At 46.0% G+C, this 60,132-nt stretch overlaps 1 protein-coding gene across 1 annotated transcript; it reads left to right on the top strand.

Annotated features, from left to right (window-relative positions):
* Positions 1-7,033: 7,033 nt before the first annotated feature.
* LOC144489533 (E3 SUMO-protein ligase ZNF451-like) lies at positions 7,034-58,455 on the top strand (the record flags this gene model as incomplete). Its single annotated transcript, XM_078207401.1, has 7 exons — positions 7,034-7,144; positions 25,362-25,446; positions 29,771-29,854; positions 32,361-32,477; positions 47,610-47,721; positions 51,458-51,605; positions 58,329-58,455. Coding segments are annotated over exons 1-7 (690 nt in total), but the record flags the coding sequence as incomplete, so codon positions are not given.
* Positions 58,456-60,132: the final 1,677 nt, after the last annotated feature.

Raw genomic sequence — 60,132 nt, 5'->3', positions numbered from 1 at the left:
CACTCACCTCGACTCCTGGAGCGGCCCGAGCTCAGAGACCTTGATGGGGTGGCGAGCCTTGCGGAGTTTGCGATGCCAGCAGCAGAAGAACAAGATGGTAGCGATGGTGCCCAGCACAAGCAGCAGCAGCAGCAAGATGCACTGGACACTGTAGGGCTTAAGCAGCACCAGGAACGCCGCTGCTATCATCCTGGGTGGCTGTGTGCAAAATAACAAGAATGCCTCTCCTCTGTTACATTACCTGGGTGTGAACACTCAGGGACACTTATATTTCTCTATAAAACAGTGTCTGCAACCTCACCAGGCACTGTTACATATACACATGCATGTCTCTCTGCCAGCAACTCAGGGGGAAGGTCTCTTGATATTTTACCCTGCAGACAGCCATCCTGGGACGTGTAAGAAGGAAGGGAAGGCGGGGGGAGAATTATTGATTGGATATAAATGTGGAGGACACCAGTCCATGAGTCAGCATGATGCAAAGCAGCATCCTTGCGCTTGCAGCCGCAGTCCCTGTGAATTTGGAGAGAGAGAAAAAAAGCGCCCAGGGCATAACCTGAGCCATTCACATAATGTCCACCTTCAGGGGCAGACAGGACCGGGAGACTGGCGGTGGTTTCACATTGCAATTAGCATGACCCATTTAATAACACCAGTCCCAGTTTTGGGGGACATTGCTCGGGATCTGACCAGCAAAAGCAGCAGCTTGCGGGAGGGGTGGGGGGGGAACAAGACAGATTTTCTTCCAACCTGACACCACCCAGCAGCAACTCCTGAAGAATTCTGTGTCATGTTTCTTTCCCCCAGTTATCCGACACAGCATTTTTTTTACATCACCAGCGTGGTGCATTTAATCCAGACGCATTGCACACAGTCCTCTGAATGTTCGCAGTTGTGCAGAGCACCAGGCAAACCAAGGAAATGCATTTTTGAAAGATGGATATCAGATCAAAAATGTCCTCTTAAAACAGTTCTATTTTAAGTTTCTTTTTATTCGTGTAGGCTTACATTAACACTGCAATGAAGTTACTGTGAAAATCACTTAGTCGCCACACTCTGGGCGCCTGTTCGGGTACACTGAGGGAGAATGAGGGACATTCTCTCTTCCACCTTCTTCCGTCAAGAAAAAGGTACAAAAGTCTAAGATCATGTCCCAACCGACTCAAGAACAGCTTCTTCCCTGCTGCCACCAGACTTTTGAATGCCTTGCATTAATTTGATGTTTCTCTACACCCTGGCTATGACTGTAACACTACATTCTGCACTCATTTCCTTTTCTATGAACAGTATGCTTGGTCTGTAAAGCACACAAAAAAACAATACTTTTCACAGTATTCTAATACATGGGACAATAATAAATCAAGTCAAATTCAATGCACCTAACCAGCACATCTTTTGGACTGTGGGAGAAAACCAGAGAACCCGAAAGGAACCCACGCAGACATGGGGAGAACATGCAGACTCCACACAGACAGTGACCCGAGCCAGGAATCGAACCCGGGTCCCTGGCACTGTGAGGCAGCAGTGCTAACCACTGTGCCACCGTGCTGCCCCTTATTTATCCATATCGCAGTTACACGCAGTTTTGCTTAAGGTACATGACAGGAAACGTGAGACCAGTTTCTCACTGGGGTTCATATTTTGTACCAAACCTGACTTGTTTAAGTTGAGTTTTCTGCAGTACAAGAATAGACACTCAGTTTGTAATTGCCAAATATCTGCTACGCTCACTTATTTACATCCAAAATAAATAGCTGGCTGATCATTTTTGCAGACATGGAATTAACATTGAAATTGCAGCATTAGGAACACCAGTTCTATCTAAGTGCTCCATGTCAGTGTTTCTGCTCCGCACCAAGCCTCCTCCCACATCTACCACATCTCGCCCTATCAGCATATCCTTCTATTCCTTTCTCCCACGTCTCTTTATCTACAGACATTATCTGGTAACTGCGTTTCAAGAACAGGAAACTTTAGTCACTTGGCTATTGCAATCAACCCCCATCCACCCCCACAGGAAATGAAATAAATCTGTGTCCGAGAGTGCGGTTGCAGCTAATGGCCCACCACAGAGGAACATTGGTACATGAGGCCATTCAGCCCTTTGAGTCTGTTTAGTTATTCAATTGGATCATGGCGGATGTGTATCTTAACTCCATCGAACTGTCTTAATTCCATAATCCTTAACAGCTGAACCCAATAAAAATCTATCAATCCCAGTTTTGAAATGTCAATTGATCCCTGGTGTCAGCAGCTTTTTGGGGGAGTGCATTCCAGATTTCCATTACCTTTTGTGTGAGGAAGTGCCTCCAGACAGCAGGAATGTAATGTGTCAAACACTGTGAGTGGTGAGTGTCAGGAACAAGCTGCCAGAGGTAGTAGTAGAGGTGGGTACAATTTTGTCTTTTAAAAAGCATTTGGACAGTTACGTGGGTAAGATGGGTATAGAGGGATATGGGCCAAACATGGGCAGTTGGGGCTAGCTTAGTGGTTAAAAAAAGGGCGGCATGGACAAGTTGGGCCGAAGGGCCTGTTTCCATGCTGTAAACCTCTATGACTCTCTGACTTTGCCACCACTGGATCCAATTCCATTTTAAAAAATTCTTTCTAAGGATGCGGGCGTCGCTAGCAAAGCCAGCATTTATTGCTCACCTCGGCATTTCGGCTAAGATCAAGGGTCAGATCAAGGCCAAGGTGCCTTATCCTGTCAGCTTCGATCTTGTTTGTCTCCCATGTGGGGATCATGAACAGGATTCAATTGGATTTTGAATTTGGTTTTTGGAGCAAGCAAGGAGTGGATTTGCCCGGCCCACTCTGAGTATTAGCTTCACAACTTTAAGGATGGAGCGAAACATTTTTTTAAACATTACTGCTCATCCTTAATTGCCCTTGAGATGGTGGTGGTGAGCAGCCTTCTTGAATCGCTGCTGTCCCTGAGGTGTAGGTATACCCACAGTGCTGTTTGGAAGGGAGATGTCAGAAGTTATTTAAATGTGAGACAATGCAACACTGCTGAATGAACACCGCTCGACAATCACCAGGCAAGACTGTTCTCTTCCTGTGGGGGAGCACTTCAGCAGTCACGGGCATTCAGCCTTGGATCTTCAGGTAAGCGTTCTCCAAGGCGGCCTTCACGACACACGACAGCGCAGAGTCACTGAGCAGAAACTGATAGCCAAGTTTCGCACACATGAGGACGGTCTAAACCGGGATGTTGGATTTATGTCACATTATCAGTAACCCCCACAGCTTGACTCCTGGACTTGCACAATTTCACAAGCTGTACTGTCTGGAGACAATACACATCTCTTTAACCTGTGTTGAATGCTCCCTCCACCCACATTGTCTGTGCATTTAAGACCTGGCTGGCTGTAGAGATTTGCATTCTAATCAGTATTCTGTAATTTGATTTCTGTGTCTGTGCCCTGTTTGAGAACAGAGACCACTCCATCTGACGAAGGAGCATTGCTCCGAAAGCTTATGGTATTTGCTACCAAATAAACCTGTTGGACTTTAACCTGGTGTTGTGAGACTTCTTACTGTGCTTACCCCAGTCCAACGCCGGCATCTCCACATCATGCCTCACAAGAACCCAGTTTAATTCCAGCCTTGGGTGACAGTCTGTGTGGAGTTTGCATGTTCTCCCCGTGTCTGTGTAGGTTTCATCCGGGTGCTCCAGTTTCCTTCCACACTCCAAGAATGTGCAGGTTAGGTGGTTTAGCCATGCTAAATTATCCCTTAATGTCTCAAGATATATAGATTAGGGGGTAAATAATGGGGTTACCGGGATAGGGCCTGAATGGGATGCTCTGGCGGAGAGTTGGTGCAGACTCGATGGGTTGAATGGTCTCCTTCTGCAATGTCAAGGTTCTATGTTCTATGATTCAGCAGTGCTGTTCAATCAGGTCATGTTGCCATAGTAACTCCAGTTGGGAGCACTCCCAGCTCTGATTTAGAAAAACACAATGGGTTTAAACACCCTGTTAAAGACGGAGCAAGCAGCCAGAAATCTAATGGAGGTCTATTGACATAAAGTTATGAAGGATTCAGCTAAAGGGAAGAGTGAAAGACTCTGTTCTCTGGTCGAACATTAAGTGAGAAAGACTCATCAATTTAAAGTTGTATCATCACTCAAAGAGGAAAAAGGGGTGAGAAGAAACTTCTTTATGTGCAGAATGGGTGGAGAATTGAATTCCTTTCTGAAATAGGGCACAGTAAGAAGTCTCACAACACCAGGTTAAAGTCGAACAGATTTATTTGGTCTCACGAGCTTTCAGAGTGCTGCTCCTTCATCAGGTCACCTGATGAAGGAGCAGCGCTCTGAAAGCTCATGATACCAAATAAACCTGCTGCTGCGCCGCTCCTTCATCAGGTGAGTGACTCACCTGAGAAAGGAGCAGCGCTCCGAAAGTTCGTGATACCAAATAAACCTGTTGGACTTTAACCTGTGAGACTTCTTACTGTGCCCACCCCAGTCCAACGCCGGCATCTCCACATCATTTCTCAGGTAGCACTGGGAGGGGATTGGGTTAGATTAGTTGGCTGGACAACTGGTTTGTGATGCAGAGCAAAGCCAACAGCCCAGGTTCAATTCCCATACCAGCTGAGGTTATTCATTCAGACTCGACCTTGCCTGTGGTGTGGTGATCCTCAGTTTAAATCACCACCAGTCAGCCCTCCCCCACAAAGTGGAAAGAAGCCTTTCGTCATCTGGGACAGTGGCAACTTCACCTTTTAGTATTGGGAGCAGAGAACATGGCATCTTTTATGGGAAAAATGACTAAACATTTGAAAGAAAGGAAGACATGAGGCTAAGGACAGAAAGAACACAGGCTTTAGTTTTGATAGCAGTGGCAGCCAATAGTGAGGTCTTGGAAAACTGGAGGTATGCAAAAGACAGAATTGGAGGAATGCAGAGATCCCAGAGGGTTATCTGGCTGGAGGAAGTTGCAGAGATAAGGAAGGGTTTTGAACATGAGAATGAGACACTTAGGGCGGAATTTTATGAAATAAATTTGAAGTGCCAAACGAGCCGGGAAAATGGGAGAGAATTGTGCCTTTTTTTCTGGCAAGTGGCGAGTCACAACCTTATGGCACTTAGTGCAAAAAAAGAGACAGGATGCAATTCTCACCATTGGGGGTGGGGTGGATGGAGCCTATTCTCACTGGTGAAGCCAGCTACTGAGCTCTTGGGACACCACTGCGCAGGCACCCCGATCTCCCAGTGTATTGGGAGATCTCCTGCTTCTCCCCCCCACCCCTGCCTACGCCCCTTCCCCGCAGATATCAGGACCGTATTCCCCCTCCCCCCTGTGCCAACCTCCCCCCCCCACAGAAATCGTGGCTTGTCCACCTGTCTCCTCCCCCGATTGCCCACTTTGCACAGTTCCCTTCCCTCCCCGATTGCCACCCCTGCTGAATCCCCCATCACCCCAATCACCACCCCTGTAAAGTTTCTACCCCAAGCCCGATCACCGCTCTTACAGAGGTCCCCCACCACTCCGATCATCTCTGCGGAGATCGCCACCACGTGATTGACTGGCGCGGCGAGCGGTAAGATCGTGCCTTTAATATTTGCAACACCACTTTCTCAAGAGCAAGTTGGGACATGCAATAAATGCTGTCCTTGCCAGCAATGCCGACATGCTATGGATGAGTAAAAGAAATCTGAGGCATTGCCAAACCTGGAACCACTGTTGATGAGCGAGCACAGAGGTGATGGGTCAATAGAACTTAGTGTAAGTTACGATAGGCAGAGATTTGGGTGAGCCTATGGTTATGGACTGCAGTGACTGCAGGCATACCAAGCATGTGCAGTGTACCCACGTGTACCCAGTGAGCAAGATAGGAACCTGGTACAGAGAGCATAGGCTATAGAATCCATAGAATCCCTACAGTGTAGAAGGAGCCATTCAACCCGCCGAGTCCGCACTGACCACAATCCCACCCAGGCCCTATTCACGTAACCCCACACATTTACCCTGCTAATCCCCCTGACACTAGGGTCAATCAACCTAACCCGCACTCCAAAGATGTGCGGGTTAGGTTGATTGGCCATGCTAAATTGCCCCTTAGTGTTGGGGGACTAGCTAGGGCAAATGCGTGGGTTTATGGGGATAGGGCCTGGGGAGATAGGGCCTGGGTTGGATTGTGGTCGGTGCAGACTCGATGGGCCAAATGGCTTCCTTCTGCACTGTAGGGATTCTATGATTCTATGATCTTTGGCGTGTGGGAGGAAACCAGAATACTCGGAGGAAACCCATGCAGACACAGGGAGAACGTGCAAACTCCACACGAACAGTGACCCGAGGCCAGAGTTGAACCCGGGTCCCTGGTGCTGTGAGGCAGCAGTGCTAACCACTGGCCCACCGTGCCACACAGACACAGAATAATAGAACTAAGAGGTTATAAAGGCATGGATGAGCACTTCAGCAGCAGATGAATTGAGGAGGATGGAGATGCGGGGGGGGGAGGGGGGAGTGGGGTGATGTTAAGGAGGTAAAAGTAAGTGGTGTTAGTGATGTAGAAGATGTGGATCAGAGGTTCATCTCAAGATCAAATCGGGTGGCAAGATTGTGAGCAGTCTGGTTCGTTGAGAGTGACCGCACTACGTCAAAAACCGTCTCCTGCAGCAAGGCGTTACTACTTAAAAAGAACACTCCACCTTAGAAACAGTGAATGCTTATTCTAAAGATCTGTAACATGTCTGTCTAGAATCTGTCTATAACATGAAAGTTCTATCATGAGGCAAATCAAAGTATAAATCCCTTGAATCCTCAGACCTAACAAGCTGAACTCCACATGTCAACCGATAATTGCATCGCCCACATACAATGCTGTACTTTGAAGATCTGAAAAGCCCTTTTTCACCCCAACACCCTGCTGATTATGTATCGATGCAAAAAAATAAGTGTTGAAAAAGCATATATTTGTTGCAAATGGCCATTCATGTTCCTGTGTCTGAGTGTATAAATATTCTTTTATCGTCTGGTAGCTGTTACCTGAAGAAGAACCACACTCTTTTGGAAAGATACAGTTATAAATTTCACCTCCACAAAGCTTCCTCTTCAAAATGATTTGAGGAACGTACTGATCAAAAGTGTAAGAAGAAGAATAATATTCCATCAATGCAGCAGACTGAAAGGTATTGATTTGTCTTGGGGATTTGGGTACACTGCACACACTTGGAATGCCAAATCAAAATGCAGTCACTGGGCAAAATGATCAAATCCAAGCCCAGGATTTGGAAGACGGTGAAACTTCCAAGTAAAAACCTGAACGAGGACACAGAAAGACATAAAAATTAAAGTTTAAAGTTTATTTATTAGTGTCACAAGTAGGCTTACATTCGGACTGTGGGAGAGCACCCAGAGGAAACCCACTCAGACACGGGGAGAAAGTGCAGACTCCGCACAGACAGTGACCCAAACCGGGAATCAAACCCGGGCCCCAGACGTTGTGAGGCCCGGTGAATGGGCACAATATTATTTGGACACTTGAATTCTTTTAAAGAAGGTCATTAATTCACCTTGGACTGTCAACAAACATACCTTTTCTAAGAAATCATCTGAGCAGCATACTACTTGAGAGGGAAGGTCGTTTCTCTGTTTTGAACTGCAATCACTTTAATTGTTGGGGGAAGAACTGGCAAAGGCTAATGATTTACAGGAAATCATATGACAAGAGGCAAACTTTAACTTTCTGATTTGTTGCTTTTGAACTCAGTGTGTTTTGGGGGATAAATTGAGAAGGAAGGTTGCCCTAATTTGCTCTCTCCCTGCCTTGCTAAAATTCCATGTGTGGTTATTAACCTGCAGCCAGAAAATCCTTATTTGAGTATAGTTTGTCTGCAGGAAACCGAAAAAGCTGAGATGAGAGGATTGATCCAGCTATGCCAAAGCTCTATTCGTGAAAGCCTCCAGACATTCATTACATCTTCATATGAGGGAGCTCCAGATTGACAGCATTGAAACCCTGCAAACTTTATCTTTTATGTTATAACGCCTATCCTCCAAAGCCCATCTCCGCAGAGAGCCTAGCTGTTTGTCCTTTGTTTGTGTGCGTGTGTATGTGCAAGTGCTGGGTTTTTGTTTAAAGGGATAGTTATTCTTCAGTAGTACAACTGTGTGTGTTTTTTATTCATTCACACATTGTGAGTGTCACTGGTTGTGGGCCAGCATTTATTGCCCGTCCCTTGAACTGAGGCCAATCCAGAGGGCATTTACGTAGTATGCTTCTCAGATGATTTCTTAGAAAAGGTATGCTTGTTGACAGTCCAAGGTGAATTAATGACCTTCTTTAAAAATATTCAAGTGTCCAAATAATATTGTGCCCTTTCATTGGGCCTCACAGCGTCAGGGACCCGGGTTCCATTCCCGGCTTGGGTCACTGTCAACCACATTGCTGAAGTGCGTCTGGAGTCACATGTAGGCCAGGTCAGGTAAGGACGGCAGATTTCCTTCCCTAAAGGACATTAGTGAACCAGATGGGTCTTCACAACAATAGACAATAGTTATCCTGAGAATTGTAATTCCAGATTTGAATTCAAATTTCACCATCATCCTTAGTGGGATTCGAACCAGGGTCCCCAGAGTATTACCCTGGTCTCGAGATAACCAGTCCTGTGACAATATAGTAAGTCAATCATTCTGAGTTTATTGAAAGAGGCCTAGTTAAAATCGTTTTAATTCCAGGTCTAACAGCAGTGGAAGGTAAATAATTGGTCATTTTGGTGTGTGAATTAAACTTTGAAACTAATGGTGTGATCCATGGATGAATTTACTATCTTTGGTCAGTATTGTGAGATAGAATCATAGAATTCCTACAGTGCAAAAGGAGGCCATTTGGCCCATCAGATCTGCACCGACTTTCTGACAGAACATCCCACCCAGGCCATATTCCTGTAACCCCACATATGTACCCCACTAATCACCCTAACCTACACATTTTTGGACGTTAATGGGCAATTTAGCATGGCCAATGCACCTAACCTGCACATCTTTGGAATGTGGGAGCAAACCAGAGCACCCAGAGGAAACCCATGTAGACAAGGAGGGAACGTGCAAACTCCACAGTCACCCAAGGCCGAATTGAACGCGGGTCCCTGGCGCAGTGAGGCAGCAGTTCTAACCACTGTGCGACCGTGCTGCCCATGTGATTTGCGGTGTTGGGCTAGATAAACTGGGCATCATGGTCATAGCACAATAAAATAGCATGAGAGATAAAGTTTTGATATCCTTAACACTGAAAATAGCTATTATAAAGCAGCCTTGGAGTTGATATTTTTACCTAGAGCCTGAATTATGTGTTCAATGAGTACTGCGGGAACTCATATATTATGTTACCATAGGTTTATAGAGGAATTTTAATGTGTTTTCAAATGGAATGGGAAACCTGCAAACCAAATTTAATATTTGCTCTAAGATAGCAGTTATTGTCGGAAAGCTGATGTGAATCATTCTGTGACAGACAAGCTGTGATGTCTTCAAGATTGAATACATATATCATTGCACCAGCTAGGAAATTATAGGGACTGCAGGTATTTGTAGTCTGTTTTCGCAACACCATCAACGATCAGGATACATATATATATAAAACTTCCTACTGCACTTCACAGGGGAGTGATCAAACAATCTTTGATACCAAGTCACGTAAGGGTATATTAGAACAAGCACAAAGTTTGGTTCGGCGGCATGGTGGTACAGTGGTTAGCACTGCTGCCTCACAACTCCAGGGACCCGGGTTTGATTCCCTGAATGGGTCATTGTCTGTGTGGAGTCTGCATGTTATCCCCGTGTCTGCGTGGGTTCCCTCCAGGTGCTCTGGTTTCCTCCCACAGTCCAAAAAACGTGCTGGTTAGGTGCATTGGCCATGCTAAATTGCCCCTCAGTGTACCCAAACAGGTGCCAGAGTGTGGCGACTAGGGGATTTTCACAGTAACTTCATTGCAGTGTTAATGTATTGTGTGACACTAATAAATACACTTGAAGAGGTAGGTTTTAAGAATCATCTTGAAAGAAATGGAATGGCTTAGAGAGGACATGATGTGGAGATGCCGGCGTTGGACTGGGGTAAACACAGTAAGAAGTCTAACAAAACCAGGTTAAAGTCCAAAAGGTTTATTTGGTAGCAAACCTACCAAATAAACCTGTTGGACTTTAACATGGTGTTGTTAGACTTCTTAGAGAGGACATGCCAGAGCTTAGGGCTGTGTCAGCTGAGAGCATCACTGCCAATGGTGAAGTGAAGACAAATCTGGAAGTACAAGAGGTCAGAATTTGAGGAGCGCTGATATCTCAGAGGGTTAGTTCTAGAGTCACAGAGGTTTACAGTGTGGAAACAGGCCCTTCTGCCCAACTTGTCCATGCCGCCCTTTATTTTAAATCACTAAGCTAGTCCCAATTGCCTGCGTTTGGCCCATATCCCTCTATACCCATCTTACCCATGTAACTGTCTAAATACTTTTTAAAAGACAAAATTGTACCCACCTCTACTACTACCTCTGGCAGCTGGTTCCAGACACTATCACCCTCTGTGAGAATAAATTGCCTCTCTGGACCTTTTGTATCTCTCCCCTCTCACCTTAAACCTATGTCCTCTAGTTTTAGATTCCCAACCTTCAGGAAAAAATGTTGACTATCTAGCTGATCTATGCCCCTCATTATTTAATAGACCTCTATAAGATCACCCCGAAGTCTCCTGCGCTCCAGGGAAAAAAGTCCCAGTCTATCCAGCCTCTCCTTATAACTCAAACTATCAAGTCCTGGTAGCATCCTCGTAAATCCTTTCTGCATCCTTTCTAGTTTAATAATATCCTTTGTGGGGTTGTACGTCTGCAGCAGGTTGTAAAAGTAGGGAGGGGTAAGATCATGAAGGGGATTGGAAAGAAGGAGGTAATTTTAAAATTGAGGCATTGACTGACTGGTAATCATAGGTCAGCGAGCACCAAGGCAACAGGAATTATTAATAGAGAGTTCAATCCATGCATCAAGTTGAATATAAAATATATATATTTACACCCCACCGTTCTATCTGTCATTGTTTGGTTGAGTAAATTGACATGTAAATTGCTTCCAGCCGTCTGCTAATGCTGCCTCAGATAGCTGATGGGAACTGCATCACAGCTCCCTGAATTACCTCACCCTCCAATTTCCTGTCACTGAGGTGTTGACTCATCATCCATTTCAAACCGACATCTGGTTTAGCTGAGGATGGGAATATTTTGGGAATGTTCAAGCACAGTTTTTCAATACAATAAGCAGCAGAGCGATCAAGGCGGCACGGTGGTGCAGTGGTTAGCATTGCTGCCTCACAGCGCCAAGGACCAGGGTTCGATTCCTAGCTTGGGTCTCTGTCTGTGTGGAGTCTGCATGTTCTCCCCGTATCTGCGTGGGTTTCCTCCGGCTTCCTCCCACAGTTTGAAAGACGTGCTGGTTAGGTGCATTGGCCATGCTAAATTCTCCCTCAGTGTATAGCAGAAATAATTGAAGTAATCAAATGTTTATTTATTCGTCACAAGTAGGCTTACATTAACACTGCAATGAAGTTACCATGAAAATCTCCTAGTTGCCACACTCCAGTGCCTGTTCGGGTACACTGAGGGAGAACTTAGCACGGTCAGTGCAACTAACCAGCACGTCTTTCGCACTGTGGTAGGAAACTGGAACACCCGCGGACTCCGCACAGACAATGACCCAAGCTGGGAATCGAACCCAGGTCCCTGGCACCATGAGGCAGCAGTGCTAACCCACTGTGCCACCATGCTGTCCTGCAGAGCAACTGGGATTGCTGCATGTAATGCCTGACTGAGGTAGAATACAGGTCGAGTTGGCTAGAATTCAATTTCAGATAAAGCAGCTTGAGATGGAAAAAGGAATTTCAAATTGAAGAAGAGAAAGGAAGGGAAATGTGAAGGCTTGAACTTGAACCTCCAGAGAGAGACGTTTACATGGGAGGAAAGCAATAAGGAAAGAGAGTTTCATAGAGAGAAAGAAGTCAGTCAGACAAAGCAAAGCTGAGGTTACAGAGTAAAAGAGAGGCTAACAGTTTGTATGATGTTGGATCCCACTCCAAGCTTTGACTGAATAAAGAATATTCACCTTGCATCGAAATTCACCAAAGACAAAGTTGAGAGATATTTTAACTCATTTGACAACGTGGCTATGAAGCCAGGGTGGTTAAGGACACATGTTCTTTTATTTTGCATAGTGTTTTAGTGTGGAAAGCAATTAATGTTTATTCCACTCTTTCAGAAGAGCAGTGCTCAAATTGTTAGACAACTGAAATTGTGGTCCTTATATTTCTGAACTTGTTCCTGAAGCGGGACAACTCCAGGGACTTGAGTTCGAATCCAGCCTTGGGTGACTGTGGAGTTTGCACATCCTCCCCGTATCTGTGTGGGTTTCCTCCAAGTGCGCCGGTCTCGTCCCAAAGTCCAAATATACGCAGGTTAGGCGGATTGGCCATGCTAAATTGCCCCTTAGTATCCCATATTGTGTAGTTTTGATGGATTAGCCATGGAAAATGTGTGGGGTTACAGGGATAGGGTAGGGGAGAGGGCCTGGGTAAGATATTATGTCAGAAAATTGGTGCAAACGTGATGGGTCAAATGACCTCTTCTGCACCGCAGGGTTTCTATGATTCTATGAATTAAAATTCCAGACCTTCCAATCCATCTAACCTGCACATCTTTGAACTGTAGGAGGAAACCGGAGTACCCAAAGGAAACCCACACAGACATGGGAAGAATGTGCAGACTCCACACAGACAATCATCCAAGGTCAGAATCAAACCCGGGTACTTGGCACTGTGAGACAAAAGTGCTAACCGCTGCGTCACTGTAACTGAATAAGAGTTAGTTTTTGTCACAGTGATAACTTTCCTGTAATCAATGCAGAGACTAAATGATTCATCAGGTTTTGGTACCAGTATGATTGGAGGACTCCAGCTACTTTGATTTGGTTCATTTTGTTTCACTCGATTGTGAGATGTGGGCATCCTTCCGCAATGCAGGGTTCCACGGTACCCAACTTGAGGATTGCATTAATGGAACTGGAAATTCAGGCTTTGCTAGCAAGATGGATTTGATTAAAAGTTATTGGCAAGTTCCACCAACAGATCAAGATGAACAAATATTTGCTTTTGTAACCCTGAGACAGCCTGTGCCAAGGTAAGGTTACGCCACCTTTCAGAGGTTGACAAACCAAGTAATTGCTGGATTCAACAACTGTATTGTGTACAATAATAATCTGTTGGTCTGCAGCAACACCTGGGAAAAACATGTGGAGCATCTAAGTGAACTATCTGATTGGCATCATATCCCAGCCCCAACCCCGTACTCCCACGTATTTACCTTGCTGATCCCCCTAACCTCCACATTTTTGGAAACAGTTTAGAGCAATATCTGGAATGGGTATTGGGTTGTCATATGAGAAAAGTTAGACAAGCTAGGTTTGTATTCGCTGGAGTTTAGAAAATGATGTGGAGATGCAGGTGTTGGACTGGGGTAGGCGCAGTAAGAAGTCAGGTGACTCTGAAAGCTCATGGTTCCAAATAAATCTGTTGGACTTTAACCTGGTGTTGTGAAACTTCTTACTGTGCTTACCCCAGTCCAATGTTGGCATCCCCACATCATGGCTACCATTGACACTGCAAACCGCTGGCTCAAAGTGGAGAGGATCTCCAAGAAGATCGCGCATATTGACACTCTACTCACCTGATGAAGGAGCGGTGCTCCAAAAGTTCGTGATTCCAAATAAACCTGTTGGACTTTTTGTGAGACTTCTTACCGAGTTTAAAGAGTAAGAGGTGACTTAATTAAAACCTTTAAGATCCTGAGGGATTTTGACGGGGTGGATGTGGAGACGATATTTCCTCTTGTGGAGAATCTAGAACCAGGGGTTACTGTTTAAAAATAAGGGGACATTTAAAACAGGGATGAGGCAATTTTTCTTTCACTCAGAGGGTCATGAGTCTTTGGAACTCTAGCCCTGAAAATGTAAAGGAAGCAGAGCCTTTGAATATTTTTGAGGCAGAGATGGATAAATTCTTTGTAAGTAAGTGGGTTATAGGTTATTGGAGGGAGACAAAATGCAGATTTGCAGTACTATCAGATCAGCCATGATCTTATTAAAGGGCGGAGCAGGCTTGAGGGGCTGAATGGTCTACTCCTGCTCCTTGTTCGTATGTGCACTTATCCAGAATCCACTATGGGCAGACCTCAGGAGCTGTGACTTTGAAATGGACATGAAAATCAATTAAACGTTATAATCTTGTAGACCTATCTACTTCACATAGAAAAAGCCCTCCCTCAAAAAATGTTTAAATTTCCTCAAGTGGTCAAATTATTAGAAACTAACCTGGTCAGAGACAGATAATCCTTTAATAACCTCTGAAAACTGTCAACTCAGCCTGACACTCAGATAAATAGTTTTGGAGGTTTTGAAACTCAGCTAAGCATTCATGGTGACCTCAGCAATCAAAACAAACCATTTCAGCTCCAGAAAATGAAATCCATTAAAACTGAAAAAAACAGGTAAGTTTTTCCTCAGCTACACCAGATACTCTGTCAATCAAAGCACTCATAAGAGCATGTTTTTTTTTAAAGCTGCAGACAGATCTTATTCAAACTTAAAGAGCTGTGATCATCTAATTCACCAGATCAGGACACTTCTTAAGTAACAATTTTTTCAGTCTTGAAAACATGGTAGCACTTTTTCCAATGGGAAAGGGCTCTAATGCATTTCAACATTTACACAATATTGATCAACTTAATGTCAAGTCTGCACCTGAATTATTTTGAAAACCTTCCATGGCTTAATTATTGTTTTGCCTGACAATCTTTTATTCAAATCCACCCAGGCAAGATCCTTTTTTCAAATCACTGAATGTAGTCCTCCTCCAAGTTATCATTGAATTTTTGTTGATCCTTTTCTAGACCTGATGATATCTGATCAATGTGACCCAAAAGCTCCCTAACTTTGCTTCACTTTATTTCCCAGAACTGGGAAATTGTTTTGAAAATGATGATCAAGAATACTTCATCATCAGGAATATTGGGGGGAATTTTCTCGTCCCACCCGCCACGGGAATCGTCACGAAGTGGAGTCACAGGTGGACAGAGTGGTGAAGAAGGCATTTAGCATGTTTGGTTTCATTGGTCAGAACACTGAATACAGGAGTTAAGATACTTTGTTGAAGTTGAACAAGACATTGGTGAGGCCACACTTGGAATACTGTGTACAGTTCTCGTCATCCTATTATAGAAAGGATATCATTAAACTAGAAAGAGTGCAGAAAAGATTTACTAGGATGCTACTGGGACTTGATGGTTTGAGGTATAAGGTGAGGCTGGATATACTGGGACTTTTTTCCCTGGAGCAAAGGAGATTTAAGGGTGATCTTATAAAGGCCTAAAAAATAATAGATCAGCTAGATGGTCAACATCTTTTCCCAAAGATAGGGGAGTCTAAAATTAGAGGGCATAGGTTTAAGGTGAGAGGGGAGAGATACAAAATGGTCTAGAGGGGCAATTATTTCACACAGAGGGTGATGAGTGTCTAGATTAAGCTGCCAGAGGCGGATACAACTTAGTCTTTGAAAAAATATTTAGACAGTTACATGGGTAAGATTGGTATAAAGGGATATGGGACAAAAGCGATCAATTGGGACTAGCTTAATGGTTAAAAAAAAATGGGTGGCATGGACAAGTTGGGCCGAAGGGCCTGTTTCCATGCTGTAAACCTCTATGACTCTATGAGAAATTGCTTACACTGGGAGGATCAGAAACCAAGTCCAGACAGGGGCCGGAGTGTGGCAACTAGGGGATTTCCACAGTAACTTCATTGCAGGGGTTACTACATCCCACTCCCCTCACTCCGGAAGAGCATGGGAGCTGCAAAGCACAAGGAGCCACATGGGATAATACAGTGCTAATAACAAAGACCTGGCTGCAACAAGGAAGGACTGGGAACTCAACGGTCAGGATTTTCCAACTGTTCTCAGCCCAGAACCAGAAAATCCCACCCAACGGACCTTTGCATGGTCCGCCACTCCGCTACCATTAACTGAGTAAGTCCAGAACTGGTTCGATCTACCAAAATGCATCACCTCGTATTTATCTAAATTAAACTCCATCTGCCATTCATCAATCCACTGGCCCAATTGATCAAGATCCCACCCTAGATAACCTTCTTCACTGTCCACTATGCCACCAATCTTGGTGTTATCTGCAAACTTACAAACAATGCCTCCTAAATTCTCATCCAAATCATTAAGATAAATAACTCCCTACTACTCCATCACTGAGTAGCTTCATTGAATCACAGAGTTCCTGCAGTGCAAAAGAAGGCCATTCAGCCCATCGAGTCTGCACCGACCCTCGGACAAAGTATCTTATCCAGGCCAACACCTCCACCCCATCCTCTAACCCCACAGATATACCATGGCTAATCCATCTAATCTACACATCTACAAGGGGCAAGTTAACCTGCACAGCTTTGGACTGTGGGAGGAAACCCACAGAGACACGGGGAGAATGGCCTCCTTTTGCATTGTAGGGCTTCTGTGATTCAATAAAGATGCTCAATAATATCACAGGTTTTGATGGAGTAGAAGGGAGAAACTGCTTACACTGGAATGGTCAGAAACCAGAGGGCACGGATTAAACTCCACACAGACAGTGACCCAAGGCTGGAATTGAACCCGGGTCCCTGGCGCTGTGAAGCAGCAGTGCTAACCACTGTGGCAATCATCTTCTGTTATCATTGAATCTTCTACCCTTCACTGCTCAAAGGTTTTTAAGTCTCTCCATATAAATGAAATTCCTCATCCTTGGCACCATTCTGATAAATCTCCTCTGCACCCCCGGGGGCACAGTGGCACAGTGGTTAGCACTGCTGCCTCACAGTGCCAGGGACCCGGGTTCCATTCCCGGCTTGAGTCACTGCGGAATCTGCATGTTCTCCCTGTGTCTGCGTTGGTTTCCTTCAGGTGCTCTGGTTTCCTCCCACAGTGTGAAAGATGGGCTGGTTAGGTGCATCGGCCATGCTAAATTCTCCCTCAGTGTACCCGAACAGAATCTGGAGTGTGGCGACTCGGGGATTTTCACAGTAACTTCACTGCAGTGTTAATGTAAGCCTACTTGTGACACGAATAAATAAACTTTTAAAAGTGTATCTGTGGTGTAGTGCCTGTGTAGCATGGGTCTGTTGGTGCTGGTGGTGTTGTCATATGACATCATGCATCTTTCAGGGGGTGTATCCTAAACTACTGTCAATCATTACCCAGCTCAACAGGATGCGATATATTAGTCTCATGATTCATAATCAGTTTGCAAGCAGCAGGGCTGGGCCTGAGATGTGTGCAACATCATCTCTCAGTTAACTCTATCTGTATAAAGCTTTATCTTCAAATGAAGCGTCTAGGTCATAATTCCATCAATCCTTGGAGTCTTTGTGTCAAAGTGAGGAACAATGTAACAGGCGTGTGCCTCTGGGTAAATGATTCACATTTGAAATGCTCGAAGCCTTTGCCTATGGTTACATCTTGTGAGAGGGGAGGGGCTGGGGTCTTTACCCATATTCCCTGGTTTATAAACAAAAGGGCTTGCATTTATATAAAAGCAAATTACTGAGGATGCTGGAATCTGAAACCAAAAGAGAAAATACTGTAAAATCTCAGCAGGCCTGACAGCATCTGTAAGGCGAGAAAGAGCTGATGTTTCGAGTCCAGATGATCCTTTGTCATCTGGACTCGAAACATCAGCTCTTCTCTCTTCTTACAGATGCTGCCAGACCTGCTGAGATTTTCCAGCATTTTCTCTTTTGGCTTGCAGTTATATCGTGCCTTTTGCTCCTTGGGACTCGCCAAAGTGCATTACAGCTTATAAAGAACATTTTAAGTATTGTCACTTCAGTAAAGAAGGTAATAAAGCAGCCCGTTTCAGACTAAGAGTAGACTATTCTGTCGGAGGTGTTGTCTGTCCTTTCAGCGTGATAGAATATCCCATAGCATTTCAACGAAGTACAAGGGAGTTGCCCCAGTGTCCTATCTCAGTCTACCCACAGATGCTGCCAGACCCTATAAGTTTCTGTTTTAATGCCCTGGTCAATATTTATCCCTCAATTAACATCACTGGAATAAACAAATTATCGAGTCATTATTGCATCACTATTTGTACATCTTGCAGTGGATAAATTGAATGTTGTGTTTCCAATTATATCAACAGTGACAACAGTCTGACAGTTCTTCATTGGCTGTTAAACACTTTGCAGCATCCTGCAGTTGCAGAAGGCACTCCATAAACGCTCTTCCTTTTTTAAGCAGTCATGGGATTCTGCATCTTCATTTAAGAGAGCCTTGGTCTTTTGGTGTCTTTGGCACCTGTGACGGTCCAGCACTCTCTCAGTATTGCACTGGGCATATCAGCATATGTGAGATCCTCAAGTCTCTGGGATTGGGAATTTAAACCCAAGAAGCAAGACTGTTATCTACTGAAACCAAGGATGACACTTATTATATTTTGGTACATTTTAGCTCCTTAAAACTAAACTGGGTGGCATGGTTAGCACCGCTGCCTCACAGCACCAGGGACCCCGCGCTCGATTCCCGGCTTGGGTCACTGTCTGTGCAGAATCTGCACATCCTCCCCATGTCTGAATGGGTTTCCTCCGGGTGCTCTGGTTTCCTCCTACAGTCCAAAAGATGTGCTGGTTAGGTGCATTGGCTATGCTAAATTCTCCCTCAGTGTACCTGGACAGGTGCCAGAGTGTGATGACTAAGGGATTTTAACACTAACTTCATTGCAGAGTTAATGTAAGCCTACTTGTGACACTAATAAATAAACTTTGATGAATATATTGGTACATTTTAGTTCCTTAGGAAGCAAATTGAATGATCTCAGTAAATTAACTAATTTCTTAGATAAATGCAAAATACTGAAATCTGAAACAAAAACAGAAAAATGCTGGAAAATCTCAGCAAGTCTGACAGCATCTGTGTTGAGATGAGAGAAGAACCAACGTTTCGAGTCTCGATGACCCTTGGTTGGTTCAACTCTCATCTCCACAGATGCTGTCGGACCTGCTGAGATTTCCCAGCACTTTTCTGCTTTTGTAACTAATTTCTTTAAACTGCGCTGGATTTGCATGAATTTTCTTGCCGTTTATTTAAGAAAATAAATGTCCAGCATGACTTGTCCCTAAGTCTCTGTGTACCTGGGCCACATCTGGTGACTGATGCTGCAGACATATCTGACGTAAACAGTGAGTCAGGCGCCCCCTCTGTGTGCAGTACCAGAGACGACGGCACAGGCGCAGTGAGCAAGGGGCGGGGAAAGGGAGCGGGCTGACGCTGGGCGGCGGCACGTGAGAAGGCAGCGCAGGCGCAGTAATCAGGGGATCGGGCCGGGGGGGGCGGGTGGGATCAAGACAGCGGCGCAGGCGCGGTGACCAGGGTGGAGAAGTGAAGGCTGAAACAACAGCGCAGGCGCAGTGACCAGTGTGCAAAGGCAGCGCAAGCGCAGTGACGAGGAGGTGGGAAGACGGCGACGCCGGCTCACTGAGGGCGGCGCAGGCGCACTTCCCCCGGGAAGAGGTCAGTGCGGGTTGAAGAGGTCGGCGCAGGCGCACAGACTCGAAGGAGAGGTCCGCGCATGCACACTGACCGGACGAAGAGGTCGGCGCAGGCGCATTGACTCGAGGAAGACGGCGGTGGCGCAGGCGTAGTGAGGGACGGCCAGTTGCTGGAGCCGCGTTGCTGTCAACGTGAGGAGTTGGTTGGCGCGGTTTGTGAGCCTTCTCCTTTCCTGGGTTTATAATTAATTACCTCAGCGCTCTCGCAAACACATGCACTGTGGTTTGAATGCAGTGTTGAGAAGAGAGTGCATTCGGGCAGCTGCAGCAGGGCACTGAATCTCTGCTGGACTGGGGACAAGTTTTCAAGCTGTGTCTGCCTGTGTGTGTGGACTGCTGAAGAAGCAAGCTGGTGTGCTGGAGGTTGGTGTCGAGAGTAAAACTGAACTGGGGGATTGCAGAAAGACAAGCCAGAAGGGGTGGGGATGTTTGCTATTCTGACTTGTTTAAAAAAACACATAGGTTTTGCTCCATCAGCATAAGGCAATTGCCTCTATTAGGCAATTTGTTTGCAAATAGTCACTCTGAAGGTGTATTTATTTAACTCCTAGAGTTTTAGTTGTCCAAAATCTCTGCTGCTGCCCAATTCTGGCCCATTACCCCACCATTAGCAGCAATGCTTTCAGCTGTCTGGGTCCCAGGGTCTGAAAAAGGGGCTGTCAGAGGATCAGTTACGTGCTGTTCATTTATCTCTTTGAGTGCAGAATATGAAATCAATGAATGTGCAAAAAGAAAAGTGGGAAATTGAGTATTTTTAAAATCATTTTATTAAGGTGATCAAAGGAGTTGAGCTGACCATTTTGGGGTGATGTCAAGGCACTTTTTTTTGCACCATGGGTAGTGAGAATCTGGAAATTTCCCACCAAAAGTAACCGTTGAGGTCTGGGGATTTGTGGAAAATTGTAAGACTGAGGTGGGCAGGCTAACTCTGTTTTCTCTCCTGACATGCTGCCAGAACATTTTCTGCTCGGATTCCAGCATCTGCAGTATTTTGCTTATTTTATTGGATAGATTATTGTTGGTCAAAGGTATTTGGGTAACGGCCAAGGTGAGTAGAGATAAAAGCAAAATACTGTGGATGCTGGAATCTGAAACAGAAAATGCTAGAAAATCTCAGCAGGCCTGACAGCATCTGTGGAGAGAGAATAGAGCCAATGTTTCAAGTCTGGGTGACATGTCTTCAAAGCTATGCGTGTGTATGAGTAGATGGATTTAAGGTACAGATCAGCCATGTATGGTCTAATTGATTGGTTAAGCAGACTTCAGGGCCTGAATGGCCTTTTTCTGCCCTGTGGAATTTTGGCAATAGATCTATGTCAACAGCAGAAGATGCCTCCAAAGGTGGTCAAGCATGAGTTATAAACTTGTTGATTTTTTTTTGTTCATTCTTGGGATGCGGTATTGCTAGGTGGGCCAGCATTATTGCCAGTCTGTAATTGCCCTCAAGATGGTGGTGTTGAGCTGCATTCTTCAACCACTGCAGTCCATGTGGGATAGGTACACCCACAATACTGTTTGGAAGAGTTCCAGGATTTTGACTCATGGACAGTGAAGGAAAGGCAATATATTTCCAAGGATGGCATGTGCCTTGGAAGAGAACTTGCAAGTGGTGGTGCTCCCATGCATCTGCTCCCTTGTCCCCCTGAGTGGTCAAGCTCATTGGGTTGGAATGTGCTGTTGGAGAAGTCTTGGTGAGTTGCTGCAGTGCATCTTTGTATGGTACACACTGGTGACATTCCCACATCTGTCTGACATAATGGAGGGAAGGTCATTGATGAAGTAGCTGAAGATGGTCAGGCCTGGGGCACGACCCTGAGGAACTGATGTGGAGATGTCCTGGGACTGATATGATTGACCTCCAACAACCAGCCACCTTGCATTATGTTAGGAATTACTCCCAATCACTGGAGACTTTGCCCCCTGGTTCCCATTGATTTCAGTTTTGCTTGGCCCTGTTGATGCCGCACTTGATCAAATGTCAAGGACAGTCACTCTCACCTCACCTTTACAATTCAGCTCTTTGTCCATGTTTGGATCAAGGCCTTAATGCGGTCAGGAGATGAATTAAAGCTTCAAAGAGTAGGTTATTGCTGGCAGAGTAGACTGATGGGGCATTAATTGGCCAGGTTGGCTTGTCCTGCTTCTTCTGTACAGGATAAACCGTGGTAATTTTCTGCATTCCGTAGAATACCTACTGTGCAGAAGGAGACCATTTGGCCCATCGCACCTGCACCGACTCCAAAAGGTCATCTTATCTGGAATATTGTCAAGGCCCATCGCCTTTTCAGTATCCAGTGCCTTCAGCTGTTTCTTGGTATCACATTGGCTGGAGAGTGGCTTCTGTGATGCTGAGGACCTCCGGAGGAGGCTAGGATGGACCATCCATTCAGCACTTCTGGCTGAAGATTGTTGCAAATGCATATGCTTCATCTTTTGCACTGATGTACAGGACTCTCCCAGCATGGTGGATGGAGATATTTATGGAGCCTCCTCCTCTGATTAATTGTTCAACACCATTCACAATTGGTTGTGACAGGACTGCAGAGCTTGGATCCGGTCTATTGGTTGTGGACTTGTTTAGCTCTGTGTAGCACATGCTCCTTCATTGTTTGGCATTCAAGTAGTTCTGTGTTGTAGCGGCACCAAGTTGACACCTCATTTTTAGGTATGGCTGGCATGTCCTCCTGCACTCTTCAGGATTGATGATAATGGTGGGGTGTTGGGCAGTGAGGTTACAGATTATAAAGTCATTATGTGCCCTGTTTGCTGTTTGTGAGCAGATCTCCCACTCACCTGACGAAGGAGCAGCGCTCCGAAAGCTAGTGGTGTTTGCTACCAAATAAACCTGTTGGACTTTAACCTGGTGTTGTTAGACTCCTTACTTTTGCTGCTGGCCAGCTCAGTCTGTAGTGATGTTACCGAACCACTCTTGGTGATGGACATTGAAATCCTCACCTCGGACTGCATTCTGTGCCCTTGTCATCCTCAGTGCTTCCTTCAAGTGCTATTCAACATGTACTGATTCATCAACTGAAGGGGTGCAGGGGGGCAGTAAGTGGAAATCAGCAGGTAGTTTCCTTGCCCAGATCTGACCTGGTGCCACGAGACTTCATTGAATCTAGAGTCAGTGTTGAGGACTCCCAGGACACTTTCCTCCCAACTGGACATCACTGTAACACCACCTCTGTCCTGGTGGTGGGTCAGGACATACCCAGGACTGGTAGTGTCTGGGACATAGTCATACGCATGGAATCAGAACTTGCCGATCATGCCAGTTTGCTGCTTGACTAGTCTGTGGAACAGCTCTCCAAATTATGGCATCAACCTCTTAGATATTAGTAAGGAGGACATTGCAGGATCAAAAGGCTGGGTTTGCTGTTGGCGTTTCAGGTGCCCAGGCCAATACTGGTGGTCTCTCTGGTTTCGTTCCTCCTTGCGGATTTTGTAGCCTTTGTTACAACTGAGTGGCTTGCTCGACCATTTCAGAGGGCATTTCAGAGTCAACCACATTGCTGTGGATCTGGAATTACATGTAGACCAGACCAGGTAAGGACATCAGATTCCCTTTCCCAAGGGACAGCATATGGGATTTTACTACAATCCACAATGGTTTTGTGGTCAATATTACCAAGACAAGCTTTTATTAATTGAATTTAAATCCATCAGTTGCAGTGGTAGGATTTGAACCTGTGTCCAAGAGCTTTAGCCCCGCTTCTGGAATACTCATACCACTGCACCGCCACCTCCCTCTGGAGTTTGAGGGAGAGAAAGCTGCAGGTGGTAAAGGTCTTGGGGAAACATTGAGTTCTATTAGGAGGTCTTTTGATGGATTTTGGGAGAATGATTTGGGGCGACATTGTGGTACAGTGGTTAGCACTGCTGCCTCACAGCGCCAGGGGCCCGGGTTCAATTCCAGCCTCGGGTCACTGTCTGTGTGGAGTTTGCACATTCTCCCTGTGTCTGCATGGGTTTCCTCCCACAGCCCAAAGATGTGCAGGTTAAGTGGATTGGCCATGGTAAATTGTCCTGTCATGTCAGGATAACTAAGTGGGATTATGGGGATAGGGCCTGGGTGGGATTGTTGTTGGTGCAGGCTGGATGGGCCGAATGGTCTCCTTCTGCACTGTAGGGATTCTATGATTTGATTTATTATTGTCACGTATTGGTATAAAGTAAAAAGTATTGTTTGTTGCACACTATACAGACAAAACATACCGTTCATAGCGTACATAGGGGAGAAGGAAAGGAAAGGGTGCAGAATGTAGTGTTGCAGGGTATAGATAAAGATCAACTTAACATGAGCAAACAATATGAAGGCGTGAGCAAAAGAGGAGGGCAGATGGTGGCATAATGACAGTGTCATTGATCTAACAATCTGGAGACCTAGGCTAATGTTTTGGTGACACTGGTTCAAAAACCCACCATGGCATTTGGTGGAATTTACATTTAATTTAGAAATTCAGTTCATAAATTTGGATTTGAAATCGAGTCGGGCGGCACGGTGGGACAGTGGTTAGCACTGCTGCCTCAGCGTCAGGGACCTGGGTTCGATTCCTGGCTTAGGTCACTGTCTATGCAGAGTCTGCACATTCTCCCCGTGTCTGCGTGGGTTTCCTCCCGGGTGCTCCGGTTTCCTCCCACAGTCTGAAAGACGCGCTGGTTAGGTGCACATGCTAAAATTCTCCCTGTACCCGAACAGGCACCGGAGTGTGGCGACTAGGGGATTTTCACAGTAACTTCATTGCACTGTTAATGTAAGCCCACTTGTGACACTAATAAATTAACTTAAACCTAGCCTTAGTGGTGGTGACCATTAAATTGTCATTCATTGTCATAAAACCAACTTGGTTCACTAATGTCCTGTAGGGAAGGAAATCTGCTGTCCTTGCCCTACATGATGTGGAGTTGTCAGCGTTGGACTGGGGTAAGTACAGTAAGTAGTCTCACAACACCAGGTTAAAGTCCAACAGGTTTATTTGGTAGCACGAGCTTTCGGAGCATTGCCCTTCATCAGGTGAATGAAGAGTTCGGTTCACAAACAGGGCATATATAGACACCAATTCAATTGCAACGAATGGCTGGAATGCGAATCTTTACAGGTAAGCAGACAGACTTGATTACCTGTAAAGACTCGCATTCCAACCACTATATTGTAATTGAGTTTGTGTCTATATATGCCCTGTTTGTGAACACAACTCTTCACTCACCTGATGAAGGGGCAACGCTCTGAAAGCTTGTGTGGCTTATGCTACCAAATAAACCTGTTGGACTTTAACCTGGTGTTGTGAGACTTCTTACTGTGGTTACCCTACATGTGACTCCAGACCCACAGCAATGTGGTTGACTCTTAACTGCTCTTGAAATGAGCCATTCAAGTTGTGCCAACTGCTACAGATATGTCACCCCAGACAGACTGCAGCAGTTCGAGAAGACAACTCCACGTCGCCGCCTCAATTTGGTTTGGGCAAAAAACGCTGGTCTCGCCAGTGAAGCTGAAAGGCTTAGGAAAAAAAGCTGTCTCATGGAATGGTTGGGCAAACTTTTACAGAAGATAACATTGCTGACTCTGTGAAGCAATTCTCAAGCAGCTATTTCGCATTTTAAGCTTGCTTTAGCAATGGCGGCTTATAAATAGAATGCAGTATTTTTTTGGCAAGCCTGCTCTCTGATGATTTTCAAAGGTATTTGAAGACATTTCGCCAATATTTTATGCGGTCTTTTCCCTTGTAGATCCTCCTTTTCTATCATGTCGTCCAGCGATGGATTGATGCCAGCAGAAAAACGTGAGAGTGAAGAAGAAGTGATATTTGTGAGCGTACGTATTCGAATGTTGTGTATTTGTCTGCATAGTTGGTACTTTTTCCCCTCTGATCCCTTGACCACAGAACGTACTTTGGGATACCTCTCTAATTGATCCAAGTGAAGGTGAGGCAGGTCTTTCCCTGTATCTTCCTCTGTCTTTTTTTCTCCTCCAGTGGACACTGCACCCTTTGGGGAGATGGCATAGCACAAGCTAGCAATCACCAGGAGCAAAGTAAAGTTTATTTATTTGTCACAAGTAGGTTTACGTTAACACTGTGAAAATCCCCGAGTCGCCACACTCCGGCACCTGTTCGGGTACAGTGAGGGAGAATTTAGCACGGCCATTGTACCTAACCAGCACGTCTTTCGGACTGTGGGAGGAAACTGGAACACCCGGAGGAAACCCACGCAGGGAGAATGTGCAAACTCCACGCAGACAGTGACCCAAGCTGGGAATCGAACTCGGGTCCCTGGCGCTGTGAAGCAACAGTGCTAACCAGTGTGCCACCGTCAGGGGTGATGGAGGCCATCCTCCTGGTTATTCTCCGAACCACCTTCTGGGAACTGGGCATCTTACACATGTCTTCGTGACCAGAATTGGACACAGTGCTCTAGGCCCATTTTGACCAGTGGCCTCTACCCTGCTGCTTTGGCAATTAAGCGGGAAGCAAACGGTCTCTCTCTGGACTGGCCAGCTCGTTTGTAACATTTTTTTAAACCTCCGCGGTAATATTTTGTCCTCTGATTGTCAGTTTGCCTGTAAAGAATTTCTCAAAAGCTGATGGGCAGATTTCAACGAAACTTGGTAGACAAATAGGGTATGACCCAAGGAATAACTGATTAGATTTCGGTGAAGTTGTGGACACAGACCCTGGAAATTTTGTTGAAGGGTGGGATATAGGGTGGATTGACTTTTTTTTTCTCAGAATGTTGTGGGTTATTTTAATCAGAATGTCGTTGTTTGTTTTCAGTTGTGGATTGTCGCAGCTGCTCAAAATGTGAGCAGAGTTTTCAGAGCAGGTTGTTGGATGGGGATTGGCCTGAAGCCTCTTTGGTGAGATGGAAGCTCTTAATAAAAAGTTGTTGTTAGAGGTAGGGAGGTAGTAACCAGATGGGTAAAAGCACCAAGAAAGAGCTGCAGAATTATAACAGTGTTGAGTTAACACAGTGTAGCAGAGCCGTACGCTCTACTGAGTGCCCTCTTCACCTGTTTTTTATTGCATCTATTGATCGTTTTTTGTTAATCATAGAAACCCTACAGTACAGAAGGAGGCCATTCAGCCCATCGAGTCTGCACCGACAATAATCCCACCCCAGGCCCTATCCCCACAACCCCACACATATATCCCACTAATCCCTCTAACCTATGCATCCCGGGGCACTAAGGGGCAATTTAGCGTGGCCAATGCACCTAACCCGCACATCTTTGGACTGTGGGAGGAAACCTCAGCACCAGAGGAAACTCACGCAGACACGGGGAGAACGTGTAAACTCCACACAGACAGTGACCCAAGCTGGGAATTGAACCCAGGCCCCTGGAGCTGTGAGGCAGCAGTGCTGAGCACTGTGCCACTGTGCCGTGGTTTTTAACTTAGTGTTACCTCTCCCCACCCGCCCGTTTACACTGGCCAAGGGATCGCCTACTATGTTAGGCGTTCTTTTGGAATTCTCCTTGGCCTCAAAAGGCTGGAGTACAATGAGTTCCAGAGTAATGATCATGGAAGGTTATACATGAGGCAGGTTGAATAGGACCCACCAATTGATTTGATTTATTATTGCCACATGTATTGGGATACAGTGCAAAGTATTGTTTCCAGCACATGATACAAACAAAGCATACCGTTCATAGAGAAGGAAAGGAGAGGGTGCAGAATGTAGTGTTACAGTCACAGCTAGGGTGTAGAGAAAGATCAACTTAATGCAAACTAGACCCATTCAAAGGTCTGATGGCAGCAGGGAAGAAGCTGTTCTTGAGTCGGTTGGTATGTGACCTCAGACTTTTGTAATGTTTTCCCGATGGGAGAAGGTGGAAGAGAGAATTTCTGGGGTGCATGGGATCCTTGATGGTGCTGGCTGCTTTTCTGAGGCAGCGGGAAGTGTAGACAGAGTCAATGGATGGGAGGCTGGTTTGAGTGATGGACTGGGTTTCGTTCACAACCCTTTGTAGTTTCTTGCAGTCTTGGTTAGAGGGTGCCCAGCAATGTCAGAGTTCCTTTGGGTATATCAGGAGACATGGGTCTAGAGTTTGTCTTTGGTGGGTAGCGACTCTGTGTCCTTGGAGTGCTATCTTGTTAGGCCAGCAGATATCCGATTTTGAGAAATTCAAAGCATGCCCCATGTCAGGAGTGCATAACCTGCACGCTAACCTGACTTAGGCCCCATGCCACGCTATCATTGCAAAATGACATGAGCTGTTGGGGCCCTCAGAAGGCACTGATCCATTCACAATCTTAATTCTACCTTGAAGGCATGACCTCTGGATTCCTGCAATGTAACAGTAGAATTTGCAATAGTGTGGACGGATATGGCATGGGTGAAGAATTGCCAATACATGCGCCAAATGGTATTGTTGGCTAGCATTGGCAATTTGCTTGCTTTGTGCTATTTTCTCCTCCGGCTTTTCTATATCCTGTAGGGACATAGGGAATGTTGATCCTGGTTATGACCTGCCGAGTGATAACCAGATTAACACTGCTGTCATCTGGGCAGGTGCCCTGAAGTACCAAGTAAGGAAGCCCTTCTCTCGGCCTCGAGTGCGATACTCCCATTTAGCCATTGGGGTGAGCACTGTGTCCAATTCTGGTTACTCAGACACACAAATGCTGTTTGCATTTTTAATGGCATTATTACTTGCGTCGCTACAGTTAGTGGTGTCTGTATTAGTACCTCCGGCCCCTCAGTGTTGGTGTAGCCCAGTTGGCTGAACAGCTGGTTTGTGATGCAGAGTGATTCGGGTTCAATTCCTATACCGGCTGAAGTTACACATGAAGGCCCTACCTTCTCGACCTTGCCGCTCGCCTGAGGTGAGGTGATCCAGCCCTTCCCCTCAAAGGGGAGAGCAACCTATGATCATCTGGGACTATGGCGACTTTACCTTTACCCTCAGCCATAAGATGTAGAAGCAGAAGTCGGCCTTTCAGCCCTTTGAGTCTGCCCAATTCAATGAGCTCATGACAGATTTGGTGATAATCCTCAACTCCACTTTCCCACCTTATCCCCATAACCCTCGGTTCCCTTACTGATTGAATATCTATCTCAACCTTGAACACACTTAATGACCCAGCCCCTACAACCCTGTGTGGTGGAGAATTCCACAGATTCACTGCCCTTGGAGAGAGGAAATTCTTCCTCACCTCAGTCTTAAACGGGCGACCCCTTATTCTGAGATTATGCCCTTGGGTCTTTGATTTAAACCCCCCCCCCCAAGGAGAAATAATCTCTCAGCAAGGCCCCTGAGAATCCTGTATGTCTCTCAATAATGTCACCTCTCATTCTTCTAAACTCCAGTAACTACAAGCCCATCCTACACAGCCTCTCCTCATAAGAAAATCCATCCATGATCCTTGTGTCCCTCTTAACTTATTTAAACACTTGTATTTCAAGGAGTATGTGACCTTACTATCTCTCCCTTTGCAATATTGCATTCTCATTCTGTAAAGTATATTGTAAATTCAGTGTTATGGTCTTCAGATTTGGTTTTTAAACATCCTTTTGGGTTTCTGCCCTATTTTACCAATGAAAAAAGTCTTGCAGTTCACTTGGTCGGCCAAGGGGAGGGGAAATGGGCATTTCTCAACTGACCACCTGTGATGGAACCAGAGAAAGTTATACAACTGAAATTGCAATCGCTTCCAAATCATGGGTGTTCGTATTTCAAGAATGGAGACTTTTAATCAGCTAAGTTAGCCCTAACGAAATTATGGGTGGCACAGTGGTTAGCGTTGCTGCCTCACAGCACCAGGGACCCGGATTTGATTCCCGGCTCGGGTCACTGCCTGTTTGGAGTCTGCATGTTCTCCCCGTGTCTGCGGGGGTTTCCTCCGGGTACAAAGCGGATAAAGACTCCAGCTACTCCTCACCAGTCATATCACTGAGAAAAGTCTAATTGGGAGCACCGACTCATAGGGTAAGAGGAAACAGGGTTTTGTTTTTCGCGACCGCGTTGTGCTCACTTATTTTGCAGTTCTTTGGCCTGGTAGATTGGCTTTGTAGCAGTGCGGTACCTCCTGCCTGGGAACGGGTTTGGTGTTTGTGATACAGAAACCGAGAGGGCTAGCACAACAACTTTGTGTTGAAGTGTGTCTGTGGAGTAATTATTTTTTCCTGTGTGGTTAAAGGAGCAGCCGTTAAGGCCGGTTTTGGAATGTATCGATCTGTTAAGCGATGAAGACAGTGAAGGAAATACTGTGCAGCACCAAAGGGTGAGTACAGGATTGTACACAAGATTATTCAGGGGCTTAACAGGGGTCGACATCTGGAGAGAGTTCGAAATCACAGAATGTTAATCACCGATAGATCAGGTAAGGAATTCGGGAGGAACTACTTTCAGCCAGAAACTGATTAAAATGTGGAACTCGCAACAGACATAGAAATGTAGAGACATAGAAAGAAGCAGCAGTTGGCCTTTCGGCCCTTCGAGCCTGTTCTGACATTCATCTTGATCAAGGCTGATCATCGAATTCAATATCCTGATTCCTCCCTTATCCCTTAACCCCTTTAGCCCCAAAAGCTAAATCTAATTTCTTCTTGAAATCACTCATGTTTTGGCCTCAACTACTTTCTGTGGTGTGAATTCCACACGTTCACCGGTCTCTTGGTGAAGAAATTTCTCTCACCTCCAGTACCAAAAGGTTTACCCCTAATCCTTAAACTATGACCCCTCGTTCTTGACCCCACCATTGGGAACATTCTGAATCTACCCTGTCTAACCCTGTTAGAATTTTATAAGTTTCTATGAGGTCCCCTCTCACTCTTCTAAATTCAAATGAATATAATCTTAACCGACTTAGTCTCTTTCCATATGACAGACCCGTCATCCCAGGAATCAGCCTGGTAAACCTTCGCTGTACTCCCTCTATAGCAAGGACATCCTTCCTCAGATAAGGACACCAAAACTGCACACAATACTCCAGGTGTGGCTTCACCAGCACCCTGTACAATTGCAGCAAAACATCCCTATCCTCAAATCCTCTCGCTATGAAGGCTAACATACCATTTGCTGCCTTTACTGCCTGCTGCGCCTATGCACTTACTTCCAGTGACTGATGCACAAGGACTCCAAGGTCTCATTGAGTATCCACCTCTCTCAGTTTACACCCATTCAAGTAATAATCTTTCTTCCTATTATTGCTACCAAAGTGGATAATTTCACATTTATTCCACAGAATACTGCATCTGTCATGCAGTTGTTCATTGGTACAGCCTGTCCAAATCACGCTGAAGGATCTCTGCATCCTCCTCACCGCTCACCCTCCAACTCATCTACAAATTTGGAAATAATACATTCAGTTCCCCCTTCCAAATCATTAATATACAATGTGAACAGTTAGGGTCCTAGCACAGATCCCTGCAGAACCCCACTAGTCACTGACTGCCAATCAGAAAGAGTGTATGTCCGGGGTCTTTGATTATACTGGCTACTTTTCCGAGGCAGTGGGAAATGTAGATGGAGTCAGTGGATGGGAGACTAGTTTGCATGATGGACTGGGCTTCGTTCACAACCCTTTGTAGTTTCTTGCGGTCTTGGGCAGAGCTGGAGCCATACCAAGCTGCGATACCTCCAGAAAGGATGCTTTCTATGGTGCATTTGTAAAAATTGGTGAGAGTCGTAATGGACATGCTGAATTTCTGTAGCCTCCTGAGAAAGTAGAGGCGTTGGTGGCAGGACAATTTGATGAGGCTGTTTTTAAAAAGAAATTCATGTAATTTTTGATTTTAATGGAATACCAAAAAGAAATTCTGCTCAACCATCATGGAACACTAGATAGGTCTCTGCTGGAGCATTGCGTTCAATTTCAGAGGAAGATTTTGGGGAGGAAGTTTAACTAGATGGATTCTAGGAATGAAGGGGCTCAATTATGTTAGAAAGACTCCAAAAACTTGTTCTCCTTGGAGCAGAGAAGCCTAAGGGGAGATTTAATCCAGGTGTGCAAGAATTGATTAAATAATAAGAGGAAACTTTCACGAGCAGAAGGATTGGTTACCAGAGGACAGATTTAAAGAAGCTGGAAAAAAGAACGCTAGGTAGTGTGAGGAAACCTTGCTTTTGCACAGTGAATTACTGTAACGCACTGTCTGAAAAGATGATTTGGTGGTAACTTCCAAAAGGAAATTGGAGAAATACATTATTCAGAGAATTACAGAACCCTACAGTTCAGAAGAAGGCCATTCGGCCCATCGGGACTGCACCCAGGCCCTATTCCCATAATCCCACACATTTATCCCGCCAGTCCCCCCCTAACCTATACATCTTGGGACACTAAGGGACAATTTAGCATGTCCAATCCACTTAACCCAGCATGTCTTTCGGACTGAGGGGGGAAACCCACGCAGACACGGGGAGAATGTGCAGACTCCGCACAGACCCCTGGTGCTGTGAGGCAGCAGTGCTAACCACTGTGCCACCGTGGAGAAAAACTAAGAGGGAGGGGAAATGAACTAGTTGGATGTTTCTACCAAAAACTTGGAACAGGCGTGCTGGGCAGGTTGACCTTTTTCTGGATCATTCTATGAAGTCGCTGTGGTTTAACAAAGAGCACCACCACCTCCGGGGAATTGGAGCATGGACAGTAAATGTCTGACACCTCCAACGCTGATGATGAAATTAGAAATCGAGCATTTTGATGAAATTTTAAAACGGGTGTTCCCAGTTTTTTGTATAAATCACATCAATTGCTGCTTTGTTTTTTTGTTCTGCAAATGAAACAGAAACCAAAAGATCACATTGATTGGCAAAAGGAAAGAGTCCTGTCAACACTGGATCGATTGGCACGACACGTGGAAGTTGAAAAACAGTTGAAAGAAGAGAAATGCAAAGCTTTTCAAGTAAGTTGCTAACAGATTAATGCATTGATCGAGGTTTTGAAAGCAAAGTATGTTTTTTGTATTCGTGCTGAGGGCGTGAGTGTTACAGGCAAGGCCAGTATTTGTTCTTCCCTAGTTTCTCAAGGAGGGGGCGCTGAGCCCCTTGCCTTGATCTGCTGCAGATCGTGTGGTTTAGATGGTGCTATTATGGAGGATGTTCCAGGATTTTGACTCCACAAGTGAAGGAATGGCGATTATAGTTCCAAGTCAGGATTGTGTGTGACTTGACAAGCAATTTTACAGGTGGTGGTGTACACAGTACCCTGTTGCCTTGTACTCCTGGTTGAAGTTTTGCAACGTGCGGTCAAAGGAGCCTTGGTGAGTTGCTGCTAAACCCCTTGTGGCTGAGTGCTGCCCAAACTTCCTTCTGCCGTGACCCCACTTTAATGCTTCTTACTTTCGTACAACCCCAGAATGAAAATAGTAGGGGCGATGGAGGAAGTGTTGCTGAGATGGCTGATGGTTAAAACAGCAGGGATACAGGCACAAATGAGAAAACAACTAAGACCCTACCATTTTGTGGGCTGCATTGATGTCAGTGATCAGGCTTGTAATTAATTGGATTAAGTTGCTCCCACAGGCTGAAAAAGGGTCTGTGTGTGTGGGTCTCTGCATGTGTAACTTGCTTCCAAAAGGAACAGTTAGTTAAAAGCACTGATTGTAGAAATTTATGTTATGGAAGACTGCGGCACATTCAACCCATCATGTCTTGTGTTGGCTAAAACGAGAGGTCCAGTTAAATCCCACTTTCCAGCTCTTAGTCCACAGCCATGTAACATAGGGAACTTCAAGTGGATAGATGCATTTAAATGGAAATTTAAGAATCACACTTGGGAGAAAAGGATATGTGACGAAGTTTACACCAAGAGGGATGTGAGGAGGCTAATATGGAGTGTTGACTCTAAGTCAAATGGCCTGGTGGAGTGCAATCTAATTATATGCAAAAGCCAACCCCCATTCATATTGTTGCAAAGTATGCACTTTGGTTGCTAATGATCAACTGGTACTTATTTCCTCATTCTAAGGGTTATAGATTTCTGAGTTACCTCTGCAGTGGGTACAGTTGGCAATACTGGCACCTCTGGCTCAGGGACATCCACAGCACCCAGACAGGCTGACAGCTTAAGCCTAAAGAGCAGACAACTGGGGACAGTACCCAAGGAACACTGTAGCTGTGTGCGCATCAAGTTTTATTTGATTTATTATTGTCGCATGTATTAACATACAGTGAAAAGTATTGTTTCTTGTGCGCTATGCAGGTAAAGCATACCATTCATAAAGAAGGAAAGGAGAGGATGCAGAATGTAGTGTTAGAGTCATAGCCAGGGTGCAGAGAAAGATCAACTTAATATAAGGTAGGTCCATTCAAAAGTCTGGTGGCAGCAGGGAAGAAGCTGTTCTTGAGTCGGTTGGTACGTGACCTCAGACTTTTGTATCGTTTGAGGAGAGAAAGAGTGAAAATTGAACAGGTTGAATTCAAGCTGATGCAGGAGGAGAAAGATCCTTTTATAGCAGGGGCTTTGATGACCTGAGGAGGTCCCAAAGTGCAGGAGAGCCAGTGAAGTATTTTTATTGACGTGCAGTGATTAAGCAGCAGTTCCCCGATTTCCTGGACCAACATTTGTCCTTCAATCCGCATCAGTACAAAAACAAGTCATCTGGTTGTAATCACATTGTTGCTTATGGGATCTTGCTGTGCACAAATTGAATGTTAGACTTCCCTACATGATGACAGCAAATACAAAAGTGTTTAATTGGCAGTAAAACATTTTGGAAAATCCTGAGGTTGTGAAAGGTGCGATTATACTCTGGTGGTAAATGTTAGATCGGTGTACAAAGATCTGTTAGTGCGAGCAGCAGACACATGGTTGAATACAGGCCTGGATGTAGTTGTGCTAGTATTTACTGACTGACACGTCAGAACCAAAAGCTTGGTACTGAACCAAGGTGATCTTGGAGTATAGATTCATGAGTGACTCAAAGTTGTGACACAGATTAATAAGGCCATTATATAAGTAAATAACCCAAGCACTGGATGCAAAACAGTAATAACCACGGAATGCTGGAAATCTGAAGAACAAAAGATGTCAGGCAGCATCTTTTTAAAGTTTATTTATCAGTGTCATATTTAAAGGCCAGTCCAGCACACTTGTTTTACACGATCCAGTACACTCCTATCAATCTCTCCAGCCCACCTGTCTTCACCAGACTGTGCAGGATGTCAGCAAGCCAGAGGAGAAAGGCTAGCAGCCTCCAGAACAAGTCTGTTCTTTGATTCAGCCACTCTTCCCGACCTGCCCCCTCCCTCCTTGAGCCCATCATCTGCAAGGCACCCATACTGCACTTGGGCCTCTGGAGTCTTTGTGCCTCCGCTTCCAGTAAAGAGTGTGGTATCCCTTTGACCCCCTGATCTGTGGGCTATTCATGCAGGCTTGTCAGGGTGCAGCTTCCCTCTTAGTCGTGGCACCCCCCCCCCCCAACACTCCATTCCATCGAACTTCGGACCTTTATTGCGATGGTTGCCTGAGTCCCGCGGCACTGAGCTGTCCAGGTAGACACTGGTGTGTGGCACCAGGGGGAAGGAGACCCCTGTACTCCCCAAACCCAGAATTTAGTGTGGCCAATGCACCTAATCACGTTTTTCGGACTGAGAGGGGAAGCGGGAGTGCCCGGAGGAAACCCTCGCAGACACGGGGAGAACATGCACGCTCCGCACAGACAGAGACCCAAGCCGAGAATCGAATCTGGGTCCCTGATGCTGTGAGGCAGTGGTGCTAATCACTGTGCCACCGTGTCACCCCAACATGTGATTCCAGATCCTTAGCAATGTGGTTGACTCTTAATTGTGCCTTTAAAATGGCCCTCAGTTCAAAGGCATTGGGGATGGGCAAGAAATGTTGACCCAGTCAGTGACGTTCACACCCCATGAGTGAAAAGTAAGAAGTCTCCCAACACCAGGTTAGAGTCCAACAGGTTTATTTGGTAACACAAGCTTTTGGAGCGCTGCTCCTTTATCAGGTGAGTGGAGGATTTGGTGCACAAACAGGGCATATATATATGTATATATTGGAATGCGAGTCTTAAAAGGTAATCTTTACAGGTACAGACAATGCAAGTGGAGAGAGGGTTAAGCACAGGTTAAAGAGATGTGAATTGTCTCAAGCCAGGACAGTTAGTGAGATTTTGCAAGCCCAGGCAAGTGGTGGGGTTACAAATAGTGTGACATGAACCCAAGATCTCTGTTGAGGCCGTCCTCGTGTGGAATTTGGCATCCGTTTCTGCTCGGCAATTCTGCGTTGTCATGTGTCTTGAAGGCTGCCTTGGAGAATGCTTACCTGAAGATCAAAGGCTGAATGCCCTTGACTACTGAAGTGTTCCCCGACAGGAAGGGAACACTCCTGCCTGGTGATTGTCGAGCGGTGTTCATTCACCCGTTGTAGCGTCTGCATGGTCTCCCCAATGTACCATGCCTCGGGACATCCTTTCCTGCAGCGTATCAGGTAGACAACGTTGGCCGAGTCGCAAGAGTATGTACCGTGTATCTGGTAGATGGTGTTCTCACCTGAGATGATGGCAACCGTGTCGATGATCCGGCACATCTTAGAGGTTGCTGTGATGTCGTGGTCACTATTCTCCTGAAGGTTGGGTAGTTTGCTGCGTACACTGGTCTGAGGTTGCGTGGCTGTTTGAAGGCAAGTAGTGGGGGTGTGGGGATGGCCTTGGCGAGATGTTCGTCTTCATCGATGACGTGTTGAAGGCTCTGCAGAAGATGTCATAGCTTCCCCGCTCCGGGGAAGTACTGGACGACGAAGGGTACTCTGTCCATTGTGTCCTGTGTTTGTCTTCTGAGGAGGTCGGTGCGTTTTTTCGTTGTGGCGTGAGGGAACTATCGATCGATGAGTCGAGCACCATATCCTGTTCTTACGAGGGTGTCTTTAAGTGTCTGTAGGTGTCTGTTGCGATCCTCCTCATCTGAGCGGATTCTGTGTATTCAGAGGGCTTGTCTGTAGGGGATGGCTTCTTTAACGTGTTTCGGGTGGAAGCTGGAGAAGTGGAGCATCATGAGGTTATCCGTGGGTTTGCGGTACAGTGAAGTGCTGAGGTGACTGTCCTTGATGGAGATCCGTGTGTCCAAGAATGCAACCGATTCTGGAGAGTAGTCCATGGTGAGTCTGATGGTGGGATGGAACTTGTTGATGTCATCATATTGTTGTTTCAGTGATTTATTTGCCGTGAGTCCAAAGGAAGAAAATGTCATCGATGTATCTAGTGTGTAGTGTTGGTTGAAGGTCCTTTGCGGTGAAGAGGTCTTGTTCGAACCTTGTAATTACAGTGGATCTCTGGTCAGCTGTTCTGGTTCATTGGTTGTCTCATTGTGTTCGCTGTTGGCCTCTTGGGGTTTGTGGAAGAACTCCCACAGCCTCATTCGCCTGATGAATTCTCTGTGTCTGCTGCAAGACGGGGGTCCATTTTGGTGGTGGGGCAGAAATTGAGCCCTCGGCTGAGAACTTCGATTTCATCTGGTTGAAGTGTGTAGTCCGACAAGTTGACAATGGACTTCTCTGCAGTGGTACTGTTTTCTACAGGGTTGCTGCTGGTGGTGATGCCGAGTTTGTCAAATTTCCTGTTCTTGGTGTGCATGGAGATAGTGTAGTTCCTTTGTCTCTTTTGCTTGGCAGAGTTTCGCAGCTGGTCTGCGTCCTGAGCGCAAGTTGAGAATATGGACTCTATCTTGGTTTCCAGGCTGCGGCGTTTGCTGTAGAGCTGGTGTATGAGGTGGTTGAGGAGTGTGAGAGAGGTGCGATGGCAAAGTCTCTCAGCATAGTCTGTGTTATAGGTTGACCTGAGTAGGTTCATGATCTGTAGTCCTTTTGATATCTTGTCTGCTTTCTTGCATCTTTGTAGAAATTTGATGTCTGTCGATATGCACGACCTTCTTGGAGATCCTCTCCACTTTGAGCCGGCAGTTTGCAATGTCGGTGGTAGCCTTGGGTTCATGTCACACTATCTGTAACCCGTACGACTTGCCTGGGCTTGCAAAATCTCTCGAACTGTCCTGGCTGGAGACGATACACATCTCTTTAACCTGTGCTTAACCCTTTCTCCACTCACATTGTCTGTACCTTTAAAACTTGGTTACCTGCAAAGACTCGCATTCCAACCATTATCTTGTAATTGTGTCTCTATATATTTTATATATATATTTTATATATATATATATATGTATGTATATATGCCCTGTTTGTGAACCAAATCCTCCACTCACCTGATGAAGGAGCAGCGTTCCGAAAGCTCATGCTACCAAATAAACCCTGTTGTACTTTAACCTGGTGTTGGGAGACTTCTTACTGTGCCCACCCCAGTCCATCGTCGGCATCTCCACATCATGAATGAAAAAACAAAGAAAGGATGGGAGGAGGCGCATGTGGAGCATAAACACAGACATGGAAGATCCCACAACACTACTTCAAAGAAGTAGTGCAAATTGGCTGCTGCATTTCCCACATTACAAGACAGACAGACAGCACTTCAGAAGTACGTAATCGACTGTAAAGGGCTTTGGGATTTCCTGGGCTTGTGAAAGGTGTGATATCAATGCACAATTGTGTTTTATTTTCAGTTTCCCTAACTGAAGGGCTTGGTGAAGGGCTGTTTAAATAGCTCAGTGAGTCAGCAGTTCCACTGAAGGAAATGTGCAATCTGTGCACGTTCCCTAAAAGGTTCCGGAAATACATTTATCGGACATCTTGGAATTGGTGCGGTAATTGCTTTTGGATTGATTTCCAGAAAGTAATTAAGTAAAAGAACGCAAGGTGACTCCCATATCTCTCACAAAACATTGAGTGAGAGAGATAGAAAGTAGAAGCAGGACGAGGCCATTTGGCCCTTCGAGCCTGCTCCGCCAATCATTATGATCATCGCTGATCATCAAATTCAATATCCTGGTCCCCCCCCCCATATCCCTTGATCCCAAAGAGCTAGATTAATTTCTTCTTGAAATTGATGCAGGCTTTGTGGTTAGAGAGGTTTCTAAAATTTGACGTTGTTCCTGTTTGTAATGAAATAGTAGTTGGTGATTCAGACCCTTGAGCTATTTCAGTCAGACCCTGTCTGATCTGTACCTCAGCTCCAGTTCCTCGCCTTTGATCTGTATCCTTTGATACTCCGCTTTAACAATAATGTATTGATGGTGTGCTATACATGCCTGAAGCATGTCCGTGATTGCTGAAGCTTCATCGCGCGCTATTGTTTCATTGAAGCTTTCAACAGTGGTGGTTTGCCATTGCCTTTCACTCTCAAAGGTCAGGTCCCATGTCAGCATCAGCCAGGACAGGAATTAAACCTCTGCTGTTTTAATTCTTCTAATCTCCACACTAGCCATCTAACCAACTTGGCTAATTGGCTACCAATCTGTTGATGTCAGTTTTGAAAGCTTCACTTGACCCAGCACTGATTGATTTTTGGAGCTTCAGGTTTCTACTATTCTTTTCAAAATGTGCTCCCCAATTTCATTCCTTGATCACCAAGCACTAGTTTTCAGATTGCACCCGCACCCCATCTTGGATTCCTTCATGAAACCAAGCCGATTATTTGAAACTATCAAATCTAATCTTTCTATCATTTTAAGCAACTCCATTAAATCTCTCCTGAACTGTCTAAATTCTGGAATGATACTGTGCCTTTAACAATTGTATTTATATCATGTTTTTGGTAAGGGGTATGTTTATAATTCAGCTCTGTTTACACGGTGCTGATTTGTCTGCAGCAGGCAGCTCACATGTTGAGAATGCAGGCTAATGATTTATTTTAGGTGGAAGTATGTTTCTTTTAATCTGAATTGATGCAATTTTGTTTGTTTTTGTTTTTTTCCCTGGGGTTTCAGAGTAAGGTTTTGATGAGGTTGATTGACAGAGTCATGTGACTGGGTGGAACTCGCCCTACAGGGAAAATACACAGTTCTGTTTTATTTTAAGAGTCAGTTTCTGCCTGGTCCTGAAAGAAGCAAGAGGTGACACTCTGTCTCTCTCTCCCCTGATTCTGTCTCTCTCTGCCCTGCCGCCGCCGCCCTCTCGCCCCCCCCTCCCACGCTACCGCTGTCCCTCTCGCCCCGCGCCGCCGTCGCCGCCACTGCCCCTCTTGCCCCCCTACCTCTGCCGCCACCCCTCCCCCCTCTGCCGCCATCCCTTTCACCTCCCTCCACCGCCACCCCTCTTGCCCCTCCCCCTCCCCAGAAGGGTTCCAAAGGCTCTTGAACTGTTAACAAGCCCAAACTTATAAGCCTGGGAGTTTGCTAACTGATTTTGAAGAGGAGTTTAATTCCATAAGAGGAATATTGCTTGAATTGGAACTAATAGAGATAGGTTAGCAGTTAAGAATTCTACCTTATCATGTTTAAGTATTTCCAATTGGTAAAAGTTAAGCTCCGTAGGTGGTGTGATTAGTAAATTTGCAGATGATACAAAAATTGTGGAGTAGTGGATATAGAGGAGGATTGTCGGAGGACGCAGCAGGATATAAATTGGCTGGAGACCTGGGCCGAAAGATGGCAAATGGAATGGAACCGGACAAATGTGAAGTGATGCTATTTGGAAGATCTACTGCAGAAGGAAAGTATAAAGTAAATGGTAAAGCCCTTAGAAATATTAGTTAGCATACAGAGGGATCTAGAAATGCAGATCCACAGTTCCCTGAAGGTGGCAACTCAGGTGGACAAGGTGGTCAAGAAGGCGTATGGCATGCTGGCCTTCATCGGTCGGGGCTTAGAGTATAGGAATTGGAAAATCATCTTGCAGCTGTATAAGACTTTTGGAGAATTGTATCAATTCTGGTTGCCAGACAACCGGAAGGATGTTGATGCATTGGAAAGGTTGAAAAGAGGTTTACTGGGATGTTGTCTGGTCTGGCGGATGTGGACCATGAAGAAAGATTGAACAAACTTATATTGTTTTCATTGGAGCGTTGGAGGATATGGGGGGACCTGATAGAGGTTTACAAGATTATGACAGGTTTGGATAGAGTGGATAGTCAAAGTCTTTTTCCCAGGGTTGAAGAGTGCATAGGAAGTGAGAGGGGGAAAGTTTAAAAGAGGTGTAAGGGGCAGGTTTTTCACACAGAGGGTGGTGAATGCCTGGAACGCGCTGCTGGAGGAGGTGGTGGAAGCAGATTCTATAACAACATTCAAGAGGCATCTGGATAGATACATGAATAGGCAGGGAATAGAGGGATATGAACCAAATAGAGGCAAGAAAATTTCAGATTAGAGAGGCATCCGTGTCGGCACAGACTTGGTGGGCCGAAGGGCCTGTTCCTGTGCTTTACTGTTCTTTGTTCTCGAATCACATCTGGAGTGAAACACCTTATCCTCTCACTAATGCAAAATAGAAAAAACTGTTGGGGTCCAGCTGGGCTTCGTAACATACTTTGGGGTTTCTGACCTGGTCCCTCACAATTCCAAAGAATAGTTAAGTCTATATTGCTGTCAATCTGACTGACTTAAACCCCCCCATAATGTTGCAATGATGTAAATTCCTTGAATGACTAAATAATCCTGAAGAGCAGGGCTAGGTTTCAACAGACCTGTGAAATATTCTCAAGTCTGTGTGCTCCAGAATAGAACTGAAGGAAGAAAACTTGTATATTGTTTATTATGTTCAAATTGTAGCCTGCTATGAACTTCTACACATGGTGAGAATGCTGTTAATCACGGTGGCACAGTGGTTAGCATTGCTGCCTCACACGCCAGGGACCCGGCTTCAATTCCGGCCTCAGGCGACTGTCTGTGCGGAGTCTACACATTCTTCAGGTGCTCCGGTTTCCTCCCATAGTCCAAAGATGTGCGAGTTAGGTGCATTGCCCATGCTAAATGCATGGGGATAGGGCGGGGGGAGAGGATAAGATGCTGTTTTGGAGAGTCTGTGCAGATTCGATGGGCTGAGTGGCCTCGTTCTGCACAGTAGGGATTTTGTGGATTCCATGGAATGTGTGTGAATGATTCATACATATTTCGAAGATTATTTAGCAAGCTGGAAACTTACTAATAGAGAGTGAGAACTAGCCCCTATTGGGAGAAGCAGTTTGTGCATTTTACTTTCAGCTGCCTTTCCAACACTGACTCCTGTTTTATTCCAGTCCATTCTAATCTCCTTGTTGAGCATTTTCATTTGTTAAGTACTGTCTAGATTTGCCTAGTGCTTGAGTGATATTTCCTAGATGTCAAATGAATTAGTTGATCCAATGCCACTTCTTACTTGACGGGAGATTACAAGGAGATGTATTTTCATTTTTGCCAATTCTGCATCGGCTTTTTCAGGTTTGTTTTTATTGGCTCATGTTTGAGGTAAACTATAACAACTCATGATTTATACACGGGACAACTTGATTTTTAGTGCTTTGTTTCTTGAGAGTGAGGTTGCTATGACAAAGGTAATCAGTCGAGACCATGGAGGGAATTGGAAGCAAGTGTAAGAATTTAAAATTGGGCTGTTGCTTAACTGGGAGCGAACATAAGTCAGCGAGCATGAGTAATGGATGAATGGGACTTGATGTGAGTTAGGACAGAGGCAACAGTGTTTTGGATGAGATCATGTTTTTGGAGAGTAGAACGTTGGACCCTGGCCTGTAGTGCATTGGAATAGGCAATTCAAGAGGTAACAAAGGCAAGGCAGAATCGGGCGATGTTATGGAGGTGGAGCTAGGTAGGTAGCCTTGATAGTGGTGTGGATATGCGGTTGGAGGTCATCTCGGGGCCCAACGTGACATCCAAGGTAGCTAACAGTCTGGTTCATCCTCTATCTCCAGAGAGAGTTGGTGGTTGTGTACAGTTTTGGTCTCCTTACTTGAGATAGGACATACTCGCATTGGAAGGAGTACAGAGGAGATTCACTAGGTTGATTCCAGAGTTGAGAGGGTTGGCTTATGAGGAGAGACTGAGTAGACTGGGGCTATACTCATAGGAATTCAAAAGAGTGAGGGGAGATCTTATAGAAACATATGAGATTATGAAGGGAATAGATAAGATAGAAGCAGGGAGGTTGTTTCCACTGGCAGGTAAAACTAGAACTAGGGGGCATGGCCCGAAAATAAGGAGGAGCATATTTAGGACTGAGTTGAGGAGGAATTTCTTCACCCAAAGGGTTGTGAATCTGTGGAATTCCCTGCCCAGTGAAGCAGTTGAGGCTACCTCATTGAATGTTTTTAAGGCAAGGATGTATAAATTTTTGAACAGTAAAGGAATTAAGGGTTATGGTGAACGGGCGGGTAAGTGGAGCTGAGTCCATGAAAAGATCAGCCATGATCTTATTGAATGGCAGAGCAGGCTTTAGGGGCCAAATGGCCTACTCCTGCTCCTAGTTCTTATGTTCTAAAGGGCTTCAGCCGCAAGGACTGAAGGCAATGGCTTCGACTTTCCCTATATTTTGTGGAGGAAATCTATGCTTATCCAGTATTGGATAGCAGACAAGCAGCCTGACAATTTAGAAGCATTAAGCTCCAATCTGAGTATCACGTTGATCCCTGTTCCAGCCTGCTGCCCTCTTTTGATTACATTGCAATGTGGAAGAACCTGCTGATATACTTTGAGACGAGCTTTCGGCTGTTCCTGCTGGAGTCCCTTGCTGCTTGTAAGGTTCAGCTTGACCCATAATGTTTACAAAGAGCTCTAGTGAGCAAGCTTTAAGGGAAATGGCTTGTAATATGTGTGTACGCCTTTGTTGGGACTGAGAGATCCAGGTCTCTCTCAACACTGTTGTGCATAACTAAAGGTATCAGGAGGGCACAGATAGAAAAATTGACTGACACATTAAAGACAGATTTTCTTTTCACCTGGATTCCTGTCAGTTGTAATGAGTGTTTCAAGTGTTTGGTTTGGGATTTTAGGTTGCAAGTATAAGTGAAGGCAAGATATAACATGGAGCACAATGTTTTCTGTGGAGGTGAAATGACAGGAAATATGCCTAATTATGATTGGGTAATGTGGATTGTAAGAAATTATTATCCTGGAACTTCAGTGGGCTGGACAATATTCTGGGTCAGATTGCACAGCCTTGCATCCTGAGGTTTGACGTCTGATTACCCCTTGGCTGCACCAACCAACTCAAGAGCAGCAGCTTCCCTGCTGACATCAGAATTTTGGATGGACCTACCTCGTATTAAGTTGATATTTCTCTACACTCTAGCAAGACTAACACATTCTGCACTCTCTCTCCTTTCCTTCTCTGAATGGTATGCTTTGTCTGTATAGCACACAAGAAACAATACTCTTCACTGTATACCAATACGTGTGACAATAATAAATCAAATCAAATTAAGTGAATAAATGAAGCAGATTCCCCCTACTCCAATCTTAGCTTGTGTACGTTTGATGAATGAACTGTGGTTTGATGGGACCCTGTGCATTGTGTCCTGTTAGGATCCTGGTCAATAGAGGTCCCACTGAAAGGTACTCAGAATACTTGGCTTGCATATGAACTTGCAGGAGTAGGCCACTCAACCCCTCGAGCCTGCTCCACCATTCAATAAAATCATCTGATTTAACCGCAACTCCACATGCCTGTCGACCTCCCGATAACCTTTCCCACCCCTTGTGAATCAAAAACTTACCTAGCTCTACCTTAAAAAATATTTAAAGACTCTGCTTCCACTACCTTTTGAGGAACAGCGTGGTTCTTCGAGAATCCTCTTCGAGAAAAATATTCTCCTCATCGCTGCTCTAAATGAGTGATCCCTTATTTTTAAATAATGGCTCCCAGTTCTAGATTCTCCCACAAGGGGAAACATCCTCTCCACAGTGACCCTGTTAAGACTCCCTCGAATCTTGTATGTTTCAATCAAGTTATCTCTTACTCTTCTAAACTCCAGCAGATGCAAGCCTAGCTTGTCCAATCTTTCCGCATAAGACGAGCTTCCCAATTCGAACACCACTTTAGTGAACTTTCTCTGAACTGCGTCCAGCACGTTTACCTCATTCTTTAAATGAGACCAATACTGTAGTACAGCACGTGGTCTCACCACTGCCCTGTACAACTGAAGCATAACCTCCCTACTTTTGTATTCCATTCCCTTCACAAATAGCATTGTTAGCTTTCCGAATTACTTGCTGTACCTGCATACTAGCCTTTTGTGATTCATGCACTAGGTCACCCAGATCCTTCTGCATCTTCTCTGTAATCTCTCTCCCATTTCGATAATATGCATTTTTACTTTTCCTGCCAAAATGGACAGTTTCACACTCTCCCACATTATACTCCATTTGCTAGATTTTTGCCCACTCACAGCATCTACCTATATCCCTTTGTAGCCTTTTTGTGCTCTCTCCATGTCTGTTTGTTGTCATTAGCAAATTTAGGAACTATACCTTCAGTCCCTTTGTCAAGTCATTTATATGAATTGTCAAGAGTTGAGGCCCCAGCAATGATCCCTGTGACACACCAATCATTACATCTTGCCAAAATATGCCATCTGCCACAATGCATCACCTCACACCACTGTTTCAAAATCCATTTGCTACTTGTCTGCCCATTCTGCTTGTTAGTCCAATTCCTGTTGCGTGTGTTTCATATCATCCTCCCTGTTTGCCAGTCCTACAAGTTCGGTATCATCAGCAGATTTTGTAATTTTACTCCGTATTCCAAGATTTATACAAAGCAAAAGATAAAGCAGCGGTCCCAGTAATGATGTTTGAGGAATGCCAATGTACCATTCTGTTGTCTGAAAAGCAACCATGTACCACAACTGGGGTGGCATGATGGCACAGTGGTTAGCACTGCTGTCTCTCAGTGCTGGGGACCCGGGTTCAATTCCTGGCTTGGGTCACTGTCTGTGCGCAGTCTGCTCGTTCTCCCCGTGTCTGTGGGTTTCCTCCGGGTGCGCCGGTTTCTTCCCACAGTCCGAAAGACATGCTGGTTAGGTGCATTGGCCGTGCTAATGGCGACTAGGGGATTTTCACAGCAACTTCATTGTAGTGTTAATGTAAGCCTACTTGTGACACTAATAAATAAACAAAACTTGCTGCTTTCTCGTCTTAAACATTTTTTAATCTAATTGAGCACTGACCGTCCTGTTTCATAAACTTCAATTTTATTAATCTTTTTTGTGGTACTTTATCAAACTTATTCTTAAAGTCCACATAGACAACATCCACTGCACTCCCTTCATCAATCTTCACAGTTGCTGCATTAAAAAATTCACTTAGTCAAGTTCAGTTAGTCTTGGTAGCACAGTGGTTAGCACTGCTGGCTCACAGCACCAGGGACACAAATTCAATTCCGGTCTTGGATGACTGTGTGGAGTTTGCATTTCCTCCCCAAGTCTGCGTGGGTTTCCTCCGAGTGCTCCGGGTTCCTCCCACAATCCAAGAACGTGCAGGTTAGGTTGATTGGCCATGCTAAATTGACCCTAGTGTCGGGGATTAGCAGGGTAGATATATGAGGTTACGGGATTAGGGCCTGGTGGGATTGTGGTTGATACAGACTCAATGGTTCGAACGGCCTCCTTTGTACTGTAGGGATTCTATGATTCTAAGTGTGTTCTTCCTTTTAACAAATCCATGCTGGCTATTGTTAATCCAAACCTCTCCCAAGTTCTTGTTGCTTTTTATTCCCATGATGATCGATTCCAAAAACCACCTCTGTTTTGTTACAAGGTGGAGCAGTGCTATATCCCAGCAGCATAGGCTGGAACATTCAGACAGCTATGAGTGTTGTGCGCTACAGAATCGTAGAATCCCTACAGCGCAGAAGGAAGCCATTTGGCCGATTGAGTCTGCACTGACCACAATCCCACTCAGGTCCTATCCCTGTAATCCCGTATATTTACCCATATTTACCATGGCCGATCCACCTAACCCGCATGTCTTTGGACTGTGGGAGGAAACCAGAGCACCTGGGGGAAGCCCACACAGACACGGGGAGGATGTGTAAACTCCACACAGATGGTCACCCGAGCTTGGAATTGAACCCAGGTCCCTGGCACTGCAAGGCAGATGTGCTAACCACTGTGCCACCCATTAATATAATGTGAAAGAAAACCAAGATTCGAACGTTCAGTGAAAATAATGAAAACTGTCCTTTTGGGGGCACTCTCACTGCCCTCCTCTCTTACAGGTCATTCAGCAGCCCCCCACTCATCAACTTTACCAGAAAATTCTCCTTGGTTTCTCCGTCATCTATTTATCTAGTTTCGCCATAAATCGATCTGTGATATTCACCTCATGTTATAGTGAGTTCCACATTCTAACCACTTCTGGCTAAACAAGTTCTTCTTAATTTCCTCTTGCATTTATTATTAACTGCCTTATGTTTATGATCCCTAGTTTTGGTCTCTCCAACAAGTGGAAAACATCTTCTCTAACCTATCAAACACTTCCAGTCCTAAAAGAGCTCTGTCAGATGGTCAATTTTCTTTGGTTATGATATCCTCAGTTCTGGTCGCATCCTTGTGAATCTTATTTGCGCTTCCCCTAGTGCCTCAATATGGTCTTCATAACATGGAGACCGGAACTGTGCACATTGCTTCTAAGTATGCTTTAATCATGGTGTATGTACATAAATATAAGAGCAGGAGTAGGCCCATTCAGCCTGTCTAACTTGCTCTGTCAATCAGTAAGATCATGGCTGATCTGATTGTGGCCTGAATCCATTTTCCTGCCCCTCACTCCCAGTTGATCAACAATCTGTCTAACCCGTCCTTGAGTATATTGAGCTTCCACGATTCTCCGGGGAAGAGAATTCTAAACACAAACCAGCCGCTGAAAAAAAATTCCTCCTCCTCTGTGTCTCTAATGGGTGACCCCTTATTTTGAAACTGTGACCCCCCCCCCCCTCTAGATTCTAGGAAGAAACATGTCTCTCCGCATCTAATGTCTCACGTTTTTGAGCCAAGTGGCTCGAGATCCATGAGTTTCCATAAGGTTTGCAGTTGAGTAACATTGAGTTTAAATATTTCTTCAGAGGGACTTTATAAATTATTTTGTTTCATAGAAATGTCATTACATTGGGCACGTGTCTCCCTCGACTAACTGATTTTCATTTTCTGTAAACTGCACTGTTGCTGCGAGCTGTTGTCGATGAATTTGCCTCTTATTGTGTGTCTGTGCAGGAGAAGGTGGATTCGCAGCATGCCCATGGCATGCAGGAGTTGGAGTTCATTCAGGGACAACCCGCAACGGAAGAAGCAAGAAGATGTGTTGATGGGTGGTTGAAAGTACCAGGTATCTTTTCTCCTCCATTTCACTTTGAAACAGATTTTTAAAAAATTTTATTCGTGGGACATGGGCGTCGCTGGCTGGCCAGCATTTATTGCCCATCCCTAGTTGCCCTTGGAGAGCCGTTGAAAGTCAACCACATTGTTGTGGCTCTGGAGTCACATGTAGGCCAGACCAGGTAAGGACGGGAGATTTCCTTCCCTGAAGGACACTAGTGAACCATGGACAATCGACAATGGTTTTGTGGTCATCAGTAGATTCTTAATTCCAAATATTTTGAAAATTTAATTCAAATTCCACCATCTGCCGCGGTTGGGATTCGAACCTGGGTCCCCAGAACATTAACTGAGTTGCTGGATTAATAGTCTAGCGATAACCCCACTGGGCCATTGCCTTTGTTTGGTTGGATTGTGGATTGCTGAAGTTAGAAGAAGATTGAGGTAATCTGGGTGGCCGGTGGCAGGGGAATCTATCCATACTTGTAAACAACAGCAGGCGGGTGGTGGAGCGATACACCGCTGAAAATTCCTCTGATTTTCCCCCTTCCATAATGAAAACCAATCCAGAAAAACCACATGGACCAAATATCTCTGCACATGCTACTTTTTCAAATTTATTTATGAGATGTGAGCATTGCTGGCAAGGCCAATATTTGTTGTCCATCCCTAGTTGTCCTTTAGAAGGTGGTGGTCCACCGTCTTCTTGGACTGCTGCAGTCCATGTGGTGTATGCATTTCCCCCTAGTACTGTTGGGGCGTTCGGCACAGCAACTGTTGAGGAATGGCAATATAGTTTAAAGTCAGGCTGGTGTGTGGCTTGGAGGAGAACTTGTCAGTGGTGGTGTTTGCAACCATCTTCAGCAGTTTCAAGAATGACTTCTCGCCATCATAAGGACAGAAATGGAATGTTTATTGATGTACTGTTTACAACTGCTCAGCACTGAAGCAGTCTATATCAATATGCAGCAAGATCTAGACAACTGAGGCTTGGGATGACGTGGCAAGTTATATTTGCTTCAAGCAATGACGATCTCCAATAAGAGGGAATCTTAACCATCTCTCCTTGATATTAAACAGCTTTGCCATCGCTGAATCCCCCACAGTCAACATCCTGGGGGTTACCATTGTCCAGAAACTGAACTGGTCCAGCCTATAAATACCATGGCTACAGGAGCTCGGAGTTCTATGTGCAGTAACTCACTTCTTGTCTTCCCAAAGCCTATCCATCATCTACAAGGCACAAGTCAGGAGTGTGATGGAATATATAATACTTGTCTAGATGAGTGTGGCTCCAAAAACACTCGAACCAAAGAATTCCTGCAGTGCAGAAAGAGACCATCCGGCCTACCAACTCGCCAAAGGAGCACTCCTCCTCCTTTGTACCCAGAACCCTGCATATTTAGCATAGCCATTCCACCTAACCTGCGCATCTTTGGACTGTGGGAGGAAACCAGAGCACAAGGAGGAAACTCAGACAGACATGCGGAGAATGTGCAAACTCCACAAAGACGTTCACCCAAGGCCGGAATCGAACCTGGCACTGTGAGGAGGCAGTGCTAACCACTGTGCTTCCTACTGCCCGAAAATCCCCCTCAATTCAGGACAAAGCAACCTGCTTGACTAAAGTCTCATCCACCACTTGAAACATTCACCCCTTTCACCGTCAGTACAGTGGGAGCAGTGAGCACCGTATAATAGAAGCACTGCAACTACTTGCTAAGTTTCCTTTGACAGCATCTTCCAAACCCTCGACCTCTACCGCTTAGCTGGACAAGGGCAGCAGACACATGGGAACTTTGAGTTCCTCTCCAAGCCACACACCATTCTGACCTGGAACTATATTGCTGTTCCTCCACTGTTGCTGAGTCAAAATCTTGGCGCTCCCATCCTATCTGTGGGTGTGCCAAAACAACATGGATTACAAAGGTTGAATACATTGGCCCAGTACCACCTTTCTCTGATGCAGAGCAAAACATTTCCTTTGGAACAGTTAACTGCATTCTTACAACGATTATGGAACTTGATCAGATAGAATTCCCTGCGCAGATGGGTTCAGTGCTGAGATCTCCTCTGTTGCTTCCATTAATTGATTCAATAAGTATATATAAATTCTATAAGGGTTGTTTTTCAAACTGGAGACATGTGACCAGCGGTGTTCCTCAGGGATCGGTGCTGGGTCCACTGTTATTTGTCACTTATATTAATGATTTGGATGAGAATATAGGAGGCATGGTTAGTAAGTTTGCAGATGACACCAAGATTGGTGGCATTGTGGACAGTGAAGAAGGTTATCTCGGATTGCAATGGGATCTTGATCAATTGGGCCAGTGGGCTGATGAATGGCAGATGAAGTTTAATTTAGATAAATGTGAGATGATGCATTTTGGTAGATTGAACCAGGGCAGGACTTAATCGGTTAATGGTAGGGCGTTGGGGAGAGTTACAGAAAAAAGAGGTCGAGGGGTACAGGTTCCCCTCCACTTGAAAGTGGAGTCACAGGCGGACAGAATGGTGAAGAAGGCATTCGGCATGCTTGGTTTCATTGGTCAGAACATTGAATTCAAGAGTTGGAACGTCTTGTTGAAGTTGTACAAGACATTGGTGAGGCCACACTTGGAATACTATGTACAGTTCTGGTCGCCTTAATATAGAAAGGATATTATTAAACTAGAAAGAGTGCAGAAAAGATTTCCTAGGATGCTACCGGGACTTGATGGTTTGAGTTATAAAGAGAGGCTGGATAGACTGGGACTTTTTTCTCTGGAGCGTCGAAGGCTGAGGGGTGACCTTATAGAGATCTATAAAATAAAGAGGGGCACAGATCAGCGAGATAGTCAATATCTTTTCCCAAAGGTAGGGGAGTCTAAAACTAGAGGGCATAGGTTTAAGGTGAGAGTGGAGAGATACAAAAGGGTGCAGAGGGGCAATTTTTTCACACACAGGATGGTGAGTGTCTGGAACAAGCTGCCAGAGGTAGTAGTAGAGGCGGGTACAATTTTGTCTTTTAAAAAGCGTTTAGACAGTTACATGGGTAAGATGGGTATAGAGGGATATGGCCAAATGCAGGCAATTGGGACTAGCTTAGTGATTTAAGAAAAAAAGGGTGGCATGGACAAGTTGGGCCGGGGGCCTGTTTCCATGCTGTAAACCGCTATGACTCTGTAAGTAGCAGAAACAAGTTCAGCTGCATGTTCATCTCGTCTTAGCTTCTGGATCGATGTCTCTTCATCAGTCTGCCTGTACTGCATCAATGGACTCGTTACCTGAGCTGTGATGGCTCTGTATACTTTTGTTTGGTTCCAACCCAGTTTCAAGGGCCTCCAGAAGTTTTGGTTTCCAGACGAAACAGGAAGGGTTCTAACTTCCCTTTTCAATTGGGGTCGGCCTCAAAAACTACAAACATTGAAGTCATGATTGCATCTCTCTCACAGACTCAAAAAATCTTTTATATTTGATCCTCTTTTTGGATTCCTCCTTCTGACAACATCCCTGACCATAATGTTTTGATAAACAATTGCAATCTATTCTTCAGCGCAGAATTATGTTCCATGCATGAGGGGAGTTTCTAAGCCCTTAATTATTTGTGACATTAGAAAAAATTTACTCGCTAAATCTACAGATGAATTGTATTCAGACTCTTCCGATCACGTTAACAAGTTTTATATCTTCTTTTGCACTTGATTTCTTACCTTCTATATTTTGCTCCCTGGTCCTCCTCAACCTGCAATGTCTTTTTGAAACAGGGCTGAAGCCTGGGGTTGTCAGTTTTGGTCGGAGAGGAGATAGAAGAGGTACAAGTGCTTCAGTGACTGCTGATCCCATTGACTGCCCAATAATGAAATGTAACAGGAAGTTTGACAATCGACATTTGCTTTTAGGGCACTTGAAAAGGTAGGCATTTGTTTTTAAACTTGATAGTGCAAATAGTGACATCGGTACCTGGCTGCGTAAGACTGGTTTTGAGGAGATAGAACACTGCAGAATAAAGTTTAAAAGTTTATTAGTGTCACAAGTAAGCTTGCATTAATATTGCAATGAAGTTACTGTGAAAATCCCCTAGTCGCCATACTCTGGCGTCTGTTCTGGTACACTGAGGGAGAATGGCCAATGCACCGAACCAGCACGTCTTTTGGACGGTGGGAGAAAACTGGAGTACACAGAGGAAACCCATGTAGACATGGGGAGAACATGCAGATTCTACATAAACAGTGACCCAAGCTGGGAATCAAATCCCGGGTCCCTGGTGCTGTGAGGCTAATCACTGTGCCGCTCCATAATGATTAAGTTCCACCGGAGCAAGCAGAGAGGGAGCGATTCATGTTAGGAGTGCTGAGGGTAAGAGAGATTGATTTTTTTAACCTTTTTAGCGGAATTTTTTTTTTAGTTAAACAGGAAACCGGAAGTAGGCCGTGGAGAGGCCTGGGAAGGTTTCTGCCCATTAAATTTGAACGGGGAGGAATCCCGAGACACTACACGTGTAGAGTCTCCCACCCTCCCCCCTCCTCTAACCTAAAAAAAAAAGACTCGAGTGAGAGCAGGTAAGCTCTTTCTTTCTTGTTGTATTAGCAAGTTATCGAGAGGGGATGGAAGTGAAGGCAGTGCAATGTTCCTCTTGCAGAATGTTTGAGGTGAGGGACGCCGTCAGTGTCCCTGCTGATTTCACCTGTGGGAAGTGCACCCATCTGCAGCTCCTCAAAAACCGCGTTAACGAACTGGAGCTGGATGAACTTCGGATCATTCGGGAGGCAGAAGTGGCCATAGATAGAAGCTTCAGAGATATAGGTACTCCAAGGAATGAAGATAGATGGGTGACGGTTAGAGGGGCTGGGAGGAAGCAGTCAGTGCAGGGATCCCCTGTGGTCGTTCCCCTCAGCAACAAGTATTCCGCTTTGGATACAGTTGAGGGGGATGACCGACCAGTGGTAAGCCACGGTGACCAGATCTCCAGCACTGAGTCCGTCCCTGTGGCTCAGAAGGGAAAGGGGGAGAGCAGGAGAGCAATAGTTATTGGGGACTCATTAGTTAGAGGGATAGATAGGAGGTTCTGTGGCAGCAAAAGAGACTCACGGATGGTACGTTGCCTCCCGGATGCCAGGGTCCGTGACGTCTCAGACCGTGTTTTCCGGATCCTTAAGGGGGAGGGGGAACAGTCACAAGTCGTGGTACACATCAGTACCAACGACATAGGTAAGAGAAGGGACGGGGATTTAAAACAGGAATTTAGGGAGCTAGGGTGGAAGATGAGAGCCAAGACAAACCATGTTGTCACCTCTGGTTTGTTGCCGGTGCCATGTGATAGCGAGTTGAGGAACAGGGAGAGAGTGCAGATAAACACGTGGCTGCAGGGATGGTGTAGGAGGGAGGGTTTCAGTTACATGGATAATTGGAACGCATTCTGGGGAAGGTAGGACCTGTACAAACAGGACGGGGTGCACCTGAACCAGAGGGGCACCAATATCCTCGGAGGGAAATTTGCTACGGCTCTTCGGGGGGGTTTAAACTAATTTGTTAGGGGGATGGGAAAAGGAGCTGTAGTCCAGAAGTCAGTGTTGAGTGTAGTGAGGTACTGAGGAAGGTATCAAGGTCGCAGGAGTGTACCAGCAGACAGGAAGGTGGGTTGAAGTGTGTCTACTTCAATGCAAGGAGCATCCGGAATAAGGTAGGTGAACTTGGAGCGTGGATTGGTACTTGGGACTACGATGTTGTAGCCATTACGGAGACATGGTTAGAACAGGGACAGGAATGGTTGTTGGAAGTTCCGGGGTATAGATGTTTCAGTCAGAGTAGAGAAAGTAGTAAAAGAGGTGGTGGAGTAGCATTGTTAATCAAGGATAGTTTAACGGCTGTAGAAAGGCAGTTCGATGGGGATCTGCCTACTGAGGTAATATGGGCTGAAGTTAGAAATAGGAAAGGAGCGGTCAGGTTGTTAGGAGTTGTCTATAGGCCCCCAAATAGTAATAGAGATGCGGAGGAAGAAATTGCAAAGCAGATTATGGATAGGTGTGGAGGTCTCAGTGTAGTTGTCATGGGGGACTTTAACTTTCCAAATATTGATTGGAACCTTTGTAGGTCGAATAGTTCGGATGGGGCAGTTTTTGTACAGTGTGTGCAGGAGGGTTTCCTGACACAATATGTGGATAGGCCAACAAGAGGTGGGGCCACATTGGATTTGGTACTGGGAAATGAACCGGGCCAAGTGTTAGATTTGGTTGTGGGAGAGCACTTTGGAGATAGTGACCACAATTCGGTGTCTTTCATTATTGCAATGGAGAGGGATAGGGCCATATGGCAAGCAAGGTTTATAATTGGGGGAGGGGTAATTATGATGCGATTAGGCAAGAATTAGGGGGCATAAGATGGGAACAGAAACTGTCAGGGAAAGGCACAAATGAAAAGTGGAGCTTGTTCAAGGAACAAATATTGCGTGTCCTTGATAGGTATGTCCCTGTCAGGCAGGGAGGAAATGGCCGAGTGAGGGAACCATGGTTCGCAAAAGAGGTTGAATGTCTTGTCAAGAGGAAGAAGGAAGCGTATGTAAGGATGAGAAAGCAAGGTTCAGTTGGGTCGCTTGAGGGTTACGAGGTAGCAAGGAATGAGCTGAAAAAAGGGCTTAGGAGAGCTAGGAGGGGGCATGAGAAGTCCTTGGCGGGTCGGATCAAGGAAAACCCCAAGGCTTTTTACTCTTATGTGAGGAATAAAAGAATGACCAGGGTGAGGTTAGGGCTGGTCAAGGCCAGTCGTGGGAACTTGTGCATGGAGTCAGAAGAGATAGGAGTGGCGATGAATGAATACTTTTCTTCAGTGTTCACCAAGGAGAGGGGCCATGTTTGTGAGGATGAGAGTGTGATACAGGCTGATAGGCTGGAGGAGGTAGATGTTCTGAGGGAAGGTGTATGAGCAATTTTGAAAAACCTGAAGGTTGATAAGTCCCCTGGGCCAGATGAGATATATCCTAGGATTCTTTGGGAGGCAAGGGATGAGATTGCAGAGCCTTTGGGTCCTCATTGTCCACGGGGTAGTGCCAGAGGACTGGAGAGTGGCAAATGTTGTTCCTCTGTTCAAGAAAGGAAATAGGAATGACCCTGGTAATTATAGGCCGGTTCGTCTTTCTTCGGTGGTCGGTAAGTTAATGGAAAAGGTCCTGAGGGATAGGATTTACGACCATGTAGAAAGATGCAGCTTAATCCATGATAGTCAACACGGATTCGTGAAGGGTAAGTCTTGCCTCTCAAATTTGATTCAACTTTTTGAGGAGGTAACTAAGTGTGTCGATGAAGGTAGAGCAGTTGATGTCATATACATGGATTTTAGTAAGGCGTTTGAGAAGGTCCCCCATGGTCGGCTCAGGAAGAAAGTAAGGAGCTGTGGGATTGAGAGAAATTTGGCCGATTGGATAAGTAACTGGCTATCTCATAAATAACCTGGTGTTGTTAGACTTCTTACTGTATCTCATAGAAGACAGAGGGTGGTGGTGGATGGAAAATTTTCAGACTGGAGACCAGTTACCAGCGGTGTACCACAAGGATCAGTGGTGGGTCCTCTGCTATTTGTGATTTTTATAAATGACTTGGAGGAGGGGGCTGAAGGGTGGATCAGTAAATTTGCGGATGACACCAAGATTGGTGGAGGAGTGGATGAGGTGGAGGGCTGTTGTAGGCTGCAAAGAGACATTGATAGGATGCAGAGCTGGGCCGAAAAATGGCAGATGGAGTTTAACACTGATAAGTGCGAGGTGATTCATTTTGGTAGGACAAATTTGAATGTGGATTACAGGGTCAAAGGTAGGGTTCTGAGGAATGTGGAGGAACAGAGAGATCTTGGGGTTCATATCCACAGATCTCTGAAGGTTGCCACTCAAGTGGATAGAGTCGTGAAGAAGGCCTATAGTGTGTTAGCGTTTATTAACAGGGGGTTTGAGTTTAAGAGGCGTGGGGTTATGCTGCAACTCTACAGGACCACATTTGGAATATTGTGTGCAGTTCTGGTCACCTCATTATAAGAAGGATGTAGAAGCATTGGAAAGAGTGCAAAGGAGATTGACCAGGATGCTGCCTGGTTTGGAGGGTAGGTCTTATGAGGAAAGGTTAAGGGGGCTAGGGCTTTTCTCTTTAGAGCGGAGGAGGATGAGAGGCGACTTAATAGAGGTTTAGAAGATGATGAGAGGGATAGATAGAGTGGACGTTCAGAGACTATTTCCTCGGGTGAATGTAGCTGTTACTAGGGGGCATAACTATAAGGTTCATGGTGGGAGATAGAGGAGGGATGTACGAGGTAGGTTCTTTATTCAGAGAGTGGTTGGGGTATGGAATGGACTGCCTGCTGTGATAGTGGAGTCGGACACTTCAGGAAATTTCAAGCGGTTATTGGATAGGCACATGGAGCACACCAGAATGATAGGGAGTGGGATAGCTTGATCTTGGTTTCAGACAAAGCTCGGCACAACATCGAGGGCCGAAAGGCCTGTACCGACCGTGCTGTACTGTTCTATGTTCTAACTGGATACATACTGAAAATTAATTCCTTACCAGCTCGATCTTTTTATAAAATACTCCCCCTGATGCGGAATGGTTGCAGATATTATTCAGAGATACTGGTGTATGACTCCATCAGCCTGTTGTAGTTGTGTTTTATTGTTCCTCCCTCCATTCATTGTGTAGAGATCTGGATATAGATCTCAGGAAGGATATATTGGCCTCGGAGTTGCTGCTATGGAGATTGACTGGGGCGGCACGGTAGCACAGTGGTTAGCACTGCTGCTTCACAGCTCCAGGGACCTGGGTTCGATTCCCGGCTTGGGTCACTGTCTGTGTGGAGTTTGCACATTCTCCTCGTGTCTGCGTGGGTTTCCTCCGGGTGCTCCGGTTTCCTCCCACAGTCCAAAGATGTGCGGGTTAGGTTGATTAGCCAGGTTAAAAATTGCCCCTTAGAGTCCTGAGATGCGTAGGTTAGAGGGATTAGCGGGTAAATATGTGGGGGTAGGGCCTGGGTGGGATTGTGGTTGGTGCAGACTCGATGGGCCGAATGGCCTCCTTCTGCACTGTAGGCTTTCTATGACTGGAATGTCTCCAGGGTTAAAAGATTTAAGCCATGAGGATAGGGTTATATTCCATTGATTATACAAGATTATGGGTGATCTAGAGGTCTTGTGGGCGCAGTGTGGATGTCCCAATCTCTGGGCCAGAAGCCCCGGGTTCAAGTCCCACTTTCGGAGTTGATGGCCGCAGCAGGTATGTTCATAACGTGGCCAAACAGGTTGATCAGCCTGTAAATCCTTCCAAGGACAGGTGGGAAGAGTGGGAGAGCTTCCTGGCCAGCCACACTGCAGGAGGCAATGGCAAATCACTGCACTACTTTGGCATGCATAATCATGGGATGAATCCAATGGTGGAACCATGGTCACCAAGGTCCTTTTAGGCATGGTATCTGAAGGGGGAGGAAGGGATCTAATTTGAGATGTTTAAGATGATTAACGGAGTTAAAGTAGAGGGGAATCTATCCTGTCTATGTTCCCCAGAGAGGGACACGAGGAATACTTAATGGGTAACGCAAATGGGCTCTGTTTTAGCTCCTGGTCTGGAAACCAGTGATGAGGCTTGAAGTAATGACTGTCCATGCTCCAGCCAGGGACTCTAGGGCCTGTTTTAGGAGCAAATGTGCGGCAACGGTTGCTGGAAAAGTCATGTGTGGGAATCATCAAAGAATGCTTGGTCCTCTTGCACTGTCCGCGGTGTTGGTGTTTTACAAAGCCCTGAACCCATCCATTGGTGAAATCGGGTCCCCCTCTGTGGCAGGTTGGAAGAGAGAGTCCATCCGAGTACAGTCCCAGGCCTGGCAGCCTTATGGCTGTGCTGACTTTTAGGTTACTTGATGAAAGAATCCTTGTTGGGTGGGCCTGTTGTCATTCCTGCAAAAGACCGATGTTGAATATCTCCCGAAGGCTGATTTGAGACAGATTTTTGATTTATAAGGCAGTCGAGCATGATGAGGAAGTGGAGTGGGAGCCACAGGCCAATTAGCCATGATCTTACCGAATGGCAGAGTACGGTCGAGGTTATTTCTTATGTTTTACGATTGATCCCTGACCATTATAGACCATTCTGGCAAGCAAGCTATGAAGTGTTTATGCTTCATGTAATGGGCACACAAGCTGACAGACTGAGCATGAACAATCCTGAGACTCTCCCTCTTCATATTGCCGGTGGGGACTGCACGGTGGCACAGTGGTTAGCACTGCTGCTTCACAGCGCCAGGGACCCGGGTTCGATTCCCGACTTGGGTCACTGTCTGTGTGGAGTCTGCACATTCTCCCCATTTCTGCGTGGGTTTCCTCCGGGTGCTCTAGTTTCCTCCCACAGTCCAAAGGTGCATTGCTCATGCTCAATTCTCCCTCAGTGTACCCAAACAGGTGCCGGAGTGTGGCGACTCGGGGATTTTCACAGTAACTTCATTGCAGCTTGAATGTAAGCCTACTTGTGACACTAATAATTAGACTTAAAAAGCACAGCAGCGTTTCCAGTTGGGAGCTGTGCTCCTCTCGTCTTTGCTATTGGCTGGCTCAGAGAAAGTCCAGTTCGTGCACTGTGGTAACTATTGAAATTTGTTTTTTTAAAAAAGGTTTGACCATTCTCCCTGTGATCCCACGATTACACTTCATGGGTCTCCATCCACTTGGTATATTTGTGTTGCATGCTGTCAACGATTCATAAACCCACAGAAATATGAAGAACATTTGGCTTCAAAGGTACATTGTGACAAATGCATGATGAATAAAATTCATATTTAATATGCCTTTTTCGGTTAACCATGATATCCATTACTCGTACATGCTTAAATATACACCTTCCTAAATTATTAATGGATTCCTCCAAGTAGTTTACCTCTTTTTGTTCGAGTTAAAAAATTTTGTCTCCCCTCCCAACTAGCTCTTCTCGAGTCTCCTTCCCCCTCTCTCTCTCTCTCCCGCTCCTTCCCCCTCTCTCTCTCTCCCGCTCCTTCCCCCTCTCTCCTGCTCCTTCCCCCTCTCTCTCCCGCTCCTTACCCCCTCTCTCTCCCGCTCCATCCCCCCCTCTCTCTCTCCCGCTCCTTCCCCCTCTCTCTCTCTCCCGCTCCTTCCCCCTCTCTCTCTCTCCCGCTCCTTCCCCCTCTCTCTCTCTCCCGCTCCTTCCCACTCTCTCTCCTGCTCCTTCCCACTCTCTCTCCCGCTCCTTCCCCCTCTCTCTCCCGCTCCTTACCCCCCTCTCTCTCTCCCGCTCCTTCCCTCTCTCCCTCTCTCTCTCTCTCTCTCTCCGCTCCTTCCCCCTCTCTCTCTGCTCCTTCCCTCTCTCTCCCGCTCCTTCCCCCCTCTCTCTCTCCCGCTCCTTACCCCCTCTCTCTCCCGCTCTCCTTCTCTCACTCCCCCCCTCTCTCTCTCCCGCTCCTTCCCCCTCTCTCTCTCTCCCGCTCCTTCCCCCTCTCTCTCTCCCGCTCCTTCCCCCCTCTCTCTCTCCCGCTCCTTCCCCCTCTCTCTCTCCCGCTCCTTCCCCTCTCTCTCTCCCGCTCCTTCCCCCTCTCTCTCTCCCGCTCCTTCCCCCTCTCTCTCTCCCGCTCCTTCCCCCTCTCTCTCTCCCGCTCCTTCCCCCTCTCTCTCTCCCGCTCCTTCCCCCTCTCTCTCTCCCGCTCCTTCCCCCTCTCTCTCTCCCGCTCCTTCCCCCTCTCTCTCTCCCGCTCCTTCCCCCTCTCTCTCTCCCGCTCCTTCCCCCTCTCTCTCTCCCGCTCCTTCCCCCTCTCTCTCTCCCGCTCCATCCCCCTCTCTCTCTCCCGCTCCATCCCCCTCTCTCTCTCCCTCCTCCCCCCTCCTCCTCCCCCTCTCTCTCTCCCGCTCCATCCCCCCTCTCTCTCTCCCGCTCCATCCCCCCTCTCTCTCTCCCGCTCCATCCCCCCTCTCTCTCTCCCGCTCCATCCCCCCTCTCTCTCTCCCGCTCCATCCCCCCCTCTCTCTCTCCCGCTCCATCCCCCCCTCTCTCTCTCCCGCTCCATCCCCCCCTCTCTCTCTCCCGCTCCATCCCCCCCTCTCTCTCTCCCGCTCCATCCCCCCCTCTCTCTCTCCCGCTCCATCCCCCCCTCTCTCTCTCCCGCTCCATCCCCCCCTCTCTCTCTCCCGCTCCATCCCCCCCTCTCTCTCTCCCGCTCCATCCCCCCCTCTCTCTCTCCCGCTCCATCCCCCCCTCTCTCTCTCCCGCTCCATCCCCCCCTCTCTCTCTCCCGCTCCATCCCCCCTCCTCTCTCTCCCGCTCCATCCCCCCCTCTCTCTCTCCCGCTCCATCCCCCCCTCTCTCTCTCCCGCTCCATCCCCCCCTCTCTCTCTCCCGCTCCATCCCCCCCTCTCTCTCCCCTCCCTCTCCTCTCAGCTCCATCGCCCCTCTCTCTCGTCCGCTCCATC

The sequence above is a fragment of the Mustelus asterias genome, unplaced genomic scaffold, assembly GCF_964213995.1.
Source record: "Mustelus asterias unplaced genomic scaffold, sMusAst1.hap1.1 HAP1_SCAFFOLD_2280, whole genome shotgun sequence".
Taxonomy (NCBI): Eukaryota; Metazoa; Chordata; class Chondrichthyes; order Carcharhiniformes; family Triakidae; genus Mustelus; species Mustelus asterias.
This window is presented reverse-complemented; position numbering and strand designations above follow the sequence as displayed.